Source organism: Lissotriton helveticus, chromosome 4_1, assembly GCF_964261635.1.
Source record: "Lissotriton helveticus chromosome 4_1, aLisHel1.1, whole genome shotgun sequence".
Classification (NCBI taxonomy): Eukaryota; Metazoa; Chordata; class Amphibia; order Caudata; family Salamandridae; genus Lissotriton; species Lissotriton helveticus.
Window position 1 is genome coordinate 1269388453 of NC_136063.1, and position 72089 is coordinate 1269460541.

Here is a 72089-nt window from a genome sequence, read left to right on the forward strand (position 1 = left end):
ACCCCGAGTTATCCCTCAAACCCCAAATAGGGTCGGTGGTCTCCTCCTGCATGTACCAGCTGCGCAGGATCAGAAAGGTGGCGTACCTTCTGACGCCTGAAGCCCTGATTTTAGTCATCATGGCCCTTGTCCTCTCCCGCTTGGATTTTTCCAACTCCCTTTATTATGGGCTGCCTAAAGGCCTTCTCTCTAGACTCCAGATCGTCCAGAACCAAGCGGCGAGACTAGCCTGCGGGATTCCGAAATGGCAATCTGCCAAACCCTTTCTCTCTAAACTCCATTGGCTTCCTATTTCCTCTAGGGCAGCCTTTAAAATCGGCTGCCTCACCTTCAAGTCTCTCACTGGCACTTGCCCTGCCTTTCTGAAATCCCTCATCAGTCCCTATTGCCCCTCACGCAATCTCAGATCTTCTACCCTTCGCCTCTTGGTCGTTCCCTCTTTTAAACTTTGCAGAATGGGTGGCCGGAGATTTGCTCTCCTCGCCCCCACATTCTGGAATTCTCTCCCCTCCTCACTCAAATTCTCTAATTCACTAACCCAATTTCGTAAATCCCTAAAAACCTGGCTTTTCCCACATTCTGGTTAACTCTTCTTCCCCTTTTCAGTGTCAGACTAGCGCCAGGAAACCCACGGTGACAGAGCGCTTTAAAAATGCCCCTTAACATAACATAACATAACTATTCCCACTCCAGAGAGTGCAACAGTAAGGAAAGCGTTGGATAGCGTAGGGGTAAACATTACTATTCCCACTCCAGTGAATGCAACAGTAGGGAAAGCGTTGGATAGCGTAGGGGTAAAAATTACTATTCCCACTCCAGTGAGTGCAACAGTAGGGAAAGCGTTGGATAGCGCGAGGGTAAAAATTACTATTCCCACTCCAGAGAGTGCGACAGTAGGGAAAGCGTTGGGTAGCTTTGGGGTAAAAATTACTATTCCCACTCCAGTGAGTGCAATAGTAGGGAAAGTGTTGGATAGCGTAGGGGTAAAAATTACTATTCCCACTCCAGTGAGTGCAACAGTAGGGAAAGCGTTGGATAGCAGGAGGGTAAAAAGTAAGGAAAGTAAATACTTCATATATAAATAAAAATAAAATAAATATTAATACCAATTACAAATTAATTAAAATAATTAACACTTTTATATATTATATTAATTAATCAATTAAAAATACAAATATAAATTCATTAATAAAAATAATTACCTTAAATTCACCACATTGTTTTCCCCCTATATTTAGAGATCCGGTGATAAAAAGGTGGAATCATATTGGTTTCTGCTACCTGAGCGATCTATACTCAGCTAATTCTACCACTATATCTACTTTTTCCGAACTCCAACATAAATTCAGACTCCCTTCTCATGATTACTTTAAATATTTACAGATCTTTAGCTTTCTAAATTCGCTCTCTCTCAATGATCGACAAGGTCTTAAAACGATTTCGGTAATAGACAGTCTCTATATCGAAAGGAAAATAGGGTATTTTTATAACTTATTTATGATCTTTCTTTCAGATGATCTTATTATGATTCAACATAAATGGGCGGAGAAATTGGGAGTAAACGACCTTTTGATAAAAGAATCAATCAAGACAGCTAATTCCATCTTAATTTCTGGGTGATCACGAACTCAACGTTATATGGCTATGTGTGATCTTTACTACACACCAGCTAAAGTTATGAAATGGGGGGCAACTGTTGGTATAATCTGCAATTGCTGTACTCTGATCGGTGCAGATGCATTACACATGTTTTTTTCTTGTTCTAAACTAGTTGGTATAATTTCAGAAATTCAATTATTTATTGAAAAAATTACAGGGAGAACAATAATTCTCTCTCCTGAATTGATTCTATTTGGATTATCAATAGATTCTATAGAAAGAGAACAACAACACTTGATTTTTATTATGATGTCTGAATTTCGTGCATGTATCACTCATGAATGGATCAATTCGGAACCACCATCTTTTGTATGTGGAGGGCTCGCTTACTAGCCAAATTTAATGTTGAACTTGCTATATATGCAACAAAAGGAAGAAAAAAGAAACAATTAGGGATGAAAATCTGGGCTCCGATACAACAATGGATCCATGAGGAAACAACTTAAATATTTGCCTGACTTTATCTATGTTAAAAAATTCATTGTATTCTCTTAGCAATTCTTCAGTTTTTTTTCTCTGGTCTTGATTTTTTGTTCTTTATTGGAGAATGTGTTGTTGTGAATTATTTCAATGTAAAATGTAATGAAACTAATATATTTTTGTTTGCAACAAACAATCAATAAAAAAAATAAAAAAAATTACCTACTAATACAAATTATTTACCAATTAACAATAAATTAATTAACAATTAAAAAACTAATTAAAGATTAGATTAAAAAAAGAATTTAAAAATTGAATTACTTACAATTAAATTACTCCCCACCCTATTCCCCTATAAACCCACAACCCACTACAGAAAATAAATTAATAAAATTAACATATTTATCAATTAATAAATTAATTAAAATTAGTTACCCATTATATTTTATTTAATTACCAATTAATAATTAATTAACAATTAATTCAAAATAAATACAAATAAATAAATTAACATATTTCATTATTTATAATTAAATAGCTTCCCACCCTATTCCCCTATAAACCCACAACCCGCTACAGAAAAGAAATTACTATAATTAACATAATTATCAATTAATCAATTAATTAAAATTAATTACCAATTATATTTTAATTAATTACCAATTAATAATTAATTAACAATTAATTCAAAATAAATACCAATACATAAATTAACATATTTAATTAATTATAATTAAATTACTTCCGACCCTATTCCCCTATAAACCCACAACCCGCTACAGAAAATAAATTACTAAAATTAACATAATTATCAATGAATCAATTAATTAAAATTAATTACCAATTATATTTTAATTAATTAACAATTAATAATTAATTAACAATTAATTCAAAATAAATACCAATAAATAAATTAACATATTTAATTAATTATAATTCAATTACTTCCCACCCTATTCCCCTGTAAACCCACAACCCGCTACAGAATTATATTATACAAAAATTAAATACAGTAAAATAATTAATTAATATAAATAATAAAAAATATACACTTTTCAAACATATACTAACATAAAACCACTTTAAAAATTGATATTAACTTACCTCATATTCGATATTTTTGTAGTCTATATTCTGTCCATTCTATATTTTTGCAGTCTATATTCTGTCCATTCTATATTTTTGTTGTTCTATATTCTGTCCATTCGATATTATGTCCATTCTATATTTTTGATTCAATATTAATGCTATCCTATTCGATATTTTTGTAGTCTATATTCTGTCCAGTCGATATTCTGTCCATTCTATATTTTTTAATCGATATTAATGCAAATCGATATTAAAAACTCGATATTTTGAGTGTATACCCTTGGAAACATCTGGCTCACACCCCCCCACTCATAATGAGCAAGCTATGTCCGTGTTTTTCCATGGCGGTGCATCGATTTGCTGAGAACTCTATGTACACAGGTATGTATGAGACTTACCGGGGGTTGCGTTCACAGCGGTGTTGACTTTGAACGTCATCAAGCAGGTACAGTAGTGGCAGGATGTGTAGGCTAGTCTCCACGTCGGCACAGGACATGAGAAACTGTGTAGGGATCAAAGTCGGCTTTCTATCCCTCCCTTTCTGCCAGATCAGATGAGGTGGTTGGATCGCCACGGTTGGCTCATCAGAAAGGCGTATTGAAATTGGGTGGCTGGTTCGTAATGCGGTCAACTGTCTGACTGGCTCCATCGGTGCTTTTTCGATACCACCGTGGTTGCAATTTCCTGGTGGACTCAGAAGTACGGCAGTGGTCGGATTTCTGTGCAAATGCATGCATTGTAATCCAGCAGTCGGAGTGCCCGCTTCCGACGAGACCGAAGCACTCTGACCGCCCCCGACAGGACCACGGAAGCCTGTCCGACAGGCATCATAATGAGGCGCACTGTCTTTTAATCTGATATTTTCATGTAAGTTCTATTGTATTTATTCAGATGCTGTTCAACCTCCCTCTTTTGCTTTCTTATAATTTTTCGTATACTGTGAGTTAGCAGGTTTTTTATTTCCGCCCTAACCATAAATGTTTTCTTTTATGTGTAACAATACCAAAGTTTGGTATATTTTTCCATCTGTTCAAGAAATTACATTCTTGATGGGGTGTTCCATTTTCCATTTACATAGAATGTCACTGGGAACATAACTGACTTGTGTCTATATGTTACAGTCACCCTACCTCAGAGCTAGTGTCTTCCTGTTCCAAGATACAGTGTCCCCTTCCCCCTATAATTTTGTCTCCCTGTCTCTCCCTGCCAAAGTGTCAGTGTTTGTTTTTCAATGTTATTGTAGAATTAGAAGCCATAACAACAAGAATTCCCCAAGCATTTGAAACAGTAATCTACCCATTGTAGATTTATGAATGACGGCCCCTGGGGAAAGTGAAGGATGCAGACAAGTCTTCTCCCGGGGCTATTTGTGCAATGGCTGGAAGGACAAGGTGGGGAGGGATTAAAAGGTTGAGGGAAGGGGCAGGAGTTGGGAGGGTATGAAGGTGTCAGGAGAGGAGGAACCGGCCTCTTCCTGACACATTAGCACCACCGGGAGTGGGGTTTTGGCTGTGGGCCTTGTAGGCAGGTTAGCTAGGGGTCAGCATCACAGCGGCATTTTTTCACTGGGTAGCACGATGCAGGGGAGCTTATCTCTCGGTGCCGACATTCGCTTGTGGGGACGGCATCTATAGGGCTATAGGCTTGGGGTTAGTGCCGCTCGTGTCACGGATCTCCCGCGGCTAGGTATGTAGGCTGGGTAGGGGGCCGGCATGATTCGGCACACGCGGTGCAGCCAAGTTTTTCTGGGCGTAGAGGTGGTGGCATTTGGAACGGGTTGCCACACACAGAAAATGGGCGTTGGGAGGCCAAGGACCGGCTTCACTGCAGGACACATACTCAGCAATGCGCAGTGGCGGGAGAAGGAGCCTTCCTGTGCAGCCCCAATCAGCTGCCGGGAAGGTGAGTGAGGGGCGGCTGCCAGAAATGAGCCGGTGCCGCAGAATGCGGTGCCAGTGGGTCTCCACTTTGCTTATGAACCCCCTGAGGAGAACGGGCCTCCGGCCCCAGCTCGGAGGCTTTCCCCAGCTTAGTGCTTGCAGCATTAGGACAGCTTGGGCCCTGCACTACAGCAGCCCAGAAAGGCTGGGGCCCAAAGATGGAAGTGTGCTCTAGAACCCCCTGCCGGGGAGCAGAAGGGGGCTAGGCCCAGAAGGCCTTATTAATGATGGGTGGGAGGGACCCTCCCTATGCTTAGTGGTGGTGCCATTGGAGTGTGAGGCGCACCCTAAGGGATCTGGGATGGGTTACTCTAGGAGCTGGGTACAGAGGGGCTAGTGAGTGTGACCTGGGAGCAAGAGGTAGAGGCACCCTGGGTGAGGGGCCCTCTTAGTGCAGTAGGTAATAGGGTGTCTCAGATAAGTGGGGGGGACTGCAGGGATCTGGATTCAGTCAGCTGGCCTCCGGGAAAAGGAGAGGTACTGCCAGCACGGCGGTGAGGCCCCATGGTGCACAGAACACCCCCACCACCTCAAGGTCGCAGCAGCCTGGGGCGACCAGAACCGGCTTGGGAGGCCTGTAGCAAGTGGGGCGATGACAGTGGGGTGCACGATGGCCCCAGGTTGCTGGCCAGAAGTAGTAGGAGGGTCCGCTGCAGCTTATCTCCCAACTACGGATCACGCCGTGAATCCTACCACATGGAGGCAGGCGTGGTATAAGACGGATCAGAGGACGAAGACCATAGGGGAACAGCGGATCCAGGCCAGGGCAAGCAGGTCCCAGATGGACTCTCAGGTAATGGAATAAACCAGATATCAGGGGAGAAGGGTCACAAGAGAATAAGGAATTCCTGTCGGTCGGACGTTTTTGCTGTAGGGGGTGGGTGAGAGCTTTGACGGAGCAACAGGCACAGTGGCAGCGCCTGCTTGAGGAGCAAAAGGGAAGGTGGAGCCGACAGGCTCGGTTGGGATTTTGTCCAGACAGACAATATGGGAAACGGCTGAAAAGAAGATGAAACAACTGGGGCAAGCAACACAAATTGCCAGGCTGTAGGGGAGTGACAAGGGGGCCGAGGGTGCCCGTTACATTGAAGAAGGACATCAGTGTGTTGAAATTTGTGCCAGTAGCATGGGGGTGGGATGTGGGGTGCAGGGCAATTGCCAGGCAGACATTTATGGAAAAGTAGCTGAATGGCACGAAAGATGGCACGAAAGATGGGGGATGGTTTTCGCCTGGCTGGAACAATGTGGGAGAAGGGTCTGGGCCAAGCCCAACGAGGCTAAACCACAGGGGAGCTGGAGTGGGACCACGGTACGCACTGGAGGGCATCGACGCAACACCCAGCCTCCACTCACATCAAAAGCTGGGACGGGCAAGTGATTTATCGGCCTGTACAGGGGACCACTTAACATGGAAAGTCTGTGGGTGTGGGGGCAAGTCTCCTTTGAAGTATTGGGAAGACAGATCAGGTGTCACCACGGGGACGGGGAGGCCTGCGTCGGTCCCTGCGCCAGATACCCAAGGAAGATAAGACTGAGGGCCCAGGGGAGAAGGGAGACACTCTACTCGGCGAGGTCACGTTTAGCCTCCTGGAGGGAAGGCGAAGGTCACTAAGGGAGGGGGCTGTAGTCCGGGATAAGAGACCCAAAGTTACATGCAATGGGATTTGTGGTTTGATAAACAAGGAACTGACAGATAATTGGTTAAAGTTGAATGAATTGTGTCTCGCAGAAAGGGGAATGGGAGACGGTCAAGCATGCATCAAGTGAATAGGTCCTCAGGAAGAGAGATAGCTTTATGGTGGAAGAAGTGGTCTTGGTCAATTACGGTGTGCACCTTTCGCGGCAGCGAAGGTCACAGAAATATGATGGGACTGCGGACGCAGTTATTGGGTGGTGGAAGGAAATCCACATGGTGCCGCAGGGTCGGCTGAAGGGAGGCGAAAGGTGCACAGGATTAGGGGTGGGGCAGGTAACCGCCCTACGGGGGTTTCCTGGTTGGCAATACATTGGAGGGGTGGTGAGTCACATACGGACGGATCCACCCCTCGCGGGGGAGAACGGTACACAGGTGACTCATAGCGGGGCATGGAAGGCAATGAGCAACGAAGGAAATTCAATAGAGGAAGCTTAGAGGGTAAGGGAAGGTGAGAATGGGGAGAGGAAGGAGGTCACTGAGTGACTGGGGAAGAGGCAAACAGGTGAGATGGTTTTGAGAAGGCTGAAGGGAGAATGAATCGGTATTGGGATGGAAAAGTATATTGATTGCATTTAAGTACTGTTAATAAAATCGAAGTGATTGCAACCTTGTCCTAATAAAATGGCCTTTTACGCTTCAAGTAACAGCGTGGAGTGTAGTTATTGCGCGAATGAACTTCAAAGCACAATAAGCTTTTAGGAGTGAAACAGAGTTATGAAAACGGAATATTTAGGGCAAAAATGGTAAGGAAAGTACTAGGTAGAGTTGTGCAGATATTTGATTTCAACCAGTTACGGACTTCAGTTTGCAAATTTCAGATCCTGTTTGTGAAGTTTACAAGTTTACCATATTTTTTCTACGCCACTGTTCTACCAGGTTATATTTCCAACAAACCAAGTTTCATAAATAATTTCACACACAACCAACTTTGAGACAAACATCTTTACAAGAATATTGTATAATCACCCAATGGAATGTGCACTTGAAATAAGGGAATTAGGTACACATCGCTTGGATGTACGCCAGTATAACACGATCTTTTAGATCGCGGTACTTTACAACGCTGCCATTACAACGCAAGTCGTTACAACCACTTGCGTTGGTGTGCGCGTATTGAGGATTATTATAATTTTATATTCCAACACCAGCCCATGTAACAGTAGGGAAGGTGTTGGAATATAAAATTACAATATTCCTTATCCATCCAGCGCAAGTCGTAGTAACGACTTGCGTTGTAATGGCATCGTTGTAAAGGTAGTGCGGTGTAAACACCGCGTTGTAAACGATTTTTCCCCAACGCTCAGGCAGCATGAAGGACACTTATATGGTACTTACTCCTGATACACTGATGCAGAGAGCTAGGGTTTTCCAGGGCTTGAACTTGATTGTTTTTGTTAGGAGAGGAATCTGCTTTTTTGTAAGGACGTTATGTAAGCACTAAAACATGCTATAATATGGTGCCTATGATTGAGTATTCCCGTTTACTTGTAACGTGATAATTACTGTGATATTGATAGAGGCATCACATTTTACAGATTGCATTGGGGGCTCAGTCGGTTGGTGTTTTAGTTTACACACATTGTGGAGCATCGCTGCAAACCTCTTCTCCTATGTGGGTCTGAGAACATAAGTAGTGATATTACTCTATTGACAATTCTCACTTAAATAAACTCCCAGCACTGTCCCCTGCATGCAGTAAAATATGTTACATTAAGGTACATCCCTTCCAACAGAATCGTCCTTTTAACAAAAAATGTGGTGAATACTGTGATTTCAAAAGAGATACCGTCTTTTGCGTTTTGTACTGGGGGGTCAGTTTGTTGGCGTTATAGTTATCAGTGGCAGCTCGCCACTAAGTCGGAGGAGCGTCGACCCACAAGAAAAATAAAATGATAATAACACCATGGTATTATCATTTTATTCTTCCCTACTGGCTCTGTTTAGGTGCAGGGCAGAACCAGGCTGCCCACAAAGCAGGGGGAGGAATATTGGACACTTTCTTCATCTTGGGCCGGCCAAACCGTTATATGCACATATCAGGAGAACATGCACAGCCTCCCATCCCCTGTCTGAGAGCCGAACCGGGCCGCTCAGACCAATTACGACGCTTCCGTCATGCTGGTGACAGCAGCGTTGTGATTGGCTTAGGGGAGTCTGGGAGCCTGTGTGCTTTCTGTTTCCTGCATCAATCGAAGAGGATGGAGGAGAGGTGGCGGCCAGCAGGTAAGTGAATTTTTCTTTTTTTCTTTTCTTTTTTCTCCTTTTAAACCCTTGCCCCAACACTACTGTAGTGTATAGTCTTGAGACTTTAAAGGGGCCACTACTTTCCCTGAATGGAAGGGTCATCTTCAACAAACTCTGCGTTGCTACTTCATAAAGATTGACTAGGCTAGTGACATACTCTGGTGGGACTGCACGGGTGAATCCCCTGCTATCAACAAGATGCTATAAAGAGATGAAAGAGGGGCAACATTTCCAATCCCTTGTCATTGAGCTTGCAACCTTTCTGTCTGTTGCACCAATTTTCATGCCATAGTCCACCTTTTGTGAATTGACCAGAAAATGATGCAGTCCCAATCTGTAATATGGGTCTAAAGCAGTTGCACAGATGTGCTTCTGAACAGTCAGTGTGCCATTCTTGATTCTGAAATGTCACTCCAACTGATCATGAAGCGTTCAGGTTAGAGCCGGAGAATCACCATCCATGCTTCTCTGAATTCTTTTCTCATTGGCACTCTGTGGTCAGACTAAACAAGACACAGATGGAAGACATAGCACTTGGTAGCTATCTTAATGCTCTATTCCTGTGCAGTATAAAGAAAGTGTGCATTAGAATGATCTTTATTATTAACCTCTCTTCCACAGAACTCAAAGACACAAATGGCACTGCACTGTCCTCGTTTTGACTAATATAATATGTTATTGGTTTCTGATATTTAAAAAAATGAAATGAGTAGAATTGTCTTCAAATAAATGTAGCATGAAGGAAAGGATGTTATCTCCACAGTGTCTGTAATCCTTCCAGGCTTCAAAAGAATTGCTGACATTTTCCCACCTTTAATGACAGGTGGTAAGTCAAAAGACTTTGGTTAATTTCTTGTGGAAGGGTTGCACAATTAGTGTCAAATAATTGCACAGCAGGCAACGAGAAAGTACTTGCCATCTCTTGCAGTACGCATAATGTAATTTCTGTAAGCAACAAAGCCAGCTATCAAACACCTTGATGTAAACCACTCACATACTTTCGAGATGAATTCCAAAAGAAGGTTCACAACTGTATGTAAATTGTCCATATTGTAATTGATCATACTATGGTAGCATGCAGATAAATACTCTGCACATAGATCGCAGTGTACAGTAGTGTTTGTCTAAGAATATTGATTATGCTGTGATTGTAATAAATGTGAGGTGAACACAAGTCTACCAACACTACACCTCAAGGAGTATTAAAAAAGCATTATACAGTAACAGACACCTGCACTATCACATACAGAAGGTGGAAGAGCTTAGATTTTTGCTTTTCTTCGCATTTTGCGATGCAACAAAACTAAATGGCGCACTGGCACATTAAGACTCAAAAGAAGCATTGCAAACAGCTAGACAACTTGTAACCTATATGGACCAACTAAGTATAGAATACTGTGCCACAAGGTCAGGTTCTTGCAGAATAACAATAGGTAGAAGTCTGCAGCTGACAATTGAGTTCAAAACACAGTCTTCAGATATGCTGTGCGCATGAGGCACATGAACTGAAACACTTATGGCCTCATTACGATGCCGGTCAGACGAGAATCCCACCGGCATCGCAGTGGAAACAGGACCACCCGACGAGGAGTCTGGTTATCCCGCTACTATGAGTTGGATGCAATAGCCTTCAAGGGGGTCAGAAAGTGTATTTCTCCTATTGCGGCCTTTGCTGCGGGCCACAGCACAAGCACCAATAAGAAAAATTTACTTTTGAAACATTCATGCACCGTGTGGCAGGCACCATGCGGTGCCTGCCACATAATGCAATTATGTTTAGGGGACAACACAGGTGCACCCCAGGGTCCATAGAGGTGGACCTTAGGGGGACAGGGTCCCTGTTAAAAGATCCATTTCCACTAGTGGCAGGAAAATGAATGGGAGGCAATCAAGGTGGTACTCAGAGAGCAGTGCATCTGGGTGGTGGTCGGGGCCAGAGCGAGCAGCCTTACATCAAGATGTTATCCAAGCTGAAACATCATCATGAAGTAGCAGCTTACATCAATCTGGCAAAACGATACACCTTGTCCCATGCTCTTGAGCACCATGCTTGTCTGATAGAGCAGCTGTGCCTGGATTTAAAGGCCTATCAAGCCAAAAGGCACACCAAGGGAGATAAGTCAAGCCCGGCTATTGGTGTGGCTCCTACGGAGCATGACAGCTACAGTCCCTGTCACTAAGATTAGGGCATCCCCGAACCACGCAGCTGTTACACAGACATACACTTGGCTTTTGTGTTGCACTACAAGGCCTTATAAGACCCCCTCCACTGATCATCGGGTACACATTGGTGACCTGAGATTCTTCACCCTGGATCCCTTGGATAGAGAGGCCCTTAATACCCCACTCAAACTTTAGGAACTCTGAGGGGCTATTGGAGGTGCTGCCACGCAAAAGACCCTAGGTCTCGATGGATTGCCAGTCGAATTTTACAAGGCCTGTGAATCATTATTAGCCCCAAACTGTTAGAGATGTATCAAGTCACGCTAACAGAAGGCTGCCTTCCACAGTCCTTCCGTGAATTCCTGCCGGTTTACTTATCCAGGCACTACTGGGACCCAATGGAAGTCACTTCTTACTGTTCATTATACAGGCTGGGAACGGACTACAAACTGCTCAGTAAGATAATAGCTGTCTGCCTCAAGGAACATATGTCACGTCTTGTACACCCAGATCAGAAGGGCTTACTCCCTGAGCAGTCTACCACCCTTTACGGTGTCCCCAGCCCGATGGGCGTTCATGGCCTGCCTGGTCTTTGCTCTAGAAAAGGCATTCAACACGGTCGAGTGAAGGTACCTCTTCTCTGTCTTGAACATAGTAGGCATCACCGGCAGACTTCAGAGACTTATCGGGCTCTTCTACGCAGAGCCTATGGCTCATGTGACAATAGGCCAGCTTATTTAACCCCCATTTAAGGTGAGTAGGGGAACAAAGCAAGGATGTTCCCTCTCGCTACTACGGTTCCCCCTCGCAATGGAGCCATCAACCAAGTGCCTTCGACAGTGAGGTGCGGAGTGGGGCATCCCTTTTAACAGGGAGGTTCATGCAGATTCACTCTTTGCGGATGACCTACTCTTTTATGTTTGTGACATCTGGGATGGGAACTCTGGAATTACAGAGACCCTTCAGGAGTTTCACAGGGTGTGGCTGGGGGTTAACTGGTTCAAGTCGTGTGCATTTCCGCTCCGTGCGGCTGTCCCCCACAACAGCTATTTGTGGACGCCCACCTACTGAAGTGGAAACCTCCTATGTTTGACTGCCTGGGGAACCTTACCAGAGCTATATCATCTGTGCACCCTCAGATGACATTCTAGAGCACCTTACCCCTTACAGTTCAAGGGCGAATATAGTTATCTAAAATGGTAATGCTCCACGCCTCCTTTATTTTTTCCACAACCTCCCTGTGCATATTCCACGGACCACCTTCCAACTGAACACGTCATGTTGGGTACCTTCATATGGAATGAGTGTAGGAGACGAGTGGTACTCAGGAAATTACAACTGCCTGTAGACAAGGGGGATGGGGGTGCCCAATTTCAAGCATCATTATCTTGGCAGCGCCGCTGCAGTGGCCTGCAAGATGGCTGGTGTGCTGCCTAATGGAGGAGATTGGTCCATGAACTGGGCACAGGTCGTAGTGGGCAACCTGTTGCTCTCACAAGCACGCCTTCTCTGGGAGTCCACTAATCACCAATGCATCGCCTATGTAAGCTACCAAAGAGGGTTGCATCTCATGCTGTCAATTACTCTGTGCTCCCCAGCGGTCAGCCTGAGGAACATAGAGCCATTCTGTGCACTACTGGGATGCCAGGGCATGGTGACCTGGACCAAGGCTGGGTGGGAACGCTTGGTGACCTGTTCTGTGAGGGTGCCCTTACTCTCTATGACCAGTTACAGTAAGAGTACGCGGTCCCTACTGTGGTGGGGAACACTCAGTGTTGTTTAAATACCCCTCACACACCAACAGGCCCCTTGGTGTCATGCTTCATCATAGGGGTCTTCGCAGTAATGAATAGCGAGAAAAGGAATTAATATGTGTTTTCTCCCTCTAGGTCTTCACTACACGCCGATTTGGCGAAGAAAGACTATGTTAATGATTTAGTGACTAGGTACATTACACCTATAGTTCACTTTTTTCTTTAATTTTTGTATAATACACTTTGACACATATACACATGTGAGTAAGGTGGGTCTGTGTGCAATTCCCATCCTGAAGAAGGAGGCTTTGAACACCGAAACATGTCCATGTAGACGCACAAACGAGGTTGGTGTACTTAACTATACACTCACAACCTCTCACTGCACCCCTTTTAACAATACCAGCCGGGGGCTTAATAAAAATGTATTTTTCTACCCCACAAGCCAGGTATTTTTTAACTTTCACTCACTTTAAACTCACCACTCACATATGTCCTTTTACTCCACACACATTCACACATAGTCCAATAGAAAGTGCTCCCACGTAGTCGTCGGTCGCAGCACGCCGCATCCCGGAGAGGGGTGCGAAGACCCCTATGATGAAGCATGACACCAAGGGGCCTGTTGGTGTGAGGGGTATTTAAACAACACTGAGTGTTCCCCACCACAGTAGGGACCATCTCAAACTGTCCAAGTGGATTCCACTTTGTTTTTGTACTGTAATCGGGGAGACTGAATCCACTTTCCTCTCCCTCTCTCTTCTGTTAGAAATACAGTAAGAGTACAAGCATCCAATGGGGCATTTTCTTGCCTATGGCAGGCTGGTGGATGTAATGGGTGACTGTGGGACATTTTCGTCTTCCAGCCAGAGCATCACCCGCTTGTGCATACGCTTCACATCATTGGCAGTAGATGCAGGCTTGTAACGTGGCTTGTGTGGGCTCTAGCATACACCACTCTTGACCCCCTTCAGGCAACATGTTAAAGTTGGGAGGGAGACATAGGCCAAGATTTCACTGCTAAAGAGTGGGATAGGGCACATATTATCAGCGGAAGATATCCCGCAATGCTAAATTCCAGTATATACAGCACAATATTCTCCATAGGGCAGCATACCTCTCTCCTCCATGTTTCATTCTCTGACCACAATACTGTGCACCAAATGCTGATATAGTGCATATGTTCTGAGGCAGCCCGCTGGACCCAGCCCTCCGGCAAAAAATGGCAGTGGTGCTTGAATAAGTGTCAGGCCAGGAGGCGTTTTTCACAATGGACGGGGTGTTACTGGGTACATTTAAATGAAATAAAGCACACATGGTAACCAACCATTTCCTGGACTTAGCCCTACTTAAAGCCTGATAATCCATAATGATGCACTGGAAGTAGCACACCCTCCCGACCATCCAACACTTGTGCGTAGCAACCCTCAAGTGGGCTAGGGCTGCAGCAGTGGCACTAAAACAGGAGGAGATCCAAGGGTTAGGCAGATTACCAATAGCTGCCTCATAGATGGACTGTTACTTGACCTCGAGATGTCTAAGGATTCCCTGATGGCCTAGACAAGATGCCTTACATGATCTTACAACAGCACAACTGCACACTGCCCAGCTAATTACCTCTCCCACTCCTTTCACTGACCTCCCATGGACCTCTCCTTTCCTGGACTGAGGTGCTACTCCCTCACCTTGGGGTATTTCAACGTGCCTTGCACTAAGGGAGGGCAGGCGGAGGGTGGCAACCTGACTCATTGCTCATGGTCCTCTTGCAGCCAAACCTTGTGGAGACACCAATATCCTTGGAAATACATTGATTATTGATGAGAGTCGATGTGGATTAACTCTTTATGTTGTGATCTGTTGTTTAATATCAATATTGGTTACCACTAATGCATATCAAACCTGTACCTGTGGTTCCTGTACCAAATGTTGTCATTATTGGGCTGTATACCACATTTACATGTCTCCTATCAAAACCATCTACCTGTTTGAGTACAATGTGTTAAATTGAAAATTAATAAAACTGAATAAAAAAAGAAATTGTGGGACTCCCAGATAACTGGCATTTGGCATGTTAATTCACACCGACACCCCAGAGTTACCGATACCCGGGGCATTGTTAATGACTATGATGAAATAGTCCTCTTTACATGCTTTATGGGTACAGTTTACAGTGTTCTTCCCAGTTTATGCCCACATCTTCCACCCGTTTTACCCTCACTTGAAAGTGCGGGGAGGGGAATAGTACGGAGTCCTCCAAGAACGCTGTTAAGAACACTCTAGGTGTTGGCTGTCTGCAACCTGATTGTGTCTCAGGAAAGGAACAATCCCAAATGTGAGATGTCCTCACCCTGCACGATGCTCGAGAATGTCATTACCATGACCCAATTATCTGCATCGTACACAGATTAAGCCCTATGTAGACGAGTTAGGTACGTCTATCCATCCTGATGGGAATAAATGTTGATGTTTATTAACATGTTGTTCTTAGTGTGTTTCCTTCAGAGGAACTTGGATAGTTCTTCTGCCATGATTATTGTCAGGAAGCAAGCAGGTTACTAAAGGGGACAAAGCCAGATTCCAGACCACTTTACAAATAAATTATTAAAAACTGTGAAAGCCATGCCAGAACAAGCTCCTAGTTCACTTGACACAATTATACCGTATCAATATAGTTGTCATTGATATAATCAGGGAATACAATGAAATGTAAAAGGACTGCATTTTGACATATTTAAAAAAATATATTTTTGGATATATATTGCATTCAATTCATTTCTAACAAAAATATCCCCATACCCTCGAGCTTTGTAACAAAAGAGTAGAACCTCATTTTCAGATGATTTCTTTCTCTCAGGTTCTTTTTATTTGGTGCCATAATGCCTTTTCAGCAGTGCCTCCACTGTCCATTTACCTTTTGCGACAGTAAAGACATTTTTCCTCCCACCCCTTTTCTGTTGTGTGGTTCAACATGAAGAGAGCAATAAATTGTTTCTCTAGCTACACTGCATTGTTAAGTCTCACCTACAGACAGTTTTGACTCTCAGTTATAAAAGACCTCTTGTCTACAAACAACAAAATAATACAAGGTGTGGGCTTTTGCTATGCCCCTTGCTCATGAATGTATGGATTTCTTGTGTAGATTAGTTCCCCAATCCTTATTCAATGGCTTTCCTTTCTATACGTGTGTTTGTCCTGCCCCTAGAGTACTTTCCCCACCACTGGGCTGTATTTTATTAAAAAAGTGGAGATTCTATGTGCACCCACTCCCACGAGCATTATTAGGCCCCAGGGACCACATCCCTGGGGTCAAATAATTACTAAAGAGAGTTGGGCACACGCCCCCTTCCCTGAGCCTAATTAGGCCCCAGGGACCCCATATCCTGGTGCCAAAATAAAAGAAAGGGGAGGGGGATGGGCGGGCCTCCTCCCTGAACCATTTTTGGTCCCAGAAACTCCATACCCCAAGGCCCAATTGTCTTATTTGGAGGAGTGGGGCACACATGCTCCCTCCCTAAGCTGTTTTCGGTCCCTGGACCCCATGCCCCAGGGGGAAATTACATTAATATGGGGAGAGGGAGCACAAGGCCCCCTCCCCAAGCTGTTTCTGGTACCCAGGGCCCTATGTATTTAAAAATGGGAGGGGGACATGCGGTCACTCCTCCCTATAACATGAATAGGCCCCAGGGACCCCATCCCCCAGGGCTGCTACTTAAATTAAAAGGGAGGGGGGCACATGGAACCCTCGCCGAACCATTACAGGCCCTGGGGACCCCATTCCCTGGGTCAAAATTTGCCAAATAAGGGAAGGGGGCCACATGGCATCCCTCCACAAGCCATTATAGGCCCCGGGAAGCCCCCCAGGGACTGATATTTATCAAAAAAGGTGGAAGGATCATGCAGCCCCTCCCTGAGCCATTATAGGCCCCAGGGAGACCACCCCCAGGGCTGAAATTTACCAAAAATAGGAAGGGGCCACATGTCTCCCCTCATGCCTTGAAAAGGCCCTGGGGACCCCATATTCAGGCCCACTAACTTAACAAAAAAGAAGGGAGGTCAAACAGTCCTCCTCACTGAGCCTTTATTTGCCCCAGTGACCACATTCCCAGACTCAAGTTGACTTGCTGGATCGCGGGGAGCCCACTCCTTGGACACCGCAGTTTCCCTGCCTGCATCAGTGTAGTCAGGGAAACGTGTGGTTCCTCCCACCTAGCAGGAATACTTTTAAACTCCTACAAAATGGGAGCAAACAGAAAGTCTGCTGCCAGCGGGCAGGAGCATTGAAAAGGCTCTCACCAGCTGGGAGCAGACTTGTATTCTGTTTCCCTGCCCGTACTTATATGGAAACAGAAAACATATTACTCCCACCCAGAGAGAGCTGGGGCCTATAATGGCTCAGGGAGGAAGGCCTTCCGCCCCCTCTCCACCCCCTATTAAATGCAGCACGGAGAGGGCTCCCTGGGGCCTATATACCTGAGCTAACTATAACTAAATAACTAACTATAACTTATGCCCCCACAATGCACTGCTTATGACCTCACTATTACAACACTCATGACATGGTCAGTGACATAACTGATGACATCTCAAATGACATCACTGATGGCATCCTCCAGTGAGTAATAATAACTGACAACAGGGTCTCAACTGGAGAAATTGTAATCATTCATGGTACCACTCCACTCTATGATTCACACAAAAGGTAACCTAATGGTAAAATACTAACATATGAATCAGTGTGTACAGAGTAACTGAATTATAAGGAATAGGGCATTTGCTTCTTAAAGGCGAGAACCCTCACTCACTACTCGGGTGACATGCTTCATCATTGGGTTGCCTCTTGCACACAGTGCCCACAAGGTGCACTGTGTGGGCTACAACTCTCCCTCAGGAGAGGAGCGTGAGGTGTTTTTTTCACTCCAATGTCATACGTGAGTGAGGGGCAGAGTGCAAAAATGATAACAAAAGTGTATTAAAATGATCTAGGGAAAATTCGCTTTAATCAGTATCCCCAATGGATGAAGTAAAAGCCAGTGAAACGATAAGGATATAGATGTTCCCTATCATACTAGGTCAACATGTTTCTGCCAGGTAAAAATTGCGGCATTCGTCAGGACCATTGTCATGTCACTCTGCTGTAAATTGTGATAAACAAAAAACCATACTTATGTGAATGCTATCTGGACCACATCCGTCGGGTCTAGTCTCTGAAACAACAAAACATTCCTAAATTAGTAATGTATGCATACATATGCTCACATGGTCAAATCCCAAGTGTATGTGACAAGTGACAACACACCACCATTGTGACAAAACCATGAAAAAATTGAGAAAATCAATATTCTCACCCATAAGCAGTGAGAATTCTGCCTCTACCTTACATAGGTCCTTTGTCTATGTGCGGGTACCTACAGGGAAATTTTAAACGCATCAGAGGTATTCTCACAGTTGTATTAAAAAATAAATAAAAATAAAAATAAAGTGTGATAGACACAAAAGATAAAAAAGGATAAAACCAGGAAGGGTATCCCTGCCTCATATAGTGAATCCGTATCCTTTCACAGGCAATGTCTGTGTAATGTGCAATCTGACACTCCCCTTATCTTTTCTTCTATTAAGACTTAAAGGATATCTACACAGTATCCTACTTAATCAATCAATCGTCCTTGTCTTCAAATAGAGTTCTCTTAACATAGTACAATCATCAACACCCAAACACAGCCCGTTGTCCAAATTTAATAACACCTGAATCCATTATAAGACTCTTAAACACCCATCAGGAAGTCAGTTAGCTGAAAACCCTCGATTTTACGAGCAATTCGCATGATTCAGCAAACGCTCATTACAAGCTCATTAAAAGCTTGGGGACTGATCTCACAGGATATTAATAGTTCACAGACTCACCAGAACCCCCGTCATCACTGTTTTCTTGACAAAGGCCAAAGGTAGTCCTTCAGTCCATCGGTGCCGCTTCAAATGCGGTACTCGCGTCACCTGAACCGGAAGTGTAACGGACCTCATCCGGTTCACGGTACGCGAGTCCGCATAGCATTTCCAAACTCCAAATAAAACATTGCCCGGTATATTTGAAAGCGCACTAAATACTAAGCGCTAGGTGCCGACCATAATTGTACTTGCGAAGCCGATATTTATCGTCATGTTACCCTTCAATAATATACTTCCGGTGCACTGACTTATGGGACATGTAGTCCACAACACGAAAAAAGACCTCAAAGGGCACACAAAGCAAAGGCGGCACTCGCAACGACAGTGACATGGATAGCTATATACACTTATATGTCTGGGTGGCAGATTTATAACGCCCACATGTTTAGAGGCATGTATCATAATATACTGCATATTGGGATTATAAACTGCATATTTGGATTGTCAATACAAGACCAAAGAAAAACTCCAAAACGGCATATAAATCCTACATAAAGTATGAATATATGTGGAAACTACCACTGATATCAAAATCATAATTAGACCTATAATGCACACATGCCATACAGGTATACCTAGTCAATATTATTCATGGCAAAGTTTATTTTCTTAAAACTCGAACATATGAGTATGCTACCAATATAATAAGGGATGTCACATAACTATAGTGCATTCACGGTATTTCTTCATTCAGTCCCAGGATATGACTCTTCATGCTGAAAACCCATCTTTGCTCCCTGCAGAAAAGAACTTTATCTAAGGGCCCCATATTGGTGTCATATCTAGGTTTATCAATGACAACCCATGTAAAGTCATCCTTTGTGTGAGATTTTTCTACAAAATGACGTGTCATGCCTGTGTTAGTTTTTTACAACGAAACGCACATCGATGACGGAGAATGTTCAGAGGGCTGTTAATAAATCATAGCATATTTTAAATATAGGAGCTTTTACTTTGGAAAGACCTTTTTTTGCATTGAAACGAAGCAATAATCTTCGAGATTTATTAGTGCACACACGACCTAGATGTACAGAACAGGAGAGCAGGCAAACGACATTATGGGGGACTGTACCTGTGGTGGGGCACTATCAGTGTGGATCTTGTTCTGTATGCCCGTTTACCAGAAATGTCACGCAGGTGGACCTAGGCTTAAAAACACCATGGGTACTTAACTCACACACTAATTGTAACACAAGTGGTGTTATTTATATGATCAAGTGCCCCTGCCTATTGGTCTATATTGGAATGACAACCCGAAAGGTGAGAGAGAGGATGGTGGAACATCGATGTGCGTTTCGTCGTAAAAAAACTAACACACGCATGACACGTCATTTTGTAGAAAAATCTCACACAGAGGATTACTTTACACGGGTTGTCATTGATAAACCTAGATATGATACCAATATGGGGCCCTTAGATAAAGTTCTTTTCTACAGGGAGCAAAGATGGGTGTTCCGCATGAAGAGCCATATCATGGGACTGAATGAAGAAATACCATGGAATGCACTATAGTTATGTGACATTCCTTATTATATTGGTAGCATACTCATATGTTCGAGTTTAAGGAAAACAAACTTTGCCATGAATAATATTGACTAGGTATTCCTGTATGGCATGTGTGCATTATAGGTCTAATTATGATTTTGATATCAGTGGTAGCTTCCACATATGTTCATACTTTATGTAGGATTTATATGCCCTTTTGGAGTTTTTTGGTCTTGTATTTACAATCCCAAAATGCAGTTTATAATCCCAATGCAGTATATTATGATACATGCCTCTAAACATGCGGGCGTTATAAATCTGCCACCCAGACATGTAAGTGTATATAGACTATCCATGTCACCGTTGTTGCGAGTGCCGCCTTTGCTTTGTGTGCCCTTTGAGGTCTTTTTTTGTGTTGTGGACTACATGTCCCATAAATCAGTGCACTGGAAGTATATTATTGAAGGGTAACATGACAATAAATATCGGCTTTGCAAGTACAATTAAGGTCGGCACCTAGCACTTAGTATTTAGCGCGCTTTCAAATATACCGGGCAATGTTTTATTTGGAGTTTAGAAATTCTATGCGGACTCGCGTACCGTGAACCGGATGAGGTCCGTTACACTTCCAGTTCAGGTGATGCGAGTACCGCATTTGAAGCGGCCCCGGTGGACTGAAGATCTCCCTTCGGCCTTTGTCAAGAAAACGGTGATGACGGAGGTTCTGGTGAGTGTGTGAACTATTGATATCTGCTGGATCAGTCCCCAAGCTTTTAATGAGCTTGTAATGGGTGTTTGCTGAATCATGCGAATTGCTCGGAAAATTGAGGGTTTTCCGCTAACTGACTTCCTGATTGGGTATTCATGAGTCTTATAATGGATTCGGTTGTTATTAAATTTGGACAACCGGCTGTGTTTGGCTGTTGATGATTGTACTATGTTAAGAGAATGCTATTTGAAGACAAGGACAATCGATTGATTAAGTAGGATACTGTGTAGATATCCTTTTAGTCTTAATAGAAGAAAAGATAAGGGGAGTGTCAGCTTTCACATTACACAGACATTGCCTGTGAAAGGATACAGATTCGCTATATGAGGTAGGGATACCCTTCCTGGTTTTATCCTTTTGTATCTTTTGTGTCTATCGCACTTTATTTTTATTTTTATTTATTTTTTAGTACAACTGTGAGAATACCTCTGATGTGTTTTAAATTTCCCTGTAGGTACCCGCACATAGACAAAGGACCTATGTAAGGTAGAGGCAGAATTCTCTCTGCTTATGGGTGAAATATTGATTTTCTCAATTTTTTCATGTTTCATGGTTCTGTCACAATGGTGGTGTGTTGACACGTCACATATACTTGGGATTTGACCATGTGGGCATATGTATGAATACATTACTAATTTAGGAATGTTTTGTTGTTACAGAGACTAGACCAGACGAATGGTGGTGCAGATAGCATTTACATAAGTATAGTTTTTTGTTTATCACAATTTACAGCAGAGTGACATGACAATGGTCCTGACGAATGCCCCAATTTGTACCTGGCAGAAACATGTTGACCTAGTCTGATAGGGAACATCTATACCCTTATCGTTACACTGGCTTTTACTTCATCCATTGGGGATACTGATTAAAGAGAAATTTCCCTAGATGAGATGATTTTAATACACTTTTGTTATAATTTTTGCACTCTGCCCCTCACTCACTTATGACATTGGAGTGAAAAAACACCTCACACTCCTCTCCTGACGGAGAGTTGTAGCCCACACAGTGCACCTTGCGGGCACTTTGTGCAAGAGGGAAGCCAATGATGAAGCAAGTCACCCGAGTGGTGAGTGAGGGTTCTTGTCTTTAAGAAGCAAATGCCCTATTCCTTATAATTCAGTTACTCTGTACACACTGATTCATATGTTAGTTTTTTACCATTAGGCTATCTTTTGTGAGAATCATCCTCCAGGGAGTGTAAGTGTTCTGTTAACAATTCTGAGAGTTAAAGTTATCTACTAAGCTACAGCATCATTTAAATTACTATTCTTTCTGTACTAGTAATTAGTCATACTATTTCTAACATATTTTGTCTGAGTTACTGTATGATTGTATCAGTGTCTGAGTGGGTATCTGAGTGGCTGTATGGGTGAGTGAGTGGGTGTGTGAGAAGTTGTATGGGTGAGAGACTGGTTGTGTAAGTGCCTGCATGGGTGAGTGACTGAGTGTGTGTGTGTGAGTACCTGTATCAGTGACTGAGTGGCTGTGGGAGTGGCTCTATGGATGAGTGAGTGAGTATGTGACTGGCTGTGTGGGTGACTCAGTAGCTGTGTGAGTGGCTGTATGGGGGAGGTAGTGGGTGTGTGAGTGGCTGTATGGGTGAGGTAGTAGCTGTTTGATATATGTATGGGTAAGTGAGTGGGTATCTGTGTGAGTGGCTGTATGGATAAGTGCCTGTGTCAGTGGCTGTATGGTAAGTGAGTGGGTGTGTGTGTATAGCTGTATGGGTGAGTGAATGGCTCTGTGAGCTTCTGCATGCGTAATTGAGTGAGTGTGTGAGTGTCTGTACGTCTGTATGACTGGATATGTGAGTGGCTATACTAGTGAGTATGTACATGAGTGACTGTATGTGCAAGTTAGTGAGTATGTGAGTGGTTCTGTGGATGACTTCATCTGTGATGTTATTTGAGATGTTATCAGTGATGTCACTGACCATATCATGAGTGATGTAATATGTGAGGTCATAATCAGTGCATTGTGGGGACATAAGCTATAGTTAGCTCAGGTAACTATAACTGTTGAATTACACTGGTTTTGTACGAGTGAATTCTGAACCTAACTATAACGTCCCTGTCCCCTTTGATTTTTCAGTGAATTTCTAAGGGTTTAAAGAAAATCTATTTCCTAACTATTATGCCTCTGTAACCCTTGTTTTTTTCAGTGAATTCCAGAGGTTTTTCTAGCAGCTTTTCTCTAACTATAACCTGTAATGTTTCGCAGTGGATGTGTAAGCACCTGGGTGGCTCTTCTGGTGGGTGTATGAGTGTGTGAGTAGATTGCTCAGTAGGAGTGTGATTGTGTCAGTGAATGAACGACGCAGTCAATGAGTGGGTCTGTAAGTGCTTGTGTGAATACCTCTAAAGGTTTGTAACTGGTTGTGTGAGAGCCTGTGTGTGTTTGTGAATGAAAGTACAAGTGGTGCCTTGGATATTAGGGTGGGTATTTTAGTGAGTTTATAGTAGTACTAGTGGGAGTCTGGGTGGTGTTAGTTGCTCTTTTTAGTTCACCGCTAGAGGTGGCTACCGGGACTGTGAGCAAGTCAACAACCTATTGTGCCATAGCGATAAATGCCTGGTTGGTTTGTTCCCCATAGGCTAGCAGATCTAAACAGGTCACGATCTCCTGCTGACTAAGACAAAGATTTATTAACCCCTTCCACGCTGATGACGAGCTCAGCTCGTCATGAGGTACACCTCTCGTACGCTCATGACGAGCTGAGCTCGTCATGAACCGCGGGATTCCGCGATTCTCAGCGCACAGCTGGAAAACGCGCCGCGCGCATGTGGTTAAAAGCAGCAACGTCCAGCTGTGACCACTTCAAGTGTCTTTCTTGCTCTAAAACAGAAATCCTGCCAACATTTATCCTACGTGGTGTGGTCTGGGTCCCTGGGGCTTCAAGTGCCAAGGTCAAAGGGTTGTGGTCACTAAATGGACTATGTTGTATGTTAAAAGGGGATATAAACCGCTTCAGGGAAAAAGTCACAAAAATAAAATCAATAAATGTTGCACAGCCCCTGCCTTTACAGGTCGGAGGGACAGGAGAGTCACGGGAATTAGCTAGCAGGTCCAATGTGTGTGTCAGACCATGAGTGTGTAGGAGGGCAATCGGATCCCGCACTTCCAGGGTGTGTTTCATGTGCAAACCCTCATTAATCATACAAGTGGACCATTCACGCCAAGTCACAGCTAAGTTGGGGCATAAGTGACAATTAAAATATTCCACTAGGATTAGTTGGGCCTGCAGCTGGCCTTCCCCCTGTATTTGCTCAAGGCGAACTCTTATTTCTACAAGGCTTGCTGGCTGCCATCTTGCGTTATGAAAATGCATTAGGGTGAACCAGTGCGATTTTCTCATTAATGTGAGACCGTGTACAACTTTAGAGTACCACATCAAGGGTTTCACTGTGCCATGGATCCTGAGGTCTATAAAGATAATTAAGCCCCCCTTTCTCTACCCATTCTGGAGCCTTCTGCCGGACAGAAAAATGTTTTATAGCCCTCAAGAAAAAAAGCATTTTCAATCTCCCAAGTTTCCTGAAAGCAAATTATATGAAAGCGTCTGATAGATTGGAGCCACCTCCCGTCAGTGAATTTTGCAGCTAATCCTGCCACATTCCAAGAAATAAGATTTAAATTGTCCCCCTGACCTGGAACTGATTAGATGGGGGGACGCTGGAAGCCAACCATGGGCTGCCAGTCCAAGAGGTACTTAAGCACCTATGACCGCGGCCTATGTTTTCTCATTGATTTGTCTCGCTATTCCCAGGCCTCTTGGCAGGTATGTCACTAACTTTGCTTATGCCCCCGCACTCTCGCTGTCAGTCTTAATCATTAAGGTCCTACAGGGGAACAAAAGGGTTAAGTGAAGTTGGAATTCCCAAGTGAGAGAAGGAACCCTCCTCCTGAGTTGTGGGATAGTGAGTTGGTATAGGGTTGTGAGAGGGCCTGTAGAAGCAACCCAGTGGAAGCAGTTTTTTACCCGATTCATGAGAAAGAGATTAGAAGGTGTGGCTCAAAATCGTGTGGGCCAGTTCTGGGAATCTAACTGTGACTACCACACTATCAGCTTCAAATGTTTTCATACCTGTCTATTTCTTTTGTGACGGTGGCCATTGCTTTTACCAGGAAAGAGTCAATAGTTCCATGGTTTGAGCACAGAGGGGAACTCGCAAGTGCTACCTTCCTCTTCCCCATAGTGCCCTGGTTCAGAGAGACCTCCCAATATCAAAAGAGGAAAACCGGATCTGTGTTGCAAGTGATGGTCGGGTACTCATGGTTGGAACTTCTGCTGTCCTTAGCTTGGTATCCAGGCAAATGGCCCAGCTCGACGAGCCGAATGTGGCTGCTTAGGCCCATCTTCACAACCCCCAACCAAGAGAGTAGGCCCAGCCTCGGTCTGCCGCAAACTGGCATAGATGGGCACAGACGGGGGCGCCCTTTGTCTGGGCTTTGCCCGGACATGCCCGGGCACACCTGCACACCTCCAGCACTGTGGGAGCCCTGCACTGCTGTAAAGCACCTCCAGGCGCAAGAGTGATGGAATCACATCGGCGACAGCCGTAGGCACTGCTGGGGTGTGTGGTCCGCTCCTCCTGCCCCTTCTGTCAATATCGAGCTTCCCGTGCTATGGAAGCCTTGCACTGCTGATGAAGTGCCTACAGGCACAAGAGTGATGGTATCACGGCGCCAACAGCCGTAGGCACTGCTGGGGTGTGTGGACCTCTACTCCTGCCCCTCTGTCAATATTGGGCTTCCCATGGTGTTATTGTTTTTGCACATTTCCATGCTTAATATATTTAAAGAACAGAACCAAAGTATCTGCTCTTACAAGGAGCTGTCAGTAAAGAATGCCTTCGCCACACTCAGTGAAGTGCAGATTTAACTTGTATGTTTTTTATCATGTATTCACTTCTGTTAAGAATTTGAGATCTTTTTTAAATTTGGATTTTTAGAGGCAACATTTTTGGTTTCTACTTGCCCAGCTTTGAAGATATATTAGTTTCCATTTTTATGAAGTGGAGGTTTAGCTATGGGTTGTGCTATGTTTGTTTATATTCGCAAATGTTTCATGTAGAGGTTTAACTTTTCTAAAATGTACATGATGATTTGAATGGAATTTCATTTTTTAAGAAGAGTGCACTAATTTCTGGAAATTTTGTACTCGTGTGTTACTTTGTACTGAAAATTACCTAATATTTTGCTATTCTAAAATCTCTACTACATATAATGCACTGCACTTGCATAATGGATCAGTCATTAATGTATTTCTCTTTGTCACTCCTTCTCATTTGTTTCAATGGAATATTAACTGTGGGAGGCTTCTGTAATTTGTTTTAATCATCGCAAATTGACCGTAATATGTATGTTCTGGTTTCGTGGAAACATCGGGAAAATTGTGTTTTCAAAAAGTGTAAAAAACATATATTCACATATTGTAAATAATGTTTGCCAATAGCTGTTTACTAACATAGGGGCTTATTACGATGGCGGATGGACTTGAGTCCGTCTGCCATCATCACAGGAATTGGGACCGTCCACCTATATGGAGGCAGTCCCGACCATGGTTTTACATTGCGACCACCACGGTGGCGGTCGCATTGGGTATGTTTACCATTGCAGCGGGTGCTGTAGGCTGTAGCACCCGCCGCAATGGTAAACACAAAGCTCTTGCATTTCCCTGCACTACGTTGCAGGCACCATGAGGTGCCTGCCACATGGTGGAGGGAAATAAAGGGGGTACCCCCACAGTGCACCCACACCTCCCCCAATACAAGGGGGGGCCCCTGAAGTCAATCTTTGCCAGCTTGTGAATTGGGGTTGAACTGCCTGCTGGCGGAGATGAAGCATCCTAATTTGGCGGACTGTGCCTGCTAGGCACCACCACTGAACGATTGCCTGCGGCAGACCCGTGGTTGACAGAATTCCCGTCCGCCAGCAAACCGCCTGCCATCATCATATAGCAGACGGAGAATGGCTGCAATTTGGCGATGATGTCAATATTCGTAAAAATCATGTAACTATGTAAGAAAGAGATTTAATTGGAGAAGAGAGTTTTAATTTATCTTCATGTGAAGTCCCCACCCATTTCTTGAATATTCCATTCATTTTTGGATTACTCTCAGGACCTCCCCTGTGCTTTTCCAAAAGCACTTTGTTTAGAGTTTTGGAATTGTCCATTTTTTATCAACAAAATGGCAACAGAATGTATTGAGCAGGAGGAGGTGCAACAACAGCCAGAGGAGCAGGAGGTGGAGCACTAAGACTCTGATGGTGAAGGGACTACACCAAAGAAGCTGAGTATTGAGTGGGATATTTTCAAGAACCCATCAGGAGAGTTGAAGGTGGTCGCCAAATGTGTAAAATGTTCTTTGTGTGGCAGACCCTCTCAAGAGGTACAAACAAAAAATAGCCTGTGTTACAACTTCAATGCTGTACCATTATAATAGCTTGACGAGGGTACAGGAGGAGAGAGATGAAAAGGGGCCTTGTAAATCCTGATCTGCACCATCTGTCCCTGGAGAAACAGTGCCCAGGGAATGGCCCATGAGTTAAGACAAGTTGGCACGTATTGCCTAGACTGCAGCACTACACTCACAACTGGTGAGCAGTCTGTCAAAGAGTCTTTCCTGTTAATTTTTGTTCATTAAGCCCAGTTTTCCTCTGTTTTTATGTTGCTTGTTGCAATTTTTCATCCCCGTTGCTATTTTGTTTGATAAAAAATACAAATAAAGCAAACTGTTAGAAAATCAAAAAATAGCTGTTCCACAAAAATAAAAAAATGTTGCTGTCAGATTCGCCTTTTACCGTTAAAAAAGATAAATTGTGCTGTATGGGTGAGTGAGTGCCTGTAGGAGTAGCTGTGTGGGGAGTAAGTGAGTATATCAGTGACTGTATGGGTGAGTGACTACGTGTGTAAGTGGTTGTATGGCCGAGTGAGTGGCTGTGTGAGTGGCCATTTGGGACAATGAGTGGCTGTATGAGTGGCTATATGGATGGCTGAGTGGGTGTGTGACTGACTGCATTGGTGATGAGTTGCTCTGTGAGTGGCTGTTTGGGTATGTGAGTGGTTGTATGAGTGAGCTATTAGGTGTATGAGTAGCTGTATTGGTGAGTGAGTGCTAGTGTCAGTGACTGAATAGTTGAGTGAGCAGCTGTGTTATTGGTTGTATGGGTGAGTGACTACTACTGTGAATAGCTGTATGGATCATTGACTTTTAGCATGAGTAGCTGTATGGGTGACTTTGAGGGTGTGAGTATCTGTATGGGTAAGCATGTGATAGTGTGAATGGCTGTTTACATGAGTGAGTGGCTCTGTGAGTGGCTATATGGATGAGTGAGAGGGTGTGTGAGTGGCTGTATCGTTGAATGAGTGCTGGTCTTAGTGGGTTTATGGATGAGTGAGTGTCTGTGTGAATAGGTGAATGGGCGAGTGAGTAGCTGTGTGAGTGGCTGTATGGGTGATAAAGTACCTGTGTGAGGGGATGTATAGGTGAGTAAATGGTTGTGTAAGTGGCTGTATGGGCAAGTTAGTGCCTTTGGTAATGGTTGTATGGGTGAGTGAGTGGGTATGTGAGTGGTTGTATGAGTGAGTGAGTGGGTATATGAGTAGTTGTATGGGTGAGGGAGTGCTAGTGTAAGTGACTGTATGGGTGATTTAGGGGCTGTGTGAGTGGCTGTATAGGTGAGTGACTGCTATGGTGAGTAGTCACATGGGGCACTGAATGCTAGTGTGAATGGATGTATGGGTGAGTTAGAGGTTGTGTGAGTAGCTGCATGGTCGAGTGAATGGTACAGGTAAATGACTGTATGGATAAGTGAGTGACTGTGTGAGTAGGTGTATGGGTGAGTGAGTAGGTGAATGATTAGTTGTAAGGGTAAGTGAGTGTCTGTATGAGTAAGTGTATGGATAAGTGAGTAGTTCTGTGAGTGGCTATATGGGTGAGTGGTTTTGTGAATAGCTATGTGGGTAAGTGAGTGAGTGTATCAGTGACTGGGTAAGTGACTGCATATGTGAATGATTGAGTGGCTATGTGAGTGGCCATATGGGAGCATGAGTGGTTGTGGGAGTGGCTGTATAGGTGAGTAAATAGCTGTGTGAGTGGCTGTGTGGGTGAGTGAGTGCTAATGTCAGTGGTTGTAGGGGTCAGTGAATGTTAGTTTGAGAAGCTGTATGGGTCAGTGAAAGGGTGTATGAGTAGCTGCATAGATGAGTAAATAGCTGTGTGAGTGGCTGTGTGGGTGAGTGAGTGCTAATGTCAGTGGTTGTATGGGTCAGTGAATGTTAGTGTGAGAGACTCTATGGATGAGTGAGTGCTAGTAGCTGTATGGGTGGGTGAGTGCTAGTATAAGTGGTCATGCGGTTGGGTCAGTAGCTGTGTGAATAACTGTATGGGTGAGTGACTACTTCTGTGAGAGAATGTATGGGTAAGTAACTTGTTGTATAAGCGTCTGCATGAAGAAGTACCTGAATGACTGAGTGAATTGTTGCACGACTGAAGGTAAATCTGCTCTATTACAGAATAGGCTTAACTAACTTATAGGAAGTTATGGCAAAGAGCACTTTATGTTTAAAACACTGTCCATGGATATCTCGAACCAATATGCCTGTTATAGAAACATTATTTTGAGACATCTAATGTTTTTCAATTACAGCCGCTATTGAAAATGAAAAAGAACATACAGATATGTTAGTATGTAATCTTAGAAAATACAGAATCATAAGAATACACATTACAAATACTGTAGCACTGTATTACAATGTAGTAAAAATATTGTGTTCCCTTTTTCACTGTTCACAGCTTTCATACTTCTGCACCATAAACAGTGGTTTGTATGAAGTATCCTCCTCACACAGTTGTAAAAAAAATAAAGCTGTATAGTGCATCACTATAAATAGGTGACACAATGTTTTGCACTCACTACAATTCATTAATTCATTACTTTTTCTAGAGTGACTACAGTAATGTAAACAAACCTATATTAATAATATATTTTACATTTGTATATGTGGTACAATATTACAAAGAAATACAAAGCAATCTTCATTATTAGATCCTTTTGAAAATATCACCCCTACTAGGCCAAATGATGTTTAAATAGTCATGATCCATATAGGCAACAGCCCAGAGAATAGTTTTTTGTTCCACAAATAATACGCAGAAGTTTAGTTGATTAAATAAAAGAGGTAATTTTTAAGTTACAAAGACAGTTTTTGCTTTCAACTTAAGGCTGCTATAATTATATTATGTCAGTTCAGTTTCTGACTTTAATTACACAGTGCAGTACTTAGATGTTGTATTAACTCCTTTGTGGAAGATAAAAAGACTGTTGAATTTTGAAGAAGACTTTAAAGACTTTACCCCCAATAGTTCGAATAATTCTAAAAGACTGATGAACCACATAGAAGAAACATTGTACACCACTTTTTTTATCCACAATTCCTCCTTGGAACTTTTGTTGAAGAAGAAAACGAAAAGAGCTTGGTAATTTGAAAAGAAGTTTTGGTTTGAATTTAGGTTGATGTCATTACATTTCATCGATCCAGTTTAACTTTTTAAATACAGGGGAGCAGATCTACAAGGAAGTGCCGCAGCGTGGCACCACAAGCCCTTTGGCTGTGCCATGCTGTGGCACTTCCGAAGCACAGGGATACAACATATTTACAAGAATATGTTGCATCTCTGTGCTTCCCCCGCGCTGGCGCACAAACTGCAGCCATGTGCTGGTTCAGGCAGTAGCGGTCGGTGGTGGGACAGGGGAGGGGCAGGGTGGGGTACAGAATACGGTCAAATACATGTAAGTGAACATATAAATAAATAAAACGAATTTCGTTGATCGCACTGCATCGCATTTGGCACTCTCACCACCGACCGCTACTGGGCGCAGGCACCCTTACACCATGGTGCGAGGATGCCTGCATCGTGGGCATCTTCCTGCCCAAAAACAATCACTACAGGCATTTTCCTCTTTCAATGCGCATTGAAAGAGGAAAAAACAAGGAGAAATGAAAACATTTCTCCTTGTTGTGCCTTGCTACGCCACCGCTAGGGTAGCGCCGCATTCAGACGCATCTCCAGATTTACGATTTCTCGTAAATCTGGAGATGTGCCTTGTTCCATGGGTGTTGCGTGGGAACACCCACAGCAACACCCATGAAATGCCCCTTCAACTTAAAGTGCTGTGTGTGAAGGGGCCGTATTTACAAGGAGAGGAAAAGTCAAGCAGGGTGGCTTTTCCTGTCCTTGTAAATATGGAGGAGCCCCCTGCGCCATCAGTACGTCATGAAAACTGATGTACTGCTGGCGCAGGGGGCTTGTAAATCTGCCCCATAATGTGGTGTCCAGAGGTTGTATTAATTCCCGCATTGAAGATATTTGCTGAAGTAATAAAAGTTCTTCCCAAAATTGATATTTGTACAGTTTATACTTTGAGTTTCCAATTTGGAGCCATCTCCTCTGCATTGTTGTAGCACTATTATAAGGTATTTTCCAGTTCTTGTTAGGATTAATATAGAGATAACATCGGATCTGCAATTTGGGCATGTCATATTTTGGTTAGCATTCTTCAATAATTTGACAAAAAGCACACTTTTTGAATCTGGTAATGTTAAATAGAGAAAACGCTCAGATTCTATTTTAGTGGTAGATGAATAATCACAATCTTCACAGTCATGGTTCCGTGTGTAACTCACTCCAAATAAATCATCAGTAATTACATCTTCTTCTAAAACTCCAAACATAACCATAATAATTTCTTGTGCATCTTGTTGACTGTTGAAATTAAACATGACTGATCCACCACATATATCTAAAAGATCTTGAATACCGAAAGCAGAATGTGTCACAGTTCTGTCAGTCAGTAAACGTTGCAGCAAATGATACAGTGCATAACACAAACTCTTATCTGGTCTTTGTTCAATTAGGGTGACTATATGTGATAAATGAAACAGTACTTTGAAGAACAACATTGCATAGCAGTTAATACCTGAACTGGTTTCCAACCAGTAACCTACGACATCTCCGTAACTTTCCAGATTTCCCTCCTTAACAGGTTCTATATTGTCCTTCTGTCCTGTCTTTTCTTCAGCATGTGTAAATTTTTTTGTAATATTTCTGCTTTGGACAGATTATCCATTTCTCACAAACAGGGTATTGGCCTAAACGAGGAGCGTATACACTTCTTAACCGATTGTACTGTCTTACACAGCTTGCATCAGCACGAAATTTTTTTTCATCAAAATCAATCAAACACAAACCAGATCATGTTCTAACTTGCAGCAATGTTACATAGACATTAGTTCTTTAAATACAGTACTTCAATACTAACAAAAGCTGCATCTACACTTAAACCATGTGATTTAAGGACAGTTACTGCATTCGCTGAAGATAGTGGGAACCGGTGGCTCCGCACATAAAAAGGCTTTCACTATCAAAAAACGACACCACAATGGCAGATTTGCTTCACTGCATCAATCTGATCAAATTTTATGGCCGAACAATCAACCTCATCCCTATTTGGGAAATTAATAAATCCATTACCCTACCCATTGCACCATTTACTAACCCTTCCTCAGCATTTAAATTATGGCACAACATTACTCGACACTTTTTGCTCACACGTAAACGATTTTCTAATCCTGCAGTTTTCGATACAGACTTCTCCAAAGTATCTAATTTTGTTTGTAGTTTATCTGTGAGTAGTATTGTGACTCCCTGATGGTCCATTTTATCAATAGCTGTAATTTCCAAGATTTCTTCTTTCTCCCGTTGTAGTAATTGTTCATTAAACTCGGAACACTCTTTGCGTGTTGACATTAAACAAACTATAGACTTCTGTTCTGCAATGAAATTGTGCATTAATTCAGCTGCTGTAATATTAGATGGAAATAGTTTCTCGATAAGACAACTTTCCAAAGCATGTTTCCCCTCTTTTGTTAGGACTAATATTTTAACGTCCTTCAATACATCTGCATACTTTACATCAGATGCCTGACGCATATTATTCACTAGTTCCTTGTCTTCAAAGTTTAGCCAAAAATTCACATTGACAACACTCTCCAGAGAATTTCTTGTTTCTTTATGCACAAGTGTTTTAAAAACAGGTTGTCCTTTTACAGGGGTGAGTTAGTTTAGGGTTGGGCAGAATTCACGGAGATTCACGCAGTGGAATTCCACAGAGTTATATAAAAACTCCACAGGATTCCAGCGAGTTCCACCTTCCCCTACTACACACCCAGGTGTTGCGAGCTTTGACTCTCTGTTTAGCTTCCAGAAATGAACCCAGTGGCATTAGTCGTATGCTCACAAGACAAGTTGCTGAATAGTTGGAGCAAGTGAGTCTCAGCTGCTGCAGAGCTCTCTCTAATAATGAGTCCAAAAGCTGTCTGGGAAATGAGGATTTCACACGGAGCAGGGATTCCTTCTAGACTCTGTGGATACTCTTTCCGGATAACTAGAAGCTAATCCCACCTACTCCTCCCCTCCATATCACACTGTAAAGTAATATTGGCATGTCCATAAAATGTACAATAATGGAAATGCATTGTGTTCTAATGGCTGGCCTTAACCTGTTGCCCTCGCATTTAATTCACTATCCATCTGCCCCTCCCATGCCTCAGCAAAAACAATCTGCTTCAGTTAAGAATTCATTCATCACTTTTTTGGGAGTCGAACAAGAGACCGTCAGACATCAGGGCAGGCAATGTTTTAAATCACGGTTTTAATAATGTGCTGAAATGAGAACTATAAATGAAAACACAAACACAAGCTAACATCATTAGACCAGAGCAGCTACAGGACGGCAAAACAGTGCTGAACTTAGGAGTCCAGTACTGGGTTACAAAAGTAACGAGAACGTACTTTACCTGTGACTTGAATTTCCTCCCATAGGATAACATTGGTGGGTTTTCACTGAAAAGTTTCTAAGTGTCAGCTTTGAAAATACATTTATATTCTTTAAAAATCACAACTGTAACCAAAACGATTTTACTTAACTGTTTACACCTTAGGTCTCGGGACTGAATCCAGGAACCAGTCCAGTGGTTAGAAAAGTAATCCTTAAAGTAATCAACTGCATTTATGTAGAAAAACCTATTGAGCTCAATGTTAAATTGTGCTTGAAATTGTGTTGCCTATTGCAACTACTGTAGCTATTGTTCTTACAAAGCCTATTGCCTCTTTGCAAAGTAATTACCTAAAGTCACATATATTGAGAAAAGTATATTTTTATACCTGTTGGTTCTAGAATAAAACAACTATATCTTTTGATATAAAACAATTGGCCTAGAGTTCAGTTCTTGAGTGTGTGAAACCTTTTGCTGACTGAGTGTGTACAACAAATGCTTTACACTGTCCTCTGATACTGCCTTACTGCTTGACCAAGCTACCACTTTAGAGGGTAAGGTCATATCTGGCGTTAACCTCTGTTATACCTCTGGAGACTGGGGATTCTATACACACTGTATCTTACTTTGATCCAGTATATATAGAGCCACTTTCTTACAAGCATTCCATATCTTCCTTCTTCTATGTTTTCAGAAAGATTACTTCTATATGGATAGTGCTAGAGTACTTCATATGAACACATTTTTTGAAGATGAGGACTCCTTTTTGGGTAGCATGTATCCAGCATTTTAGTTTTCAGAATGCCTCTACTTTCATGATCAGATTCTGTAAAGGTACTGCAGTTCTGGAAAAGACTTTAATACTCTATTTTGACTGCTTGCAATGCCTAGGCATACCCACACAATTCCTCTCGACTTGGAGAACAACCTAGCCAAGCTCAACCAGTCTCAGCATTCACAGGATCCTATTTCTCTGTCGGATAGCATTTTCAAACTGACACTGTACAATTTCTTGGTAAGACTCTTTTCTGCAGAAATCGCCTCCCAGCTGTCATTCATATCTGTCTTTTCCTATTTTGTTATATATGAAGTCACATAGTGAGCAACAGCAATGGAGTTGTCTGTCTGCAACAATTGTAGATCCATATTTGCATTTCACATCTTCACAATCAAAGGGTTGTCATAATTAATATGCTTGGAATCATCTGTTCTTCTCAGGTTGTATGTATATTTTTGGGGATTTCTGTGTCACGGTATGTCTGACTGTAGACAAGAAGCTCCTGACTTTTCCTTCTAAGATGACAGGTCATGGAAATCTAAAACTACATTTTGTGTAAAATTTTCCTTTGCCTTTGTATTTTCATTGACAGTACTTCCCACATCTATGACTTTGCTGTCTCAAGTCCTTGTCAGCACCGTCTTTTGGGATGGCACATGTCATAACAGCATGTGAATATGTGGAGCACCTCTAGCTTGGTACTCTTTGCACCAAAAGAAATCAGTTACCTTGACAAGAGGAAGATTTGCTTTGTTGCAAATTAAAGCCATCATAGCTTGAAACCTGGGATTAAAATATCTGCAAGCATTTGCAGGGTCCAGCAAGTAAAGTTCTCCTGGTATCATCAGATCGATGTCTTTTATGTTTGAGTTTGCTTCTCGCAGGGATTCAAGCAGGTCATCCCATGCATACTCCAAGTAGGTGCTCCTAGATTTCTCAACATCATTTCAACTCACCATGATGACGATAGTAACATTCAATTGCGCCACATTGGCACGCCATTAAATTAATCAAGTTGCATTCTAGGTTATCATTTTTTCCTTGAACTTTGTCAACAAATTCCCTTGCTGTGATATTTTGCAGATTCACTCCTGTTTTGAGAATGTGGTTTACTGCATAGGCTAGGCCTGACAAGTAACTCTCAAATAAATGGTGAAATATATATAGAATACACTGGCAAAACCTAGGATCTTCTGAGCATAGCCTATATGATCAATACTCAGCTGCTGGTATCTGTACAGGCTGGTCATTATATCTACCACCTACTCCAGTAGTAAACAGATGCAAAAAACAGCAAGCTTTTAACCTCATTTCCTACACACCCAAGGGAGCTCCTCTTGCTTCTTTCATTTGAAAGAGATCAAAATCATCACCAATAATCTCTTTAGAATGCAGAGAGTGAATTCTGTACTGTTCATAGAATTATTTTTATCAGGATCGATCAACCTTTTCAATCTGACCTCTTGATGATGATGTTTCTTCCTTTGTATGTGTTATATCTTGAAGAGCATCTATATTTTTATAATAAATATTATTCTGTACCAGATATAATGTTGCTTTCTTCACTTTACTAGCATCCACTAACTCCTGCTATATTTTTTTTACTTTTGGTAGGGACACCATTAACTAGACTAATAAGTTATTTTTCAAAATCTCAGTTCCCCTTTACAGTTTCAATATTCTGGTTGAAATCTAATGGCAGGTACACAACTCTACCTTTAAGACTTTGCTGTAATTATGTTGGAGATAAATTCCCTGTCTTTGGCTTCATACGGACTCTAGCTTGGAGTGGATGTATAGACTGTATAAGAGTTGATTCATACACATTTAGATCCTGTGGAATTGCACTAGTTCTAATTTGTTGTAGACTGCTCTAGCTGGCATTGTATTGACCTCCAACTTATTATAACAATACTTACATGTAATTTGTAGCAAGCAACAAAGTGTTCCTCTACAAATAAGTAAGCTGCAATTTGTTGCCACTTATCTCTGTTCTCTTCTTCAGTTTTTGAAGACACAATGACATAACAAGTTTGACTTTTGTAGTGAGTGCATTGACAACAGATACAAACACAGCTCAGTTCCTCTGAACAAACTGTGTCAAATTTTCGCATTCTTCTTGAAAGTAATCAACAGTGATTTGTGTGTCCTGTTCCAGTGTACCTGCAGCTAGCAAGTCTTCAGTTTTTCTACACTCCTCTTCAGTACCAAAGAAATAGAACTGAACATCATCACAAACATGTTCAACCTCTGCCACTGTACCATGCAAAATAGCTCTATTAATTTCTCCTAAACATAGGGCAGTCGTTTAGACATAGTAAAGCCTCCTAACTAATGTTCGTATTTGCAAGTTGTGGACAGCTAACATTCTGAAATGATGAAAGGTGCTTTGGCACACTTTCTTTGATAAACATGCTAGTGAATGTTCCTGTAAATTTGTATACTTTCTTATATTGCATGTATCTAATGGTTGCAAAGCCACAATTTTCTGTTTCAGACTTCTGTTTGGAAACTTGCAGAAGAAACATCTCAATATATCAATAGATTCCTGCCGAACAATACAAATACTGCTGCAGTCCTATTTAAATACAGGGGCCTGTCTGCACCTACCCTATACCTCTTCAGCTATGAGTGCCTCTACATTTTTGTAGTTATCATTACCTCTTTTGTAATAGGACTATCATTCTTCATCTTAGAACATCATCCTGATTCTTCAACAATATGCTCTAATGTGTTCTCTTGGAAGTAGTGTTCTTCATTGAAGAAAAGCTCAGTACTGGAAGCATGCTTCCATTCACCACTGAAAACTTTGGAAACATTATTTCTATTGACAAGTCTTTTCTTTTGGCTTTTTTTCTTCATAGATAACACTATTTTATCCAGTGTCCTCATTCTGTTCCTCTTGAGAGCAAATTCTTTCTAAACTACAGCCTCAACGTGTTCCTTTTGCCTGACAGCTTCTTTTCTTTTATATTTCTTCATAGTACTTCTTGGATTCTGAATTACTCTACTACAGAACATCCTAACTCTGATTTTCTTTAACTGCTTCTGCCTTCTTAATCTCGTTTCCTTTTTTGGATGATTTGTTACTCTTATTATCATGTAGTTTTTCTCCTTTCTTAGTTTCCCTAAAAATCAGCTATTTATTTACTTGATTTAGATACCTTTTAAAATGTCCACAAACTATTTTAAGAAATGTCTTTGATATATTACCAGCAGCTCTTTTCTCTTTTACCACTATGACCACATTTTGCATTTGTTTTCCAGTTGTGAGGAGATAGTATCCTTACTTCTGTTCCTTTCTTTTCTGACTTTTTAATGGCATTGTAGGTCTCTCTTCTTAAGTAGAACTTGATGCCTGATAAGAAAGAAATACCTACATTTATCTTTTCATTACGTACTAAGAGATTATTCATTTTAACTATACACCTACTAACATAAACAGTAGTCTTAATATTCTATACGAATATAGATGTGTATGTAAATAGCCTGACGAATAACTCAGTGCCCGTGTTAGGGAAAAGAGGGATATTTTACTGAATACATAAGCAGTTTATGAGTATGTGAGTGAATGTATAAGTCTCTCTGTTGCTCTGTAACTGGATGAGAGAGAGGCTGTATGCTGTGGAAACATGTATGTCAGTTGCATTATGAGTTTTACACTCTATGTAGTGCTTTGCATAGGGCTCCTCAAATGCATAAGTAACTTAGTGAAACTCAAAACGATACCTCTCTTCTTTTAAGCAAAAACCACCGTGCTTTATGATATACCTACAGCATATCTCTGCAGTGATTTATGTCTACTGAAGCTTGGAATTAAGACTTAGCAAACAGCTTTTACGTGCAGAGTAAAGCTTTCATTGAGAGTGCATAGACAGAATCTGCAGTAGTAGGCCTGACCCATGTTTTAAGGTCTATTTGTCTTGATGGATGACGAGGTTGTGTCAATATTTGCCTACATATCTGACTAAGTGAACGAGTCCACCTAAAGCAAACTAAATTTGCCTGTGTGTGACTATCTATTTTAGTACTATTATAGCTCTGTAAATCTGCATGTATGTAGCTGAACTAATAACTCAGTGCATTTGTTAGAGATTAGAGGGGTATGTAGGTGTGCCTGCAACTGTCTTTCATACTGCTGCATACATAAGTACTTTCTAAGTATGTTAGTAAATGTGGAGTTCCTTTGATTCTCTTAGTGGTTGAGAAACAGGCGCTATGCTTTGGAAAGTACTTCCTAGTATACCTACACCTCATGTGACAGGTGAGTTATGTGTCTTAAAACATGGGCTTAACAATTGCCAAAGGGCTGTTACATACCAAATTGAGCTGGCAATGACAATACACAAACAAAGTCTGCATTACTAGGCCTCACCCATGATTAAAGAAGTATTTGTCCGAAAGAAAGACTAAGGGGCATATTTACAAGGGCTTATCGCCACCATAACGTCACTTTTAATGGCATTATGATGGCGATAAGTGATTCGCCTTATTTACAAGGCGTTAAGCTGCCAGGTAAATAAGGCCCCTTTTCACGCAGCACTTAGCGTGAAAGGGGCAGCGTGTAATGGGTGTTGCAGTGGGTGATACGCTGGCACACTCATAGCTTTTGACGCTGCCTCCTATATCCAAAGGTGGCATAAATATGGGGCAGTGACAAAAATAAGACCAGGAAAAACCTGGTCTTAACCTGGCAAAAGAGCAGAACTTATTCATTTCTACTCGCTTTTGCTATTTCTATGTGTGCTGCATTTTGCAGCACTCACAGAAAGAGCAAATCGCCACTAGTGATTGTTCATGTGCAGGAAGGTGTCCCTTCCCGCACATAAACAATCATTACATAATGACGAGTTGCAACTTCTATATCGGCTGCACAAAGCAGCACACATAGAAGTTACAAATCCACATTATGGATTGTTTATATGCAGAACGGGACACCTTCCTGCACATGAACAATCATTCCCTGTAACGCAGACACCCTTGCACTATGGTACAAGGGTGCTTGCATTGGCGCTAGGCAGCTAGATTAAGTGCTAGGGGAAATGCAGGAGTGCAAGGCATTCTTGTGAATACGGCGCATCCCTGCATTTTTAAACTGACGGAGTGCTGGTTTAGCAATTTTGTTGCTACACCACGCTCCAATAGTTTATTGTAAATATGTCCCAAGGTTATGTTAGTGCTTGCCTGCATATCTGAGTGAGTGTAGGAGCCCACCTACAGCAGTGCCATCAGATGTTTAACTAAACGTTCTGCTATGTGACTGTCTGTTTTACTACTAGTGTTTTACTACTAGTATGGCTCTCTAAATGTATATGTAAGTGGCTGAATGAATACCTCAGTGCTTGTGTTAGAGATTAGAGGGGTATGTAGGTGTGTCTGCAACTCTCTTTTGTACTTCTGCATACATAAGTAGTTTCTGAGTAAGAGAGTAATTGCATAGTCCCTCTGTCGCTCTGTGACTGGATGAGAGACAGGCTGTATGCTTTGGAAACATGTATGTGAGTTCCATTATCAGTGTTTTTCTATGTGCTGCTTGGCATACGAGTCTGCAACTGCAAACGTACCTAATGAAACTACAAAGGACATCTCTCAATCTTTTAACAAAAAAGCACTGTTCTTTATGACTTTCCTACAGTAATAATAATAATAATAATAATAATAAAGAGTTTATAAAGCGCCTGGTGACGCCTTCCCGGCGTGTCCCCGCGCTGTGGAGAGAGTAGCTGGATGCAGAGGCCGAGGTTATAGGGTGTACAGGTAGGTTTTTAAGACTTTTCTAAAAATAGTTTCTGTTTCAGCTAGTCTGATGTTCGTGGGAAGGGCATTCCAGTTTTTAGCCGCCAGTACGCGGAAGGAGCGTCCTCCCATCCTGGCCTTCTTTATGCGAGGAATTTTAAGGAGACCCGTTCCCATAGAGCGAAGTGCTCTATTTGGCTCATAGGGTATGGCTAAGTCTTTGAGATATTCAGGGGCTTTCATGGAATTGATCCTGTAGCATATGAGCAATGCTTTGAAGAGGATCCTTTTTTTTATGGGAAGCCAATGAAGAGCATCCAAAGCGGATTTAGAGGGAGCTCTTTTGGGTAACTTAAGGACTAGCCGTGCTGCCGTATTTTGTAGGACTTGAAGCTTTTTCTTGTTCTTTTCAGTTGTCCCTAGAAGAAGCACATTTCCGTAATCAATACGGGAGGTGACTAGTGCTTGGGTCAGGGTGCGTCTGGCCTCTAGCGGAAGAAGGTCTAGAGTGCGATTTAAGATTTTTAGCACCCCGAAGCACTTCCCTACCACTTTGTGGACGTGACTGTCAAAGGAGAGTTTGTGATCAACCCAAACCCCCAAGTTCTTGGCTTCCTTGGCAGGGGTAGGTAAAGGTCCTAAACAGGAGGGCCACCAATCCTGAGTCCAGCTGGTGTCGCTACCACCTATCACAAGAACCTCTGTTTTTGAGCCGTTAAGTTTTAGGCAGTGTTGGTTCATCCAACCTGCCAGCTCCTGCATACAGTTTATCTCAGATGTCAGTTATGTCTAGTAAAACATGGAATTATGAAATCAAAACTTGACAACAGCTTTTACATGCCAAGTGAAGCTGTCAATGAGAGTGCACAGATAGTGTCTGGACTAGTAGGCTTGACCCATGTTTAAAGGACTATTTGTCTGGATGGATGATGAAGTTGTATCACTACTTGCCTACATATCTCAATGAGTGTGTGAGTCCAACTACAGCAGTGCCATGAGATGTTTAAGTTAGCGTGCCTGTATGTAACTGTCTGTTTTAGCACCACTATGGCTCTCTAAATGTGTATGTCAGTGGCTCAATGGATACCTCAGTGCCTGTGTTAGAGATTAGAGGAGTATGAAAGGTGTGTCTGCAACTGTCTCTTATACTGCTGCATACATAATTACTCTCTGGGTATGTGAGTGAATGTACAGTCCCTTTGTTGCTCTGTGAGTGGGTGTGACATAGGCTCCGTCCTTTAGAAACATGTTTGTGTCTGCAACTGTCTCTTATACTGCTGCATACATAATTACTCTCTAGGTATGTGAGTGAATGTACAGTCCCTTTGTTGCTCTGTGAGTGGGTGAGACATAGGCTCTGTCCTTTAGAAACATGTTTGTCAGTTGCATTATGATTGGTATACTCTATATAGTGCTGGCATAAGGGTCTTGAAATGTATGAGTAATTAATGAAACTCAAAACGATATCTCTCTTCTTTTAACTCAAAGCATTGTACTTTATAGTATACCTATTGCTTATGGGACAGCTGTTTTGTGTGTCCTAAAACATGGGTGTGATAGTTGGCAAAAGGCTTTTTACATACCAAATTGAGCTGACAGTGACAATGCACAGAGTCTGCACTAATATGCCTCACACATGTTTTAAGTAATATTTGTTTGGTTGGAAGACCAGGTTGTGTTAGTACTTGCCTACATATCTGAGAGAGTATAGGAGTCCACCTACAGGAGTGCCATAAGTTGCTTAACTAAACATTCCGGTATATGATTGTCTGTTTTAGTACCGCTATGGCTCTCTGAATGTATATGTTAATGGCTGTACAATTACCTCTGTGCCTGTGTTAGGGATCAGAGGGGTATGTAGGTGTGTCTGCAACTGCATTTGATACTGCTGCATAGATAAGTAGTTTCTGACTATGAAAGTGAATGTATAAGTCCCTCTGTCACTCTGTGACTGGGTGAGAAAGAGGCTCTATGCTTTGGGAGCTTTTCTTAGTTGCATTAGGTGTGGTATACTCTATGTAGTGCTTGGCAGGGGGGCCTACAAGTGCATGACTAACTTACTAAATAAAACTCAAAAGGACATCTCTCAATCTTTTAAGCACAAAGCACCATGCTTTATGGCATACCTACAGCATATTTCAAACATCAGTTATGTGTACTAAAACGTGAATATGAGACTTGACAGCTTTGCCAAGTGAAGCTAGTAGGCCTGACCCATTTTTAAACACGGAATATTTAACTATGCCTAGCACTCTCAAACTACACGTGACTCAATAGTCATTTAAAGAGCATGCCTTACCATTTAAACAGATACAAACCTGCCCTATAAGTTACCAACACCAACCCTAAAGTGAATCTAATACATAGCTGTCAAGTTTCACAGGTGCATGCATTATGTACACCAACAGTGCATTTTTTCTCCTCAATTCTGACTCTTGTACTCCTCTTTTAAAATGGAATAAATGGGATTACAAGTCGCAAAGTTTAAACAAAAACATTCTTTATGAGCAACACATTATGTATTAACATATAACATTTGCACATCTAATACATTGTTAAGTTTAAGTTTAACCCTTAGCAACCAATTTTGTTTGTAGCAATTAGAGCATTCAGTAAAACAGCACATGTACAATATTCAGTTCTAGGGCAACACACTCAGAAAGTGTCTTACTTTCCTATTGTTTAAAATATAAAAACATTCACACTACCACGCAAAGATTATCCCATCTAGTTTTAATCGTTTTCTATATATTTCTATATCTATAACATGTATATTTCATACTCAGTTTTAACAACCTCACATACACATATACAATTTCAATAATTTTTTTTCTCAAAATACAATGTAATTCACATATCTAAAAACGGAATTCGTTTTTTTTTCTGTTATTAGACAGATTGAATACTCTCAGGAAATGTAAAAACTAAGGCTCCCATCGGAAAAAGGGACCGCCCGCCATAAGGGCGGGGGTCCCCATGGTGGCATTAGGATGCGCCCGCCACAGTGGCGGGCGCATCCCTCATATTTAACATTGAGGCGGGCGGTGCTCTCTGCACCACCCGCCACAATGCTACAAATGTATGTATGCATTTGCATACACGAAGCGGCAGGCAATGCACGGTGCCTGCTGCTTAGTGTATGCAAATGCTGGGGTGTACCACAGGTACCTCCCGTGTGCACCCCCCACCTCTCCTTCATTCTGGGGGCCCCGCAGGGGGCCCCCAGAGTGAAGACCGCATGCCTTTACCGGCATCTCACCAAGCCCATTGTAATATGGCTGGCGGTGTCTAATAGACACCGCCACCATATTAATCCTTTTCTGCCCCGGCCGTAAGGCGACCGGGGCGGAAAAGTGGCGGGCGGTCTTTCGTCCTCCCTGGTCCCCCCCCCCACCATACTAATATGGCAGGGGGAATTAAGGTGCGGATGGCGGGCGGATTGCCCCCGCCAGGCCGGCGGTGGCTACCACCAGCCTGGCGGGGGCAATCCGCCCCTTGGCATTAGAATGGCACACCACTCTCATACAAAGCAAGCATTAATGCCAACCTTTTCAACTGCACTCTCAGATAGTGGGGAAGGCAGCAAATAAAAACATATCTTTAATTTTTTAGTTTTGAAACTCAACTTCTGATTGGTTAGTATGTAATCTCTCTTTCATGCACTTTTATAAAGAAGCCCAACATGGTACGGTATTTGTGCATTTCGCGCTCATCGAGACGAATAAACGGAAACAACGGGAGTCCAAAAACATATTTAACTTGGTAGTTATATGATTTTACGAGTACAGTGCACTTGATAAACAATCCATCACTAGGAAATGTAACCCTTGTTACACAACAATGCATCTTAACAGCTCAAATTTCTAAAAACTCTCTCTTTAAAATCCTTCCCCCAATACACTCTTGGCACCTTCTCCATAGCAAGCCACTAGAACCCACTAGAACCTACAGGTCACAAGTTCGCTGCCCAATTTTGAAGAACCATACCAGTTACAAAATGAGCTACAGCAGGTGCGGTTTACTGTACAGAATAAAAAGCATATTCAAGTCTGCAATACACTTTCTCTTTTTTACGAGAGTCAATAAGAGTTCTACTTTCATATTGTCTAAAGATACTACCTAATATTATTAACATGCATATTTACAGCAAAAAATCGAATTTTCTTTTTTGTTTAAATCTGCACATGACATCCATTTTAACTGCCTTTAATTTTACAAAATGTCTCGTTCAGCCCAAACATTCTCTTGTCTGCTACTGTTGCTCACTTTAAAATTATTAGAGTGTGAATTGTGGGCCACAGCAATTTTCTTTTGGCCAGAGAGTCTGGTAGAATGAGTGGTATCTACTTGGACTTCAGTTTGGCTCATGTGGACATAACTTGGGTTGTCCAGAGAGGGTTGATTTGGCATCAATTGCTGCCATGTTTAAAAGCATTTTGACTTCCCAAACGCCTCCCCTCATGATTGTGAACTGTGGTGGCAATGACCTAGGCACACTGACCGGGGTAGGATTGGATATCCTAATGAAGAATACCTTTGCACAATTAAGGACACTTTTCCTCACACTGCCTTGGTGTAATCCAACATATACCAAAGGCCGAAATGGAAGTGGTCTAATCAATTCTGTCCACAGATTGACAAAGCCAGAAAACATGTTAATGAAAATGTTTTTGCATTTTTCAGAGACGAAAATATGGGCTCTATCTATAACGATAACCTGCGTTTAGACGTGCATGGAATCTATAGAAGTGATGGAGTTCACTTCACAAAGAAAGGCAACAGGTCGTTTCTCAGCAACCTGAAACTCTGCAGCCGGTCTAATGTGTAGCTGTCATATACACACAATGAACATCAAGGCTCTTCTCAGAGCCATCCTAATCCCCAAAATCTTGTTCATTTTCTTTATAAATATGGTTTTTTCAAAAAAAAAAAAATATTTGCAACAAAGTCACAATATTCACTAATACATTGTGAATTCGCAAAACAAAAGCAGACTTTAAATAGCCACCAGTACATTCAAAATGATTAACTATACAATTGATTCTGAGCATCACACTAGATACGTTACTATCTAAATACCTTTAAAAACATGTGTGAGCCTCTGAGTATGTCTATGAGTGTGTTTGAGAGTGTCTAAGTGGGTCTGTGAGTGGGTGCATGGGTGTCAGAGTAGGTGTGAGAGAGGATGTGTGAATGTCTCAGTAGGTCTGTGAGTGGGTGTGAGAGTGTCTGAGTGGGTCTGTCAGTGGACATGTGAGTGTCAGAGTATGTCTGTGAGTGGATATGTGAGTCTCTGAGTAGGTACATGAGTGTATGAGTGGATCTGTAAATCGGTGCACAAGTCTCTGAGTAGGTCTGTGAATTGCTGCATGAGTATCTGAGTGGGTCTGTGAGTGGATGTGTGTGTATCTGAGATGGTCTGTAAGTGGGTACATTGGTGTCTGACTGACACTGTGACTGGTGCATGACTCTCTGAGTGGGTCTCTGAATGGGCGCATGGATCTCTGAGTGGGTCTGTGAATGGGTGTGTGGCTGTCTGAGAGGATGTGTGAGTGGGTACATGCATCTCTAAGTGGGTCTGTGAGTGGGTGCCTGAGTCTCTGAGTAGGTCTTGAGTGGGTGCATGAGTCTCTGAGTTGGTCTGTTAGCAGGTGTGTACTTGTCTGAGTGGGACTATGAGTGTGTGGACAAGTCTTTGAGTGGGTCTGTGAATGTATGTGTCATTGTCTGAGTGGGTCTGTAAGTGGGTGCATGGGTCTCTGAATAGGTCTGTGAGTCGGTGTGTGGGTCTCTGACTGACACTGTGGGTGGATGCATGACTCTGAGTGGGTCTGTGAGTGGGTGGATGAGTATCTGAATGAGTCTGTCAGTGGCTGTGTTACTGTCTGAGTGAGCCTCTGAGTGGGTGCATGAGTCTGTGACTGGGTCTGTGAGTGGGTGCATAAGTATCTGAGTAGATCTCTGTAAAGCTGCATAAGCCCACTTTGGGTCTATGAGTGGATGTGTGAGTATCTGAGTAGGTCTGTGAGTGGGTGCATGGGTCTGTGAGTCGGTGCATGGCTCTCTGAGTAGGTCTGTGAGTGGGTGTGTAACTATCTGAGTGGGCATGTAAGTAGGCATATGAGTGTCTACATGGGTCTGCGAGTGAGTGAGTGGACATGTCTGTGTGGGTCTGTAAATGGGTGCACAAGTGTCTGAGTGGGTCTGTGAGTGGGTACATGAGTCTGAGTGGGTCTGTGAGTGGGTTTGTAAGTATATGGTGCATAAGTCCCTCTATGGGTCTGTGAGAGGGTGCATGTGTCTCTGAGTAAGTCTGTGAGTGGGTGTGTGGGTCTCTGACTGACACTGTGAGTGGATGCATGACTCTGAGTGGGTCTGTGAGTGGGAACATGAGTATCTGAATGAGTCTGTCAGTGGCTGTGTGACTGTCTGAGTGGGTCCCTGAGTGGGTGCATGAGTCTCTGAGTAGGTCTCTGAGTGGGTGAATAAGTATCTGAATATATCTCTGAGTGGAGTCTTTCTGTGGGTCTGTGAGTGGGTGCATGAGTGTCTGCATGGGTCTGTGAGTGGGTGTATGGGTGTGTGAGTGGGTACATGAGTCTCTGAGTAGATGTCTGAGTGGGTGCATGAGCCTCTGAGTGAGTCTGTGAGCAGGTGCATGAGTGGCTGAGTGAGTGAATGGGTGCATTAGTGTCTAAGAGTGGGTATGTAAGTGGGCATATGGGTCTCTTAATCTGTCTGTGAGCGGGTGTGTGCATCTCTGGCTGACACTGTCAGTGGGTGCACGGCTCTCTGAGTGGGTCTATGAGTGGGTGCATGAGTATCTGAGTAGGTCTGTGAGTGGGTGTATGAGTCTCTAAGTAAGTCTGTGAGTAGGTGCATGAGTCTCTAAGCAGGTTTGTGAGTGGGTACTGGAGTCTCTGAGTGGGTCTTTGAGTGGGTACATGAGTGTCTGAGTGGGTCTGTAAGTGGGTGCACGAGTCCCTGAGTGAGTCTGTCAGTGGCTGTGTGGCTGTCTGAGAGGATTTCTCAGTGGGTCTGTGGTGTCTGAGTGGCTCTCTTGGTGGGTGCGTGAGTATCTGAATGGGTCTGTGAGTAGGTATGTAGGTATCTGAGTAGATCTCTCTGTGTATGCATAGGTCTGCTGCTTTTGACTTCACATATTATATCACTCACAACATGGTCAGTGGCATCACTCATGACATCAATGATAAACAACCCCTTAGATTTAATACAAAGCTTCTTCACCTGTGGCAGGTGTAAAGTCTATAAATACAGTGTAAACAGAAATCAGATACAATTCTCACCAGGTCAGCAACTATATAATATAACCAAACACTTGACAGCAACTCTGACCATTGTGTCTATGCCCTGAGCTGCCAATGTAATAAGTGTTACATTGGGAACACGATACTTAAGGTCAGAAAAAGAGTACTTAAACACATACAGGGTATCGCAAATGAGGACAAGCAGTATCCTATAGCCAGGCACATTAAACTAGAACACAACAAAAAGGTGAGCCTGCTACAATACTGCTACAATTAGATAGAATACCAGTACGGGAGAAAGGAGGTAACAGGGTCCAAGAACTGAGAAGACTCAGTTTGAAACTCATTATAGTGTATGGTACCCTTCACCCAGGTGGATTCAACTTGGATGAAGAGCTTGCGGTCCACCTGGGCTAAGTTTGGAGACCTGACCCCAAATAGATTGCCTTTATTGAAGCAGTATTTTATGTGTTTTAGATTTTGTAAGTTTTTGATGTGTTTGTATTTGATATAACGACTTAGTTTCCAATCTCTAGCAGGCACATGCATCATTGTTGGCTTTTGCAATTCCTTAATTGCGATTTTTTAAGGAATCGCAATTAAGGAACCGCAAAAGCCTATGCATGTAGAGATCGCTTAAAAAATTGCGATTTCTAAACATTTTTTAATTGCGACTCGCAAATTGAGACTCGCAATTAAGGAATACCTCCCCATTCATTCCTATGGGCCTACATGGGAAGACATTCTCTATTTGCGAATCTCAATTAGAGAATCTCAAATTGAGAATGCAATTTCAAGGGTGCCAGGGTGTCAAAAGGACAACCTGTTCCACCCCTGAAATTGATCTGTGCACATAAGGGCATGTATGTTCGAAACATGAAACTTTGAGAAATGCACAAAAGTGCATTTTTCAAAGTTTTTGCAAATTACCATGAAGTTCAACTTCATGGTAATTTGCTCCCCCAAATAGCAAAATCAATGATTTTTTAACTTTCATGCATTGCATTTAAGGAATCGCAAAATGCGATTCCTTAAATTCAATAGCAATTTGAGAACTCGCGATAATTGCGAATTGTCAAATTGCAAGGGCTTTGACCCTTGATGCATCGAAAAAGCTAATTTTGCGATCGCAAACGGACGATTTTTGCGAATCACACCGTTTGCGATTCCAAAAGGTATTGATGCATGTGCCTGTAGGTCCCTAGCAAGATTAAGTTTATTGCCTGTTTTAAAGATTTATAAAAGTGTGTTTTTGTTCACTTTTTAGGTTCACCAATTAGGACCTGTAAACCCTGGTGTAAACTCAGAAGAGCCAGATATATCTAATGAGAATTTCGCTCTTCTGTTCATGTGAATATGATAGGGAAACACAGATGCTATGAATCTGACCCATTTGGTTTCCTCATTATTGAGGGTGGATTAGCCCACTTTTCTTATCATCAGTATGGCTTTTTACCGACAATATTACAGGTTTGACTATTGGGAATGTGTTATTCCTACGATGTACACTTATCCAAGACATTAAATTCTTTGAATTCGGTACGGACGCTGAATGTGCACAGGATAAATATAGTGTTTATATTTTGAGAGAGCGGTGTAGTAAGGCTAGAGTTTCTTTATTGCGATCATTTAATGGCATGTTTTCTTTATGCATACTAAATAAATGCAAGTAACGCACATAGGTGTTGCTATGTGGATTGCATGATGTTTTATTTCAATATGTTTTTTACACAGTGCGGGTAGGGAAGCATACGGGAGGGCACTCATGAAATACTCATTATTGATTCAATATTTTGCATGAACAATAGGTTCCTGTGAAGCACATCCATGTGCCTTAAATTTGATATCTGATTGGAATATCTGAATGTTAATTACCTGTAAGACAGTCAGAGTAGCATGGTTGAATTATTCACCATCATCCAGGTGTGAATGGAAAGTCCATTGTCAATGTTAATGCACATAGAATCATATGGCGGGATTTAGATTAATTTGGTGTAAATTCAATCTGACCCATGAACCAGGAGCCTGCTGCTCCAAAACGAGTCGGTGTTGTTCTGCCATTTTTTCAAGAAATTAAAAAATGTACTCACCTGTTATCAGGAGTGACCTCAGTGCTGCTTCTTTTAGCCCAGCACTGACCCAGAAAAGTAATTCTAACCATACTTACCAGTAACTTGTATTTCCTTCCATAGGAATCCATTGTCTGGTTTTCACCCGAAAAGTTTCTAAGTGTTTATTTTCACAAACTACAAATATTCCTAAAAAATCACCTGTATGACTTAAACGCATTCTTTCAACTTTTTACAGGAGATTGCTGGATCCAGGATCCACCACTGAGTAAGAAAAAGTAACGATAACACTACTTACCTGCTAAGTGAATTTCCTTCCATAGGGTAACATTGAGTGGTTTCACTTGGAAATTCTTCTAAGTGTGGAATTTTGGAACTTTAAAATGTTCACCTAAAATCAGCCGAACAACAAATTCCGATTTACTCACCTGTTATCAGGAGAGACCTCAGTGCTGCATCTTTGAGCCCAGTACTGATCCTGAAAAGTAATTCTAACCATACTTACCAGTAACTTGAATTTCCTTCCATAGGCTAACATTGACTGGTTTCACTTGGAAATTCTTCTAAGTGTGGAGTTTTTGAACTTTATAAAATTCCTATAAAATCAGCAGAACTCTGCCCCGGGGACCCTATTCCTTTGGGGCATGGGCCTTTTTTTTTATTACGAGGGGGGCTGCCGTGGCCCCCTCCTGTGGCCACATATGGCCCCGGGGAACCCATCCCCCGGGGCCGGCCTTTTTTTTTAATTATTCCTTTTGGGGAGGGGGCCACGTGGTCCCCCCTCCCGGGCCACTAATAGCCCCAGGGACCCCATTCCCGGGGCTGGCCCTCACCGTTGGGGACTGTGGGGGGGTCCCCAATCCTCCCACGGTCCCGCCGGCTCCCCTACTCCTGCACAGAGACTTTTCGCAGCCTAGGGGATCACCAACTCCCCGTTTATTGTTTACTAACTGTTCGGGGGGCTTCGGGGCCAACTGAAGCCGGGGATCGCCACTCTTCCGGGCTTTACTTAAATATGCAGGGTGGGCCTCGCCAGTCCCTGAAGCCTCGGTAGTCTTAGGCAGTGCCTTATTGGTTCTGTAATCACACGGGCAGTGCTCATGGTATTGTAAAGTGATACACGCATAGAACCCTTGCAGTTCTAGAATTCTGAAGGCTTCATTTATGTAATAGTCTGTTGGTTTAAATTTTGTAGGTGCACCCCAAAATTACAATTATTTTCCCTTATAACCTCCTCTAAACAGACGATTTTCACAATAAACTACAGACAAGTGTTGTCAGAAAAAGAAGACCTATACACTCACTTATTTATTGGTAAAAAAAATAAGCTTTAATAAAACAACACAAATAAATGGAAACGCAAGTTTATTAGAACAAACAACAGTATAACATGAAATACGTGGGTGGGACTCCTCCGGAAGCAGTGTACAAAACCTGCAAGACAAAAAAGAAACATAAGTATGTGTGCCATGTCCAAGAGAAAAAGAAAGTTAGTCAGAATGAAAGTAAGATAGTGAAAATGGAACAGAGAGGGAGTGGGTGGAAGGGAAAAGGGTAGGGAGAGTCAAAAGAACTGAGGGAAAAGGTGACAGGGCGTCGGCCCACTGCACCCAGCCCTCACTGTTTACATCCTATCACCCGTTTGTCTAGGACGCTGGGGTCCACGAGAAAGAGTGCGGTCCAGCAAGTCCTTAAAATGAAACAGATATGAATGAGGCCAGAGATTACATTATTAGCTACGGAAACATCGCTTGCCTGTACTGTGCACCCAGGCTGCTGCACCCCAGCCCCTTCAACCGCATTGTGCTCAATTGTAGCTCCTGCGCACCGAGGCTTCACTGCTCATCTGCTACCACCGGTGTGTCCAACGATGTGCCGGTGCAAGCTCCGAGTCCGGGGTACCTCTGTAGGGTGGGATAGGAGGTCTCCGGTCGGGAACAGTGTCCTGATACCACGATGGAAGCCTTCAGTAAGCCCAGGGCATCATCACGGGGTGAGCACCCTCTCCGCCCATTTTGGCGCAACCAATTCAGTGTCTGAAGAGGGAGAAATAATTTAATGGTGGAAACGTCTGGAGGTAAATGAAGGTTTATTTCAAGCTTAATAGAAAACACCAGTTGAGTGCATCCTTAGTTCTTAAAGTACGATCTACCAACTGTTAGTGGTAATCGTGGTTCAAAGAAGAGTTGGAGTGCACGAGAATACATAAGGTTAAATAATAATATGTTATGCCAACGTTCACATACAAAGGAACAGAGCATATGCTAGAAGCATAATGTGCACATGTAATGCAGTGGCGCATGCCTGTGTTCATGTACACTTAGTAGTCAGCTCACTACAGTGCCCTATATGCCAATGCCACGTGACTGTATGGCAGGGCTGCCCGCTGGCTCAGGCCTACAGTACGGTGCAACAAGACCTTAAAATGAGATAGAGGTGACTGGATGAGGTCAGAGATCACATCATTACGCATGACAACATCGCTTGTTCGCACCTGCGCACCCAGGCTGATGCACCCAACCCGTCCCACAGCACCGCGTTTAATTGCAGCCTCTGTGCACCCAGGCCCCACCTGCTGTTGTTGTGTGTCCAAACACGGCGGGCAGCAGTGTTTACAATTCAGTTGCAGTGTTGATTGCAGGATGGTGTACACCTCATGGATCCCTTTTGAAACACGACAGGCAGTAGGGTTCACAATTTAGAGCCAGTGTTGATTGCCAGGATGGTGTACACCTCATGGATCCCTTTTTTTATTGCGCATTGTGATATGCGAGGTGGATGCGGCCATATCACCTGAGGCAGTGTGGAAGAACTGGGACATGTGGCATTGTCGTTATCCTATTTATACGTACACAAAGTGGGCTGGGCTTGCGTACGCCAGGCCAGCGTAGGGGTGTGAATAATTATTCCGAGTATCTGGCCGTTGTTCAGTTCCTGCCTGGCCAGGAAGTGTACTTATGTGTGTTTCTTTTGCAGTTTTGACGTCGCAGAATGCACAATTTACATTAATGTAGCATGTATCGGGAGGGCGGCAACTATCGCTAATGAGATGCTGTTCGAAAACATTGAACAGCGAACATCATATGTTGTTGTCAAGAATGTGGATATGCGCAGACACGCATGTAAATGGTGTGCAGTATTATTGAAAGTGTTGCTATCGCGAAGTGCACACATGTGAATGTGCTCGGATGGAGGGAGGATGTAGTCTCCACCTGTATTTTTAACATTTTCAAAAAACACTTTACAATGAATGTTGTAAACATAAGATCTATTTTGGAAACGTTTAGCAGATTTGTAGGGAATCAGACCAATGCATTTCGGGACCTCGTGGTCCCTTCGTCAGGGGGACATCTGTAAACAAACAAATAAAGTCACTCTTATGTAATGTACTCACGGATGAGTTTTTCTCAACAACACTGCGATTGAAACGTGATATTGGTGATACCCCAATGTGCCAAAAATATAGGCATGGTGTTCTGTGCATGCAGAAAGTGAAAAATAAAACAGGGGAAAAAAGGAAAAGTGTAGAAACAGATCAAATCAGGGATTATAAATGTTGTTGCTTCGTACACTGTGATAAATATGAAAGAGATGTCTAGATGCCACCATAGAGCTATAAGATAGCAGTAGTACGATTTAATTGAAAGGGTGGAAGTGCAAGATGGATAAGCGTGAGAGAGAAAGGTCCACCTGCTAATAAGAATAACGAAACTGTCCGTCCTAATGGAGTTTCTTTTTTTTCACTGTTTTATTTTTCACTTTCTGCATGCACAGAACACCATGAAAATAGAAAAAATATAGGTTTTATAAATAATAAAATAGGAAATTGACATTTAAAAAACCATTGAAATTCACTGGAAAAAAACATAGGTTTTACAGACGTTATAGTTAGGAATTCATATTTTGAAAACCTTTGAAAGTCACAAAAAAAACATAGGTTTCAGGGACATAATAGTTAGTTGAACATTTGACTCATATAAAACCAGAGAAATTCGCCTGTTATAGTTAGTTGAGCTAACTATAACTTGCGTGCCCGCAATGCACTGCTGATGATGTTACATATAACATTACTCATGACATGGTCAGTGACATCACTGATGACATCTCAAATGACATCACTCTGATATAAACTTTGATACAACCATTTTAAAATGCAGACTACTATTTTTGAAAACATACACACAAGAATGTCATATACTACATACCACTCAGTATTTCCTAGGTCTACACACACATCCAGTTACTTATACATGTAGTTACTCATCAATACAGGACTGTAATATGCACCCATACATCTATACATGCAGTCACACTCTGCCATTCATCCATAGAGTTACTCACACACCTAGTTAGTAATGCAAAGAATCAATCACATACCCATTTACTCATGTATACAGTTATACACAACTCCGTTATTTATAGACATACCACATCACTTATTTTTTACAGATACTAACACATATTTACTGTCTTATATAATCACTGATAGAAGCAGACACTTATTTAGACACCCACTCTTCAAATAAGTTAGTCTCACGTATAGTCATTTATATACTCCAACACTCACATATAGTGCCTTAAAACAGATGTAGTTAGTCACAGATATACCACTGAGACATTCATTCACTCACCAACTCACCCATACACACACTAACTCACCCATACTGTCCTTCCCAGATGCACTTTTTAGGACTCGGCTAGCGTAGGCTGCCCACATGCGCAGCCTCGCTGGCGAGATTTAATGACTCTGAATAGCGAGGGTAAACCCCGCCCCTCTTCTCCATTGGCTGGCCTCCTAAACGGCGGCCAGCCATTGGAGAAGAGGTCTCAGTGACGTCATTCTCTCGCTCTAAGCCCCGTCTTTTTCGGATTGAGGGGCGTGTTTTTTAACTTTCTTTCTCATTCTTCTCCATTGGCTGGAATGTAAAAACAACAGTCAAAAACATGCCTGTTGTTTACATTCCAGCCAATGGAGAAGAGGGGAGAATGAATAACACGCCCCCCAATGGCAAAAGGACGGGGCTTACAGACTCCTGCTGCCCGTCTGCATTAGAAGTAGTTATTGTCGATGTGGAGTTTGTATTGTTTTTCCTGGCAGTCCTGGATTTCTTCGGAGCTTCAGATGCTGGCTAGAATGCTATTTGGGGTGCCATGCTAACTAACTGAAGCCCGTCTCCGCCCATCTACCCGAATCCAGGCAGGTGTATGTGCCCAGAGGGCTCAGGCTTGCTCGCTCCGGACCCGGCGTACACACCTCGACAGGAGCCCAGCCGTGCGCTCACATCTGACTCCGCCATTAATCCACTGCTCACTCCTTTTTAACCACCCCAACACCCCCGCCCCTCCCAGCTCTGAGTCTCTGCCCCCTCGCTGCACAGCATCAGTACCTCCACACGCTCCACTATGCAGCGCCCCCCTGTGGCGTTGAGCCCCCTCTTGTGCGCGCAGCCTGTCCCGGCTTGAGCTCTGCCTGTGCCCCGGGTCTCTGCACACTGTGCACGGCGCACCGGCGGGGAGCCCGGCCGCTACCTCCGCACCTAGGCTCAGGAAGCGCGAGCGGCTGCTGGGAGGAAGGGAGGGAGGGCTAGAAGAGGAGGAGGAGGAGGGGCAGTGAGAGGCAGCGGGGCGGCGCACGGGAGAACTCCCCATCCGGCAGCAGCGCCTCCAGCAGCACCCAGCCTCCTGTACCTGCATGGACAGCCGCTGCCGCCCCTGCTACTGCCCCTGGCGCCCGCCCTGCTTCTGGTGAGTACATGCCTTCTCTTACAATGCTGCCCGCCGCTTCTAGGAGCTGTGCCCTCTGTCCCCCCGCTGAAAGACGAACGGTACTAGAAACTTTTCTGAGCCTAACAAACAGAAACTGGACAGGTGATAAAGGCTGCCTAAAATGGGAAATGGTAGAGTACAATAAAATCAAAGCATTTCATGGAAAACACAATACAGTTCGTATTACCAGCTTGATGCAGCTAGTTGTGATGAACGATCCAAAAAAAGGTGATACCACTGTTAAGCAATCATTGTTTGTGTCAGCATTCTTACATGTACACCTTTTAAGTCACATAATAGTTGCTGAAAAGATTTAGTATAACATGAATTTTCTTTATGTTTCTAACACATGTATGAAAGTGCGAAGATGGCTGCCAGATTTTATTAGTAGTGAAGGTGGCTTTGGTTATGTTTCTGTCACGCGCGTCCTTTTTCAGTTTCAATGCTTGGGGATGTCCATGCTGGCAGCAACACCCTGAGCTTCAGGAACAAAAGTGAGGAAGCGGCAGCAGCAGCAGTGGGCAACTGTGCCCGAAGAGAGGGATGTAACAAAGAGCACCGTTGGACCAGAGGCCATATAACAACACATGTAGGTTTTTTGTATGTATTTACACTTTGGCACTTTTGTTGTATTAGCTGCCCCTGGCTGATATTTCTGCATGTGGTGCCCCCACTGTTCCTTTCCCTAAAACGGAGATGTAAACATTCCACTGTTCCCTCTGGGTTTCAGAGGGATGTTTCAGGAGCCTGACAGCTCCTGCGAGATTGATGTTTTGCCCCCCTAAACGCGCTTCTTAGAACGAGCCCTGAAGCTCGAGCTGTGGTGGGTGGCAGGGGCAGCCAGCCGCCTAAGCAGCAGTGTTTACCGAGCGAAGGGGGCAGCGCAGCAGCTCCCACACACACTCACTGGCCTCGATCTAGGGACCAACACGACAGCAGGCCCATCCAGGTCAGCGGCGGTATCAGAGATGTGCTAGGTTTGTCTGTAGCATGTTTTTTCCCCACTGATGTCTCTATCCTGCCCGACTGTTCCTGTCTAATATCTATGAATCTGATCCTGATCTTCCATGATTTGGGATCTATGCATCTGCTGCCCTTGTTGCACGGTCGGCGCCAATTGCCGCTGTTATGAAGTCTGATCTGCGCTAGTCATCTTTCCAGCGAGGGTTTCCATAGTATACAGACCGAGGTCCTGCTGTGGTTAATGGCATTGATCCTCCGGGCCAGAGTCTTGCTGTCTGCTGTCCTTGTCCTATTCTGGAATGTTTGTTTTTGCTTCCCCCATTCTCCCTGACTGTTTATGTTTTTGAGCGCTGATCCAGGCCAAAGGTTGTGTGCGTTCAGGTCCAGAATAGCAAGTTGGCACACAACCAACTCGACATTTAAATTAAAGGACATCGTTTGGGTGTAACTGTAGCTACCCCTGTTTTGCCCTTTGATTTGATACCCCAGACTTCATCAGTCACTACCCAAGACATATACAGAAGGATACCAATTACATGAAATCGATGACCCCGCTAAAATCTGTCCTGAGGAAGGTGTGACCATATCTACGGTACAAACACCGAAACGCGTCGACGCACTGAGCAATAGAGAATCCAAGTAAAAGCCTAGAAGACACCAGTTATATGCCAATTTAGGAACCCTGGTGGTAGCACACGAATTGTTTAAAGGCTATTGGATCCCACAAATTTGTAGAAATATCATTCGAGCTATCTGTACATAGGGGGTTTTATGTTTGTTTTTTATTTCTATTGGAAACGATTGTGTTGTGAAATGTATTTACCATATTGGGGCGTTCTCTTAATGCACTACATTTACAAAAAAAAATTATGTATTTTATTTAAATGTATAAGATGTATTTACATTGTATGCTTTCAGAATACTTGTTCCTTCTGAAATTTTAACTTTAAATAATCAGATTATATTTTAATAAAAGAGTGTAAACGTTACATTTTAGTTCTTGGCCTGTTTCCAAAGAGTACATGTATGGATGAGGTGTGTTCTAAGTGAAATTACCGTAAAAACTGTTGTTCAAAAGTCAGTCCAGGGATACTCCTTAGACTTGCACTACCCAAGACACCCCTGGTCTCAGGAGAACATGAACTAAGACTTAAAAAATAACATTTTTTAATGTTTTCAATGCTCTGTGTGTGGCTCTGTGTGTGTGTGGCTCTGTGTGTGTGTGGCTCTGTGTGTGTGTGTGGCTCTGTGTGTGTGTGTGTGGCTCTCTGTGTGTGTGGCTCTGTGTGTGTAGGGCTGTGTGTGTGTGTGTGGCTCTGTGTGTGTGTGTGTGTGTGTGGCTTTGTGTGTGTGGGTGTGGGTGCAAATACAATGGGTCTCGTATTTGCGAGAGATTAAGCTATTGGGATTGTAAATGACAATGCCATTTATTTATCTGTTTTCAAAACCAACACATAAATAAAAAGTTTGTCATTTACAATGCCAATAGCTCTAATTTTTCCAAAGGCGTGACCGTTGCATTGTAAATGCTTGTTAATCCATACAACCAGTGAGTCGCCCACTGAGACATCTATGCACAGACTCATACAACACACAGACACTCAGGGACCCATACAGATACTCAGACAACAAATCAATAACCCATATAGACACTCATGTAGCTATTCAGCAACCCATGCAGTTGCTTACACACCAACTGAGAGATTAATACAGACTTTCACACAGTTTAGTCACTAACCCATGCATTCAATAAGACAGGTTCAATCACTCACTTGTACAGTCAGTCACGCACCTACGAAGTAATCTCTTTAGGCACTTGTAAATGCATTCATTCTTCAATACACCTTGGCATATATGTATATAAACCATATTTAAACTTTATAGAAACACTCATTCACTGGATGATGTCATGAGTGATGTCATCAGTGATGTCATTTGAGATGTTATCAGTGATTTCACTGACCATGTCATGAGTGATGTAATATGTGACGTCATCTGCAGTGCATTGCGGGGCGCGAGTTATAATTAGCTGAACTAACTATAACGGAGAAATTTCACGAGATTTGTACGAGTGAAATGTCCAACTAACTATAACTTCCCCCTAAACCTATAGTTTTTTCAGTGAATTTCTAAGGTTTTTTAAATGCTAATTTCTAACTATAACGTGCCTGAAACCTATGGTTTTTTCAGCCTTAAAAAAAAAAAAATTCAAGCAAATAAACCAAACACTTTATATGGAATGAGTTATATGCTACTCTCCCAAGGCATGTACTCCATTTGCATCAGCCGCACTTCCAACAGATGGTCCTAAACTGCCATATTGACTGTGCTCCGAGGTACTGGATAACATGATACTGATACCTAACTGTCATATCTAAATCCAACTGATCGGCCAGGAAATTAGTTTCTGTGAAAGTAATTTGATTACAAAATCAGCCACAAATCTTGTAGGCTGTGTGCTGCTGTACCATTCACTTTTTGTACAAAAAAGGTTTCTAGTGGAGTAGGTTAAGTGCACAGTTACATATACCGAGCTGGTGTTATCAGTCCACAAGCTTGTGTTATTTATTTCACTATTATTCTCAAAGTTTGAAAATAAATATATACATTAACAACGTGTCATCTTACAGAACACAATTTCAACAGTGTAACATTATATACAACGGAATGTGTGACAATACATGGAAAAACATTCGAAAATTAATAAAGTAATCAAACATAAAGCACCAGTCCTATATTGCAAAGAAGTCACCCTGAGGCGAGGTTATCTTAAATTTGCAGACATCAACTAACTGCAAAGTCCTGCCTGTGTGTGCAGCCCTGGGACTTAAGAGTCTAACAGCCTGATTCATCAAGCCGAATTGCGCTCGCAAAGGGCCAGATTCTGAGAATCTGGCCCATTGCGAGCGCAATTTTTGCATTTGGGATTCATCATCCCAAATGCAAAAAACGGTAATTGCTAATTCGCTAAATTGCGAGGAATTACATTTAAGGAATCTCTATTTGAGATTCCTTAAATGCAATTCATCAACCATTGTTAAATTGCTAATTCGCAATTTCGGGCCGCTATTTACCGAGAGGTCAGACCTCTCGGTAAATAGCAAAAACTTAGAAAAATGCTTTTAAAAGCATTTTTCTAAGTTGCATGTTGCACACACACATGTCCTTTGGTTTTGAAGGGGGTAATGAGTGTGTTTAGCATCAATTCTTAATGTCCTTAGGCTCAATCCTTGCTTATATAGTCAGAGTCAGAAATCCATATTGTGTAGAAAAGTTGCTCTTTATTAATTTAGATAAAAACATGAACAGCCAACACGTGTTTCGCCCCTATGGCGAATTGCGCCAGGGCTTTTTCAAGGCTGTAAAAAATCAGAATTACATGTATGAGCGCAAGCGATTTGAAAAAACTAGCCTTTGACCCCAATACACGTGAGAAAGATTGAAAGGGAAACGCAAGTGGTGCGAAATAGAAAGACGCTAGTATAGTTTCTGATTTGTGATCAGTGGAGAGGTAAGCCCCGGTGGCAGGTTAGGAGCATAAAAGAAGATAAATGCATGAGAGCAAGAACCATTAGCCTCTGTGATTTTAATGCGTGAAAGAATTTTTTTTTTTTTTTAAATACAAGTTTTTGTGTATAATTTATAAGTGTGATAAGTCAGGTTATTAACAGAAGAGAGAATTCAAGAAAACACAAACTTAAGCAGGTTTAAACCTAAATGGTGTGGTTCAAAAGTGATCAAAATAACATGCCAGAAAGATGGAAAGCAAGAGAAAAAGGCTTTACAGTTACTACTGCATACCTATTTACAATATAGTTTGTTCTTTACAATTCTTCATCTTTTGTGCTAGTTTCCAAAACAGAATCTGGTTTTTCAAAATGTGAATCTGTAAATACAACATTTACATTTTTAGAAGATTTACCACGCTATATTCATAAGGTTGCATCTAAGATTATTTCTTTAACTCACATTGATTCAGATTTAAAGTGCGGTATATTACCGCAACCATCTCATTGTCTTCTCTCCACAGTACTAGTCATGCAAGCCATTATCTATATTCTCGAGTATTTAACATATGTAGCGCAGGTTTAGTTCAGACACAATGCATAGCGATGTATAAAATTAAGTTGGAGCGGTGGACTTTAGCGAGATGGGTCATCTTTTGTTATTGTATTCTGAGATTTATAGGACTTAATCAAGAGAAAGGGGACATTGTTTTTTTAAAGTCTATCAGCAGCAGGTTACTCATTGGGAGTGGTGTATATAGTCTGGCATGTAGATTCCAGTCTGTGGCGTTATTAAGCTATTGTGCTAGCAAGGTTTTAAAATGCCGGCGTGTAATCTTCATGCGGAAAAATTAGTCCGGTCTTTGTACAGGGTGCAGTAGCACGAACACAGCGGGTTTTTGAGCTATTATGCTAGCAAGGTTTTACAATGCCAGCATGTTATCTTCGTGCGGGAGAGATAGTGGTCCGGTATTTGGGCAAAGTGCGGTAGCGCGGGCACAGCGGGGTTTTAACAAAAGGAAGGGTGTCCATTGCGACAGTTTGTGCCACTTACTTGAGAGGGTACAATCCCTAAAGTGCGTCCTCGGCGGCCTGCTGGATAGTCCTTCCGCTTTCGCGATCTGTGTGTTGCTGGGTACTGCCTGTTTTGAACCGGAAAGGAAGATAATAACCCGGAAGGAAGGGTCCGTATTTTGGTGCTAAAGGAGTGTTTGTTTACTTTGTTTCTTGTACTTCGGAGGGGTTATTTACAGGGTGTGTGATCTAAAATAGGTAGACTCAATATTATCTACTAATTAGTCGTGTTATTATATTCGTTCGTTCATGTATATGTGTTGTCATCAGTTGACCCGGAAGTTACAAGCATGCTGACGTATTTTTGGTCATAATCAAAAACGGACTGATTTAAGGCGTCAGATCGTATTTTTGGGGCTGCGCCATTTTAGAGTGGTATTTTTTAAAACAATTCTTTGATTAATAGTAGCAATGGACAAGACAAGTGTCCGTAAAATAATGTATTGTTGCAGTGATTACAAAAGGGAAGTTGGAAAAGGTAATTTTATGTTGGAATACTGGCGGAGGAAGTGTACGAGATATGCACCAGAGTGGTCTACGACATAGTGAAGCGGGAAAAGAGATGACCACACTCAAAGTCATATAGATATACGTCTAAATCAGTATATATCGGTTATATCAGCTAGACATCACATAGCTTTGTTCTTTCATTTATAGCTCTGATCAATCTATGACATGATCAAAAATTGTATGATTGACATAAAGGAAAAGGTAATGTCCACATTTTGGCAAGTCTAATGCTTGCAGTATGTTTCTGTGGTATATAGAGGACAGTTTTTCACATTAGTGGACAGTTCACAATCACAGTGTCCTTATGTCACAATCTGATTCATAGGCCCAGCCAATGGTGCCATTCATATTCTTGATTTAGGCCCTTTTCCACTGTATCCATTTTGATAATTAGTGAGCTTTCTTCTCTTCGTAGGAGGCGGTCCACATCACCACCACGTTTCGGTGTCTTTATTCTTTTAATGCCTACAAAGGAGAATGTTAGGTTATGTTCATGGTGTTGTAAATAATGTTCTACTAGTGATTGTCTCGTGTCTGTTTTGTGAATATTCCGATAATGTTCCTGAATGCGAATTTTAAGGGGTCTCCTTGAGCTACCAATATAATTTTTGCCACACGGACAGGTGATGAGGTATATCGTATTGGTGATTTCGCAGTTGATGAAGTCTCTGATTTTATATTTGTGTCCATTAATGTTGACTTCTTTTGTCTTGGAGTGTCCAAGTTTGCAGATTGAGCAATTTGTACAGGTATAGAAACCTGTAGTTTGTGGTGGGAAATCCCTGGGTTTGCTCTTTACTTCAAAGAAAGAGGGACAAAGTATGTCGCGTAAGTTCCTGCTTCTGGAGAAACCTAATTGTGGCTTGTCTGTTAGAGAGTCTGATACGGTGGGATTATCTCTCAGCAGATGCCAGTGTCTGTTTAGGATTTTCCGAATTATGTATTGTCCACTGTGGTATTCAGTATTGAAGCGGATAATTGATTTTTCCTCTTTAGAGATGTTGTTGTGAAGTAAGGATTGTCTGTCAATTTTTGAGAATTTCTCATGTGCTTTGGATAATGATTGTTCCTTATAGCCTCATTGTTTAAGTCGTTGAGTTACTTCCTCAGAGTAGCTTTGGTATTCTTTGGTTGCACTGCAGTTTAGACGGGCCCGTCTATATTCACCTCCTGGAATGTTAACGATTGTATGTGATGGATGACTGCTGGAGGCATGGAGAATTGAGTTTGCAGAAGTTGGTTTACTGTGTATTTTTGTCTGTAGTTGCTGATCCGAGACATAGATAGTTAAATCCAAAAAGTCTATTTCTGTCCTTGAGATGTTATATGTAATTTCAATGCCCCATCTGTTAGGTACTAGAGATTTGATGAAGGTTCTCAGTTTCTGTTCACTGCCCTGCCAGATTAAGAGAATATCATCTATGTAGCGACCCCACATAATTATGTTGTCGATGACATCATCAGATCTTTCTTGCCAGAGCCAGTGTTCTTCGACTGCTCCCATCAGAAGGCAGGCGTAGGGCGGGGCAAATTTGGCCCCCATTGCGGTCCCTTGCAGTTGAGCATAGTACTTGCCATTGAAGAGGAAGTAGTTGTTAAAGAGGCAGAATTCTAATAAGTCTAAGACCATTTTGTTTCGTGCAGTTAGATGGACTGATCTGGTTTGCAAGTATTTCCTTGCTGCAGCTAGGCCATCAGAATGTTTAATTGAGGTGTACAAACTGCAGATGTCAATTGTTGTGAGAAGGTAATCATCTTGCCATGTTATATTTTCTAGCTTTTGTAAAACATCCTTGGTATCTTTGAGAAAGGATGGTAATGCTTTCATCAGAGGTTGTAGTTCTGCATCTATAAATGCTCCTACATTGGAACAGATGGAATCTATGCCTGCAATTATTGGTCGTCCTTTTGGTATTCTCAGTGGCGTCACTAGGGGGTGCGGGGGGTGCGGACCGCACCGGGTGACACCCTCCATGGGGTGACACCATCTGATTACGCTGTGTATGTAACACAGCTCTGCAGCCTCGCCTCTGCTGTGTGTATGTTTACACTTACATGCGCACGATTTCAAAGCACATTTCATGTGTTTATTTGACTCTCTCATACACGCATATTCACAACACAATATAGTCTTGCTTGTGAACTCTAATTATATAAACCGACAAGAAGGAAGAGTGTGCGGCGGCGGCCGTTTCCGGTGATATGGATGGAAGAAGTCACTTTTTCAAATGAAGGCCAGTAAGAGTCAGCCTTTTGTTTTTCTCAGATCGGTAAGTTATGTAACCTGTCATTAAGAATTACAGCACTTGGAAACGGTAGAAAAAGTTTCTTTTTCGGCGAAAAAAAGAGATGGTATATGCCATATACTGTAAAGAAAGCATCATATCATAATAGTGTCTAACCGTACTGTTATGCTCACTAAGAAAGTTGAACATTGCAGAGAAGTTTTGCTTTTCTTCGTTTTTAATTTTATTTTCAGGAAGAACCGAAATACATTAAGGCGACTTTATTTCAGTCACTTTGAGAAAAGCCGAGAACTGTGAGGGAGAAACCATGGGGGGGGGTGAAGGCGATGAGGAAAGGGGTAAAAGAGCAGCAGGCGGGGGAGGGAGTGCAGGCGGAGGGGGAGGGATGGTGCAGGCAGAGATGGAGAGGGTGCAGGTGGAGGGGAGATGGTGCAGGCAGAGGGGAGATGGTGCAGGTGGAGGGGAGATGGTGCAGGCGGAGGGGAAATGGTGCAGTCGGAGGGGAGATGGTGCAGGCGGAGGGGAGATGGTGCAGGCAGAGGTAGAGATGGTGCAGGCAGAGACGGAGATGGTGCAGGCAGAGGGGAGATGGTGCAGGCAGGGGAGATGGTGCAGGCAGAGATGGAGATGGTGCAGGCAGAGATGGAGATGGTGCAGGCAGAGGGGAGATGGTGCAGGCAGAGGGGAGATGGTGCAGGCAGAGGGGAGATGGTGCAGGCAGAGGGGAGATGGTGCAGGCGGAGGGGAGATGGTGCAGGCAGAGGGAGATGGTGCAGGCAGAGGGGAGATGGTGCAGGTGGAGGGGAGATGGTACAGGCGGAGGGGAGATGGTGCAGGCAGAGGGAGAGATGGTGCAGGCAGAGGGGAGATGGTGCAGGCAGAGGGGAGATGGTGCAGGCGGAGGGGAGATGGTGCAGGCAGAGGGGAGATGGCGCAGGCAGAGGGGAGATGGTGTAGGCGGCGGGGAGATGGTGCAGGCGGAGGGGAGATGGTGCAGGCGGAGGGGAGATGGTGCAGGCGGAGGGGAGATGGTGCAGGCAGAGGGGAGATGGTGCAGGAAGAGGGGAGATGGTAAAGGCAGAGGGGAGATGGTAAAGGCAGAGGGGAGATGGTGCAGGCGGAGGGGAGATGGTGCAGGCGGAGGGGAGATGGTGCAGGCGGAGGGGAGATGGTGCAGGTGGAGGGGAGATGGTGCAGGCGGAGGGGAGATGGTGCAGGCAGAGGGAGAGATGGTGCAGGCAGAGGGGAGATGGTGCAGGCAGAGGGGAGATGGTGCAGGCGGAGTGGAGATGGTGCAGGCTGAGGGGAGATGGTGTAGGCGGAGGGGAGATGGTGTAGGCGGCGGGGAGATGGTGCAGGCGGAGGGGAGATGGTGCAGGCAGAGATGGAGATGTTGCAGGCAGAGATGGAGATGGTGCAGGTAGAGGGGAGATGGTGCAGGCAGAGGGGAGATGGTGCAGGCGGAGGGGAGATGGTGCAGGCAGAGGGGAGATGGTGCAGGCAGAGGGGAGATGGTAAAGGCAGAGGGGAGATGGTGTAGGCGGAGGGGAGATGGTGTAGGCGGAGGGGAGATGGTGCAGGCGGCGGGGAGATGGTGCAGGCTGAGGGGAGATGGTGCAGGCAGAGATGGAGATGTTGCAGGCAGAGATGGAGATGGTGCAGGTAGAGGGGAGATGGTGCAGGTAGAGGGGAGATGGTGCAGGCAGAGGGGAGATGGTGCAGGCAGAGGGGAGATGGTGCAGGCATAGGGGAGATGGTGCAGGCAGAGGGGAGATGGTGCAGGCAGAGGGAGAGATGGTGTAGGCAGAGGGAGAGATGGTGCAGGCGGAGGGGAGATGGTGCAGGCAGAGGGGAGATGGTAGAGGCAGAGGGGAGATGGTAAAGGCAGAGGGGAGATGGTAAAGGCAGAGGGGAGATGGTGCAGGCGGAGGGGAGATGGTGCAGGTGGAGGGGAGATGGTGCAGGTGGAGGGGAGATGGTGCAGGCGGAGGGGAGATGGTGCAGGCAGAGGGAGAGATGGTGCAGGCAGAGGGGAGATGGTGCAGGCAGAGGGGAGATGGTGCAGGCGGAGTGGAGATGGTGCAGGCTGAGGGGAGATGGTGTAGGCGGAGGGGAGATGGTGTAGGCGGCGGGGAGATGGTGCAGGCGGAGGGGAGATGGTGCAGGCAGAGATGGAGATGTTGCAGGCAGAGATGGAGATGGTGCAGGTAGAGGGGAGATGGTGCAGGCAGAGGGGAGATGGTGCAGGCGGAGGGGAGATGGTGCAGGCAGAGGGGAGATGGTGCAGGCAGAGGGGAGATGGTAAAGGCAGAGGGGAGATGGTGTAGGCGGAGGGGAGATGGTGTAGGCGGAGGGGAGATGGTGCAGGCGGCGGGGAGATGGTGCAGGCGGAGGGGAGATGGTGCAGGCAGAGATGGAGATGTTGCAGGCAGAGATGGAGATGGTGCAGGTAGAGGGGAGATGGTGCAGGCAGAGGGGAGATGGTGCAGGCGGAGGGGAGATGGTGCAGGCAGAGGGGATATGGTGCAGGCAGAGGGGAGATGGTGCAGGCAGAGGGGAGATGGTGCAGGCAGAGGGGAGATGGTGCAGGCAGAGGGAGAGATGGTGCAGGCAGAGGGAGAGATGGTGCAGGCAGAGGGGAGATGGTACAGGCAGAGGGGAGATGGTGCAGGCAGAGGGGGAGATGGTGCCGGCAGAGGGAGAGATGGTGCAGGCGGAGAGGAGATGGTGCAGGCAGAGGGAGAGATGGTGCAGGCGGAGGGGAGATGGTGCAGGCAGAGGGGAGATGGTAGAGGCAGAGGGGAGATGGTGCAGGCAGAGGTGAGATGGTGCAGGCAGAGGGAGAGATGGTGCAGGCAGAGGGGAGATGGTGCAGGCAGAGGGGAGATGGTGCAGGCAGGGGAGATGGTGCAGGCAGAGATGGAGATGGTGCAGGCAGAGATGGAGATGGTGCAGGCAGAGGGGAGATGGTGCAGGCAGAGGGGAGATGGTGTAGGCGGAGGGGAGATGGTGCAGGCGGCGGGGAGATGGTGCAGGCGGAGGGGAGATGGTGCAGGCAGAGATGGAGATGTTGCAGGCAGAGATGGAGATGGTGCAGGTAGAGGGGAGATGGTGCAGGTAGAGGGGAGATGGTGCAGGCAGAGGGGAGATGGTGCAGGCGGAGGGGAGATGGTGCAGGCAGAGGGGAGATGGTGCAGGCAGAGGGGAGATGGTGCAGGCATAGGGGAGATGGTGCAGGCAGAGGGGAGATGGTGCAGGCAGAGGGAGAGATGGTGTAGGCAGAGGGAGAGATGGTGCAGGCGGAGGGGAGATGGTGCAGGCAGAGGGGAGATGGTAGAGGCAGAGGGGAGATGGTAAAGGCAGAGGGGAGATGGTAAAGGCAGAGGGGAGATGGTGCAGGCGGAGGGGAGATGGTGCAGGTGGAGGGGAGATGGTGCAGGTGGAGGGGAGATGGTGCAGGCGGAGGGGAGATGGTGCAGGCAGAGGGAGAGATGGTGCAGGCAGAGGGGAGATGGTGCAGGCAGAGGGGAGATGGTGCAGGCGGAGTGGAGATGGTGCAGGCTGAGGGGAGATGGTGTAGGCGGAGGGGAGATGGTGTAGGCGGCGGGGAGATGGTGCAGGCGGAGGGGAGATGGTGCAGGCAGAATTGGAGATGTTGCAGGCAGAGATGGAGATGGTGCAGGTAGAGGGGAGATGGTGCAGGCAGAGGGGAGATGGTGCAGGCGGAGGGGAGATGGTGCAGGCAGAGGGGAGATGGTGCAGGCAGAGGGGAGATGGTAAAGGCAGAGGGGAGATGGTGTAGGCGGAGGGGAGATGGTGTAGGCGGAGGGGAGATGGTGCAGGCGGCGGGGAGATGGTGTAGGCGGAGGGGAGATGGTGCAGGCAGAGATGGAGATGTTGCAGGCAGAGATGGAGATGGTGCAGGTAGAGGGGAGATGGTGCAGGCAGAGGGGAGATGGTGCAGGCGGAGGGGAGATGGTGCAGGCAGAGGGGAGATGGTGCAGGCAGAGGGGAGATGGTGCAGGCAGAGGGGAGATGGTGCAGGCAGAGGGGAGATGGTGCAGGCAGAGGGAGAGATGGTGCAGGCAGAGGGAGAGATGGTGCAGGCAGAGGGGAGATGGTACAGGCAGAGGGGAGATGGTGCAGGCAGAGGGGGAGATGGTGCCGGCAGAGGGAGAGATGGTGCAGGCGGAGGGGAGATGGTGCAGGCAGAGGGGAGATGGTAGAGGCAGAGGGGAGATGGTGCAGGCAGAGGTGAGATGGTGCAGGCAGAGGGAGAGATGGTGCAGGCAGAGGGGAGATGGTGCAGGCAGAGGGGAGATGGTGCAAGCAGAGGGGAGATGGTGCAGGCAGAGGGAGAGATGGTGCAGGCAGAGGGGAGATGGTGCAGGCAGAGGGAGAGATAGTGCAGGCAGAGGGGAGATGTGCAGGCAGAGGGGAGATGGTACAGGCAGAGGGGAGATGGTGCAGGCAGAGGGGAGATGGTGCAGGCAGAGGGAGAGATGGTGCAGGCAGAGGGAGAGATGGTGCAGGCAGAAGGGGAGATGGTGCAGGCAGAGGGGAGATGGCGCAGGCAGAGGGGAGATGGTGCAGGCAGAGGAAGAGATGGTAGAGGGAGAGATGGTGCAGGCAGAGGGAGAGATGGTGCAGGAATAGGAACAGATGGTAGAGGGAGAGATGGTGTAGGCAGAGGGAGAGATGGTGCAGGGAGAGATGGTGCAGGCGTAGGGGAGATGGTGCAGGCGTTGGGGAGATGGTGCAGGCGTAGGGGAGATGGTGCAGTCAGAGGGAGAGATGGTGCAGGCAGAGGGGAGATGGTGCAGGCGGAGGGGAGATGGTGCAGGCAGAGGGAGAGATGGTGCAGGCCGAGGGAGAGATGGTGCAGGCAGAGGGGAGATGGTGCAGGCAGAGGGGAGACGGTACAGGCAGAGGGTGAGCTGGTGTCGGCTGAGGGAAAGATGGTGCAGGCAGTGGGTGAAATGGTGCAGGCAGAGGGGACATGTTGCAGGAAGAGGATGAGTTGGTCCATCCAGTAAATTGTGAGGGGGTGACACCATGAGTTACCCGCACCGGGTGACACCATCCCTAGTGACGCCACTGGGTATTCTTCCCGAAAACTGATATGGACTTGGATTTTCCTGTGGACCACTCTCTCTCTGTAGAAACACATGTCCTTTGGACATGTGTGTGCGCAACACCAGTTTCAATTTGCATTTAAGGGGTGCTACAGGGTGTCCTTTGGACACCCCTGGCACCCTTGAAATCGCTATCTTATTTGCGAGTAGCAAATTGCTAATCGCAAATAAGGAATGTGTAGGAATCGCTATTTATTTAGCAATTCCTACATGAATACCGTTTTGCGAGTCCTTGATAGCGATTCGCTATGAATCGCTATTAGGGGCTCGCAAAACGGCCCGTTGATGAATAAGGTTGTAAGGGGTAGATGTATCAAGCCTTTTGCGATTCGCAAAGGCCGACATTCGCCGAATTTCGGCCTTTGCCAATCGCAAAAGGCTTTTTTGCATTTTTTGAAATGTATCACAAAATCGCAAAATAAGGAATCGCAAAAATTTGCGATTCCTTATTTTGCTTAAGCATTTAAGGAATCGCAAATTTTGCGATTCCTTAAATGCGATGTATGTGGGTTTTAGAAATTGCGAATTTGTGTTAAGAAATCGCAAATTACCATCAACTTGTAGTTGGTGGTAATTTGCGATTTCATTTAAAAATGCCATATTTTGCATTTGTGAAGGTGGCATGTGACGCACATACATGCCCATAGGGCATGTATGTGCGCCATATGCACACACATGTAAATTTCAGGGATGCAGCAGGGTGTCTTTGAGACACCCCTGCACCCTTGAAATTATTCTCAATCTGCGAATTCACAAATTGCGATTCGCAAACTAAGAAATATTTCACAATCATTCCTATGGGCCTCCTGGCCCATAGGAATGCATGGGAAATTATTCCTTAATTGCGAATTCGCAAATTGCGAAATCGCAAATAAGGAAGACTCAGAAATCGCAAAAAAATAGCGATTTTCTACATACATTCCATTTTGCGATTTCTAAATAGCGATTCCTTAAAAATCGCTATTTAGAAATCGCAAAATGGAATCTTGATACATCTACCCCTAAGTGTTCACAATAGGAGATTTATTATTTTTAAACTTTTCTCCTCAGGCACTCGTGGGGGTATCTTGTCCCAGATGCTGGGGTCAACGAGTTTCCAACCCTGCATTCATTATGGGGTTTTCGTCAGGACCTGGATTTGGTGGTATCTTGTGTGGAGTCTGCTCCCCCCAAATGCCTTTAATGGGGAGTGAGGGGCCTAATGGTCACCTGACTCAGCTGTTAATCTTAGTCGATTGTGATGTAAAGTCAAGTCCTTGTTGAACAGATTCTCTGCTTGCTGCAATGTTTTGCGAAAATGTTTCAGGAAGGTCGTGTTTCATTCACAATGTACAATATAAAAGTACATTCCAAGAAAATCTACCTCGTTAAATGATACCAGCTGAAACTACTGCAGGGCTTTTCTGGTTAAATGTTGTATAGTACTAGACCAATTAATCATAATTTTAAATTGAAAATGTTTTATAGCTCCTGCCCTCTTGTGGATTCCATTGCCAACACTGTTCGCCACATTGTCCATACTAAATTGTACCACCATTTTGCAGGAGTGTTGCAGTTTGTGGATGTGAAAGTGTTTGCTGGGTGCCAAGTAATACATTGATGACCTGTTTGAGAAGTTAAGATAACGAGGGTTTGAAAAGGCATGGCCTCCTTATGCTGGAAACACTTAATTGCACAAAATATAGACATGCTGATAAATTCAACAGCTGAGGTTCTTTGTAGTCCATCATCAGTGATACAATGACATTGATATGGTCCACATCCTGGTGGTACATGATGAAGATCTGCGTGCCTGGCATATTGCCAGATATTCCCTTCATCCTGTAGACCCCAAACCACCTGCTGTTCTAGGTAATGGTCATTTGTTGATGTGTACCACACTCCATCTGCTGCATGGCACATTGTAATAGAGTGGGTTTTTGATGGTGCGCAAGTATGTCTGCTGCGGCAATCTGTTTTCTGTAGTGAGACTGTTGAAACCACAGCTGCTTTTATCCGTAGTCTGAGCAGTTTGTTTGCAACTGATTATGGGAGGTGACAATTAAAGTGCTAATTATGTTTTTCTCAGGTGCATGTTTGTTTTTTTAGGTTCATTCTGCATCAGTCGCAAAAGTGAAGGTTATGGCTTGTGTATTTTCTTCTCATTCTCGCACTCAATGCCCTATAGGGTACAAATAACACCTGTTTTCTATAATTGGATTTAGCATGAAAATTGTACTACATCTTGTTGGGATTTTGTGAGTTTCTAGCCTCGTGTCGTAGTAGCAGAGAGGTGAGCACCACTTGCGTTGGGCTAATTATGCACATTGTATGCATGCTTTTCAAACCCATACTCCGGATCAGTGCATGTTTTCATGTGAAACTCCACTGTTTATGATTTTTTTACGTGGAGAAATACGACATGAGGTATTTCTGTACAAGCTAATAAAACTGACGTGCAAACGAGCGCATATAGTATTTGTATGTTTATTTCACATTAATGCCAGCTTCTGCGAACACCAAACATTCTAAATAGAGGATGAGATCAAATGAGCTTAATTTCACTATTTCGATGGCGCGCAGTTTCACCTTTAAGAACTCCAACGAAAAAAGGTCTTTCAGCTAAAACAAAATATGTCTCCGTGATAAAAGAAAAAAAAACATGGCAGGAACTCACTGTTGACTGATTCTGTGATATAAACCCCGCACCTTCCTCTCCTGACCGCCAGGCTTTGAAACGCCCTTGTATGGATCTGAGAACCACAACTACGACCTTTTCTCAGAATAAATCGATGATAATAATATAAAAATAAAATTACTGTATTCCATAGGTATTTGAATAGTCTTGTGGAATGTGCCATCATCCTCTGGCCAGCAGCTACTGCGAGTTTTTTTCATTTGCCATTTCCGTATCATCTTGATAGTGTTTAGTTCCATATAAATCTTTCAGATAAATAATAAATGATAACTGCCTGTGCGGCGCTGCTCCAGTCATTTCTTCTGTGTTTTACAGCGATACGGCAGACATACACTGCAAGCGTAATGTTGCTTTTAAA